This window comes from Salvia miltiorrhiza, chromosome 1 (genome assembly GCF_028751815.1).
Source record: "Salvia miltiorrhiza cultivar Shanhuang (shh) chromosome 1, IMPLAD_Smil_shh, whole genome shotgun sequence".
Taxonomy (NCBI): domain Eukaryota; kingdom Viridiplantae; phylum Streptophyta; class Magnoliopsida; order Lamiales; family Lamiaceae; genus Salvia; species Salvia miltiorrhiza.
In genome coordinates, this window is record NC_080387.1 from 17,516,994 (window position 1) to 17,589,082 (window position 72,089).

At 38.7% G+C, this 72,089-nt stretch overlaps 2 protein-coding genes across 8 annotated transcripts; one reads left to right on the forward strand and one right to left on the reverse strand.

Moving 5' to 3' along the window:
* Nucleotides 1-21,366: 21,366 nt before the first annotated feature.
* Nucleotides 21,367-23,136, reverse strand: LOC130989690 (uncharacterized). Its single transcript, XM_057913783.1, has 3 exons — nucleotides 23,133-23,136; nucleotides 22,245-22,959; nucleotides 21,367-21,746 (listed from the first exon to the last, which is right to left on the reverse strand). Exons 1-3 carry the CDS (start codon nucleotides 23,134-23,136, stop codon nucleotides 21,734-21,736), a joined length of 732 nt encoding a protein of 243 aa, XP_057769766.1. The 3' UTR covers nucleotides 21,367-21,733.
* LOC131006803 (ABC transporter B family member 11-like) lies at nucleotides 21,565-44,269 on the forward strand. 7 transcript variants are annotated; one of them, XM_057933949.1, is made up of 17 exons: nucleotides 21,565-21,696; nucleotides 21,772-21,846; nucleotides 21,926-21,986; nucleotides 23,708-23,767; nucleotides 24,288-24,385; nucleotides 25,709-26,044; nucleotides 27,203-27,378; nucleotides 35,956-36,177; nucleotides 36,268-36,506; nucleotides 36,616-37,141; nucleotides 37,190-37,487; nucleotides 38,051-38,437; nucleotides 38,641-39,032; nucleotides 40,062-40,328; nucleotides 41,495-41,758; nucleotides 42,747-43,046; nucleotides 43,837-44,269. In XM_057933949.1, the coding sequence occupies exons 7-17, from the start codon at nucleotides 27,217-27,219 to the stop codon at nucleotides 44,209-44,211; spliced, it is 3,432 nt and encodes a 1,143-aa protein (XP_057789932.1). In that variant the 5' UTR covers nucleotides 21,565-21,696; nucleotides 21,772-21,846; nucleotides 21,926-21,986; nucleotides 23,708-23,767; nucleotides 24,288-24,385; nucleotides 25,709-26,044; nucleotides 27,203-27,216; the 3' UTR covers nucleotides 44,212-44,269. The 7 variants fall into 7 exon arrangements, with proteins under 7 accessions (XP_057789932.1, XP_057789930.1, XP_057789928.1 ...); XM_057933947.1 differs by lacking the exons at nucleotides 23,708-23,767; nucleotides 24,288-24,385 and adding an exon at nucleotides 27,052-27,106 and having other exon boundaries at nucleotides 21,571-21,696; nucleotides 37,214-37,487; XM_057933945.1 differs by lacking the exons at nucleotides 21,565-21,696; nucleotides 21,772-21,846; nucleotides 21,926-21,986; nucleotides 23,708-23,767; nucleotides 24,288-24,385 and adding exons at nucleotides 25,307-25,378; nucleotides 27,052-27,106.
* The last annotated feature ends 27,820 nt before the right edge of the window (nucleotides 44,270-72,089 follow it).

Sequence of the window (72,089 nt, forward strand, 5' to 3'; positions counted from 1 at the left end):
TTTTTCTCTTTCACCCCTCTTTTTGCGAGCACTGAGGACAGTGCTAGATTTTAAGTGTGGGGGGGTGTTTGTTGATCCTATGGTTGCCTTTTTGTTGTGTTTTTGGGCTTTCTTGTGTGGGGCAAATGGTCTCCTTTATCTTGATTGTTGCTTGGCTTCAAGTAATAATGCACACTTTGATGATTTGTTCACAAGTAAATTTCATGAATTGTGTTGGCTTGGTTGCTATCTTTGTCTCTCAGGCTATGCATATTCCTCACTTGATGTAAGTTGTTTAATGTTTTGGATGCAACCCCCTTATGAGCTATTCTTGACGTGATTTGTCCGGTAGATGCTAGAGGGAATGTTTTCATTGTGATAGCCTATGATCTTATCCCTTGAGTTTGAATGTTGGTTTGTTGTGAAGTTTTCTGTAGCTCTGGGTCTCTGCTCCTCTGACGGTAGTGTTATGAGCATGGAAAACCACGTGAGAACATTTTGGATTACCTCCAAAAGTGTTGATCTCACGAAAGTTGGCCCATCTATTGAGAATTGAATAACATCACCTTGAAAAGAAAGATGTATAAAATTGAGATTTGGTTTGATTGTTTATCATCTTCAAGGGAAATGGGATTTGATTATAAAGGCAATCACATTAGGAAACTCACCTCTAGCGGAGAATCGGGTCTGATCGGATTGAATTGTATCATGTGGTTGTTGCTTCTTAAAATCTTAACAATGAACATCTCGTGAGGAATGTAATGGCTAAGAGACTTAGATTGGTTGGAGATGTGAATGGTGAGGAAGTTTTCTTGTGAACTATCATTTGGTGTCGTGACTTTGCTTGAGGACAAGCAAAGCATCAAGTGTGGGGGGGTTGTTTAGCCCTATTTTGTGATGAATTTGTGGGTGTTTACGTCTTATTTTGACTTTTATTTTGGTCTCTTTCACTCAAGAGTTGATTGATTTGAGCTTTTGTGCTAATTTTGTTGTCTCAGGATTTTATGCTCAAATTGATTGACATGTGGACAAAAAATAAAGTCAGAATTTAGTTGATTGGTCTCAAGAAGAATCGAAGTTCGTCTCGATACGAGTTCGTAGGCGAAAACGGATCCAAAATCCGACTTGAAACGAGAGAGAACGGACCAAAACAAAAACGCTGCGCATTACAGTCTGCGAAAGGCATAGACGGCGGCGCCGTATCACGGCGGGCGCCGTCCGTACGGCGGCCGCCGTCACTGGACGGCAGTTACGTTTTTCCATTTTAAAGCCGATTTTTAGGGTTTTTGGAGGTATTCTCGACCCCAGCAGCCTCCTAGGCGATTTTCCCTTGTTTTCCCTTAGTTTTAGAGTAGTTAGAAACATCATAAACATCTTTTGATTCGTTGGATTAAAGTTAATGTTATTTTGCATTCCGTTGGATTGGATTTCCGGATCGTACGCGTATGTAAGAATTCAGTTTATGTTTTCTATATGAATGAATGCTAGTTTATTTCCATTGCTTAGATTATTGATGCTTAGTATTCAATTGATTAAATGTTTATTCTTTTATCTTGCCTAGATAATCGTTGTTTATGATTGTTGAATTAGCTAATGCTTTCTAGATTGCTAGTTAGAACCCTAGGTTTATTAGTTCCCTGCGTTCTTAGTCTGCTTCCTATTTTCCGCCTAGATAGATTTATATGCTTTCTGTTGATTCTGCATTAGATAATTTTACAAGCTTTATTTAATTACGCCTAGATTTAAAGAGAGTGTCAGACCCAACTACCCGATTAGAGTGTTTAGGTTTTCTTTCAGTTTCCTGTGAGTAGCACGATCGAAGCCCTGCTAAGCCTTCCTTGAGAGACGACTTGAGTCACCTTACCGCCCTAGGACGACCTCGTATAAATTCGAGTCCGTCCACTAGGTGTTTTTGGATGAGTCATCAGTAACACGTGCAGAGCTGGAGACGGAAAGATGCTTAGTGCGATGCCACTGAAGTTGGGCGTCGGCGCCGATGACATCTGGCCAAGTGCCATTTCGGGTTTGGACAAAAAAGTATTTGTCATGAAAATCTTTGTCTAGAGAGGTCAATTTGTTCATAAAGGCCATATAACCCCCAGCCTTGGAAGTGAAGTTATAATGGGATCCGGTCCGTTTTAGAACGTAGGTCTTATGGAATAAGGCGGCGCTGTAAGGATAATTATTGGCGGCGCAGACTATGTGCAACAAATGGGCTCGACGAATAGAAGAAGGAGAAAGTTGGAAAAAGGGAATGCCATACAGATTACATAATTCGATCAAAAAGGGGGAGGGAGGGATTCGCAGTCCTGCATTGACTTGATGTAGCCAGACCGGAATAACATCGGGATTAATGCCCCGGCGAGTATCAGGCATATCGGAGGTGGGGTCAGCCGGATCTTGAATCTGGATTTTGTAATCCGGATCGCCGATATCGATACGAAGAGTATCCCTTATCGCCTTTAGGGACCGAGCAGGCAAAGTGGATTGGGGAAGTTCAGACCCTACGGCGGCCATAGATGATACGGAATTTCGAAAGACGAAGGTAGTACGAAACGGAAAGGGGAAATAATAAAAGGTCACTGGGAAAAAGAGCACACTACGAAAAAAAATAGAGGAGGGAAAGAGCGGGTACCTGGTCAGACCTAGCGACAGGGAGGGCAGGAAGAAGAGGGGGACGACCGGCGAGAAAGAGGAGAAGATTGAAGAAAAGATGAAGCACCAGAGAGCGTAAGGGAAAAAGAAGAAGAAATGAAGAGGAGGATGATAAGTATTTATAAGAGATGAGAATTCAAAAGGTCGGAAGAGAGGGAAATCATTAGGGCTGACACGAGCCCAGAAAAAGAAGGGCCCAGATTACATCACAAAACGACGGTTGGGAACGGAGGGTTCAGATTAAACCAGGAGCTGTGAAAAGACACGTACGGGGAACAGTGAAGGTGTCAGGCATTAAATGAGGAAACGTCATAGACAAGGAAAACCCAGCGCTGATGGGAATGTGCCAGAAGTCTAGTGCAGCTACGAAAATTCAAAACTCTCTTTTCGTAGACTAGGGGGGAGTAGCTGATGAGGAGTAAGGATCTCATCAGCCACCCTATTCTAGAAATGTCGAATCAGCGGCGCAGACCTAAGCCTGCTCAGATTAAGAAAGGAACTGATCTAGACTCCAGGCGCACTTGGCTCGGACGAGCGGAGTCGCATCATACAATTGTCAAAAGCAAGACAGCGGCGCAGACAAACGTCGGCGCAGACCAGAAGAGTCAGCACGACATTAAAGCAACATCCGGAGAAGATTCAAAGAAAGAAGCAGCGCTGACGGGAACAAAGATTAAAAGAGCTGCGCGGATAAGACAAAGGGATAACACACATGAAGGGCCCAAGTACATCCTATATAAAGAGTAGTGCAAACAAAGTTCCACCCCGATTAAAGACAACACGGACAAAGGCTTGACACGATAAAGTCAGCGCAGACAAAAGGTCGTCTCAGTGGAGTCAGCGCAGAAAAAGAATGGAAGCAACCAACGCCGAAAGCTTAGAAAGACCACGTGTTCAACATAAAGCTGCAAGGTGTTGGATTTGTATACTGAAAGCAAGAACGTTTTATGCTTGTATACAATGTTTCCTAAGTTCACTATCTAATCTCCTATCTGATTGTGTTCATGATTGCATATGTATGTTCTTTATCTCTATATAAGTAGATTATATGGTGTGTTGTAGATCACAGAAGACCATATAATTGGAATAACCTTAAGAGATATAATATGATCACAGCCGAAATAACTCTAGGACAAGTTATTGGTTTAGGCTGCAGTATAGATGGAAGTAGTTTGTCTTGGCTACTTGTCTATACTGGTACGTCATTACGTATTGATAGGACCACAGTTTGAGATGTATTCTTCTATCTGACTTAAGTGAAGAATCAAGATCTCGGTGACTTATAAATCTTAATACTAATAAGTATTCAGATATATATGTTAACTCGTATATCACTTTGACTTACTATGGGTGAAGGTTATATACTAACTCGAGTACTCTGTATCTTGGGTGATAGCGGTTAATATATGATATTTGATTATCTGTATTAGTACCCGTATCCGGTATAGGATAATGACATCCCCTTAAGGAGCTCAATAAGGTTTATTACGCTAAACCCTGCAGGTTGATTAAGTTCAGGCGTAATAATAAAGTTTGAGTGGTACTGCTTAAGGAATTATTAAGAGATTAATTAATTTAAGCTGTCAGAGCTCTAATTAATTAATGGATGTCGGATATTTTAAATACGGAGATTTATTAAGTCTAAATACAAGCCCCGACTCATCACCGGCAATAAAGGGGTAAGTCAGTATCGGTTCTCTAGTGGAATGAACTGATATTTATAAATTAATTATGGTCTGGGCTGACCATAGATAAATTAATTTATTTGAGGCCCATCTTTATTCCTTGTATCTGGTCCCTGGACTGGCCCAATGTCTCCTAGCCCTAGAAGGAGAGAAAAACGCCTCCTACACTAATTCTGTGCCCACACGTATTTAATTTTAATTAAATACAGCTGTCAGCTCTCAGGAAAACACACTGATAAAATATTAGGGTTTTGAGAGCTGTGGGGCGCAGGGAAGAAAAACGTGTGGGGCTTATTTCTCTCTTGGGACTTTCATAGATCGTTGTCCATCCAACGGTGAAAGCTGAGCGGGATACAGTCGAGAAGATCAGAGCTGGAGTCAGATTTTCGCAGGAAACCAAGTTCTGGCAGTCTCCGTAAAACGGCCATAACTTTCTCCACAGAACTCCGATTCAGACGAATCAGGTGGCCACGGAAAGCTCTCTCGAAGACGAAGAAGTCGTATTTCTGGGCGAAATACTATTTGAGGTCGTTTGAGGGGTCAAACGGAGCGTTGCAGTTGGCTGACCTGTTCAGCGACAGATTGACGAATTCTTCTGAATTCTTCAGGTATTTCTGAACTCCAACGTGCAGCTGTTAAATTCATAGGAGCATGTTAGGATTAATCGTTGTATGATAAATTGATAATAATCCAAGAAACGATCATCGGGCAAAGCGAAACGTTAATTCAGTTTAATATTCCTTCAATTGGTATCAGAGCCCAGGATTAATTTCTTGGCTCTATTATTAATTTATGTACGATTAATAATGTGCGTTGTTTTTACTGCTGTTGTTCTTCGTGGTCTGTTGATTCGTGGAATACGTCGTTTGACGTTGTAATCGTTTTTCACCACGAGAAAATCCGTGGTTAGATTAGGATTTCAATTGTATTTGTTTTTCCGTTGTAAATCTGTAAAACTGAGGAACGAAACGAGGATGACGACGAATCAACGACGAGGAAGGTGTAAGGAGGACGTCACGGGCACGGTGCGGCACGGGCTGCCGGCGCCGAGGGCCGCGCGCGCACGGGTGCTTCGGCACCGTGTGCTGCGCGCGCCTGGTCAGGCCGTCTGCTGCTGCGTGCTGCTGTCACCGTTGCTGCCGGATCGTGGCGAGGCGAGGAAGACCGGGAGCGAGGGGCTGCGGGCGCCGAGGGGCAGCGTGCGCGCGGGTGCGTGCACACCGTGCGCAGCGCGCCCAGATCGGCGACCGCGCGGCCGCTGCTGTTCTCTGGTCCGTTCTGCGCGCTGAAGGCGAGGAGGGCAGGAGCTGAGCGAGGGCTGGAAGCCACCGGCGGGGGCGGTGCGCGCCGCACGCTCTGCGCGCTGCGCGCCCGGCGGGCGGCGCACTGCCGCTGCTGCCGTTGCTGTTGCCGTCGGGTGCTGCTGCTATCGCCGAGGAGTTGCTGCTGCTAGGGGCTGCCGGAAGGGAGCTGGTGCAGCGGTCGAAGAAGGTGGCGGCGCCGCCCTAAGCGGCGAAACCCTAGGCGGCGCCTTTTCTCGCAAACCCTAAATCCAGACGCGGGTCGAATGGCGGGTCAGACGGGCAGGGCGCGGGTCGACGGGTCCTGAGCGCGGGTCTGGGCTGCTCCTTGCGGGCCTGGGCTTCTCCTTGCGGTTCTGGGCCGCTGCTGGACGGGCCTGGGCGGCTGGGCCGCGTTTTTTGAGCCCAAGCAAGGGCTGTTTTGTTTTTCAGCCTTTTTTAGGCGTTTTTGGGCATTTTTTTGTCCATTTTTTTATTTATTTTATTTTCTTTTAAAATAGAATAGATGTTGGGTTTCCACGAATGGGTCACGAAGAATTTTAATTCTTTAATTATGTTCTTTGCATGTCGTGGTTGTTAATCCCTTATGCTCTTTACTTGCTTTTGCTCGTCTTTGCTTGTTAATATGTTTTATTAACTGCGCTTAGACAAGCATGATAGTAGGTTTATCGTTTTCCTAAGCATGTTTTAGAATTCTGCGAGCATGATTTACATGTTGCGTTCTAGAAAAGCATGTTTAGGTTTATGTGCTTGAGCATGTACAAACCTTTTGAAAGAAAAAGACTAAGCTGTATTAATAATTTTATAGATGATTAAAAATTATTTAGATTTCCACAAACGGTCTCAAGACAAAGTGATTGAGAATATGAGTAAACGTCCACCCATCGTGGCTTACTTCATATTTGATTTCACAAGTTTGTTAAGTTGAGACTTCTATTAAAAGTATTTAAATCCATTTAAGTAGTGGGAGTTATGCGGTAAACGTCCACCCATCGTGGCTTACTCGTATGTTTTTCATAAGTACTTTAGAGGATGGATCTTAAATAAGATAACTAAGAAATTAAATTGAATGCGACATGGTCCTAGTGAGTATGTCAAATTCGAGAATTTAATTTCAAAGTTAGTTTGTGGTTATTACTAAATAATTTTATTCTTAAAATTATGTAGACCTCCACATGCGGTCTCTAGACAAAGTGATTAGCAATGTGAGTAAACGTCCACCCATCGTGGCTTACTTCACATTTGTTTTTCATAAGTTTGTCAGAAGAGGTTTCTATAAAAATATTTAAACCATTAAAGTAGTGGGAGTTATGCAGTAAACGTCCACCCATCGTGGCTTACTTGTATAGTTTTCACAAGTACTTTGGAGAATGGAATTAAATAAGATAACCAAGAAAGTTAAATTGATAGCGACATGGTCCGCGTGAGTATGTTAATTTCGAGAATTTAATTTTCAAGGTTAAAATGTGGTCATTGCTTAGATATCATTTCAAGTACAATGTACAACTCCCCATCGGAGTCCCTTCTTGATAATGATATGGTCTAGTTAAAGGAGCCAACTATTAATTTCCTTTTGTCAAAAGGTTAAGTTGACATGGATGGAAATTAAACGACTAGGTTAATAGTCTGGTTGAGGAGTTTATGTGTAAACGTCCACCCATCGTGGCTTGCACATAGAATTCTTTGAGCCGTTGGAGGTTTCACTAATATTGTTTTATCAAAAGGTTACAATATTATTGTTACGAATTATGTGCTTTATGTTCGTTACTTTCAGATATGTCTATGTCTCTTATTGTTTATTCTTTATTGCACAAAGTCTTTTAACCGGTCCACATATAAAAAATGGAAACGCAGTTTTGGATTTTTATCTTTATCACAAACTTAACACAAGTTTTCTTTGTGTTGCTTACTATTCCACGTTCTTATGGTCCGAACAATGAGTCAACTGATGAGAAAAAGGAATTACATAAAAGGTGGCATAAGATGAATAATGTGGCTATATGCTACATTATGAGTATAATGACACAAACCTTGTAGCTTCAACATCAGGGCATGGACGATGCTATTAGCATCATGCTGAATCTCAAGAAAGTGTTTGGAGAGTTGGACTGAGCTGCTCATTTAAATTTGATGAGAGTAATCTCGTTATTTTTATGAGTGAGCACAGCTCAGTGCACGAGCATGTCATGCAAATTTTGACGGATTTGACTTGCTCTGTGGAAGTATCGACGGTGAGGCAAAAGTCGATATTATCCTGAACTCTCTTCCCAAGTCTTTTAATTAAGAACTTCCGCCTCAACGCTGTTATGAGCAAGAAAGATAATACTCTTTTTGAGTTGTTGAATGCTCTAGTTACGGCTAAGGAAGTTGTGGGAAAGAGATGTGCAAGCACTTGTTATTGCCAAAGGAGAGCCATCTTCTTCGTCGAATGACGGGAAGAAGAAGGGTCCAAGGGGCAAGAAAGACAAGGGAAATAGTGGGAGTAGTGGTGTGATAAGATTGAGTATTGAAGATTTTTTCTTTCAATACTCAAGGCAAAGGGTTAAGGTACTTCACTTGCTATAGTAACTGAGACATATCAGCTCTTTTTCTACTCAGTTGTGAGTAGTGGATAACGAGAGAAACTGATAATGATTGTTACACCTTGCATGGCTTTTTAAGCTGACAAGGAAGCTGAGAAGTGATGAGATGATTGTCTTCATAGGCAACGTGACTAGAGTCGCAGTTGTTGCCATTGAAGCCTTGTCTTTAAGTTCTAAAGACATAGTTTAGTTTTTGAGAGTTCCTTATCATGTTCCAAAATTTTGAATAGATGGATCTTATGTCATTTTTGATAGTGGTGTTTCTATCATAAGAAATGACAAAGTTGTCTATTCTGGTATTTTGAACATCTCTCTTCATACTATAACTTATCTATAAAATACCTTTATATTGCATTTACATCATCGAACAAAAGAAAGAGAAAAGTTAAGGCTAATCTCTCACGAGGATCTTACACATATATTGATACCCTAGAAATAGGTCACATCTATCTTAATAGGATCCAAAGGCTCGTGTCTAAATAAGTACATTGGATTCAATCCATGTTGTACTATTTCGAACCTGCGAATCCTGTATAGAGGAAAAGATGGAGACCAGGTCATTCATGACAAAGGGGATAAAGGGCCAATAATGTGTTAGGAATGATCTTTTCTGATTCATTTGTCAGTGTTTGGGATTCCAACCCAGTTTACTACACCATGTAATCCCTATATAAAATGGTGTGGTGGAGAGAAGAAATAGGTCACTCTTGGAAAAGTATGTTCGATGATGAGTTATGTATCTTTGCAATTAGTCCTAAAGAATCAGAAGGTGGTTATTAGCAATGACACACGATTCTTAGAAGTGGACTATGGGAGTAATCACTAATCCAAGTCAGATAGTGTACTTCAAGAAATTGAAGACATTAGACAGGCGATTCCATCACCCAAGCCAAGTGTGCAAGAGTTTTGTACCACAAGACACTGCACGCACTGTTGACACACATGTGCCACCACAGATCCATTGTAGTGGGAGGGTTGTGGGACAACCCGATCGATTTATGTTCTTGGGAGAATCTTTGGATTCAGTCCCTGGTAGTGAATATAAGATAATCGACCCAGATATCTACTTGGAATTAGTGGAAGACGAGAATGTAGATTTCTGGCACGCCTCAATGGAGCAATCCATTAAGAATATGGTTGTATACTAAGAAAATCTTGCTACCAGAATGCCGTAAAGCCATAGGTTGCAAGTGAGTATACAAGAGAATGATAAGTCCGAATGAGCAAGGTCGTAGCTTTTAAAGCTAGACTGGTGGCGAAAGGTTATGCCCAGTGTGAAGGTATAGGTTATGATGATATTTTCGCCAGTGCCATGCTCAGAACATTCGGATCATTTTACCCATAGCAGCTCACTTAAACCATCGAGGTTACGTGAGGGAGGGAGAGAAACATCTCGTGTCAATCGCTCTCGTGTCATCGGTGATGTGGTTTATCTTGCATTTTATGTAAACAATATCCTCCTAATTGGCGACAATATGGAGCTATTGTTAAGACATAAAGTAATGGTTATCCGAACAGTCTCATATGAAAGACTAAGGAGGTACAATATACATCTTTGTGATCAAAGTAATAAGGGATCACTAGAAAAGGATGTTGGGCTTATCTCGAGTGTCTTACATTGATACTGAGAATACTCGTTGTAGTATGAATACCGCCAAGAAAGGATTGCTAACTTTTAGATATGGCGTTCCTTTATCTAAAGACTATGTCTTAAGATGCCTATTAAGGTTGAGGAAATGAAGGCAGTATTCTACGTTTCCGCAGTAGATAGCTTCATGTATGGATTGCTATGTACGAGATCTTATATTTGCTATGCAGTTAGCATGATTGTAAGATATCAATATAGTCCTAGTTAAGGACACTGAATTGTGGTAAATTATATTCTCAAGTCCCTGACTAGAGAATAAGGATAGTTTACCAGTTAGACAGTTTAGTTCCTTTTTGGATTATATGATTTCGGATTTCCAGGCTGACCGGAACAAAGAATAATTACCTCGAGCTATGTGTTTTTTCTTGGGAGGTAAAACCTTTTGGTTTGACCACTACCTCCAGGATCTAAGGGTAATTCCTAGTTTGCGTGGGAGCATCACCTTCGTGATACCTCAAGTGCAGTTGCGAACTCTAAGGAATCCAAGAACCACAAGGGGTTAAACACATGGAGAGTAAGTACCAAGTTATACGATTATTCGTAAATCGAGGTTTTTGTGCTCAAAGAATAAATTCTCACATATTGGAGAAACCTACTGATCTTTCACAAAAGGCTTATCGCAAATGGTCATTGAAAGATGGGAATGCGATTGATGCCAGATTGATGCCACCTACTTAGGAAACTTTAAGTATAAGTGGGAGAAGTGTTAGGTGATTGGTAAATAGACGCATTGTATACTAAAAGTTTGCTTTAGTATAAGTGGGAGATTGTTGGATTTGTATACTGAAAGCAAGAACGTTTTATGCTTGTATACAATGTTTCCTAAGTTCACTATCTAATCTCCTATCTGATTGTGTTCATGATTGCATATGTATGTTCTTTATCTCTATATAAGTAGATTATATGGTGTGTTGTAGATCACAGAAGACCATATAATTGGAATAACCTTAAGAGATATAATATGATCACAGCCGAAATAACTCTAGGACAAGTTATTGGTTTAGGCTGCAGTATAGATGGAAGTAGTTTGTCTTGGCTACTTGTCTATACTGGTACGTCATTACGTATTGATAGGACCACAGTTTGAGATGTATTCTTCTATCTGACTTAAGTGAAGAATCAAGATCTCGGTGACTTATAAATCTTAATACTAATAAGTATTCAGATATATATATTAACTCGTATATCACTTTGACTTACTATGGGTGAAGGTTATATACTAACTCGAGTACTCTGTATCTTGGGTGATAGCGGTTAATATATGATATTTGATTATCTGTATTAGTACCCGTATCCGGTATAGGATAATGACATCCCCTTAAGGAGCTCAATAAGGTTTATTACGCTAAACCCTGCAGGTTGATTAAGTTCAGGCGTAATAATAAAGTTTGAGTGGTACTGCTTAAGGAATTATTAAGAGATTAATTAATTTAAGCTGTCAGAGCTCTAATTAATTAATGGATGTCGGATATTTTAAATACGGAGATTTATTAAGTCTAAATACAAGCCCCGACTCATCACCGGCAATAAAGGGGTAAGTCAGTATCGGTTCTCTAGTGGAATGAACTGATATTTATAAATTAATTATGGTCTGGGCTGACCATAGATAAATTAATTTATTTGAGGCCCATCTTTATTCCTTGTATCTGGTCCCTGGACTGGCCCAATGTCTCCTAGCCCTAGAAGGAGAGAAAAACGCCTCCTACACTAATTCTGTGCCCACACGTATTTAATTTTAATTAAATACAGCTGTCAGCTCTCAGGAAAACACACTGATAAAATATTAGGGTTTTGAGAGTTGTGGGGCGCAGGGAAGAAAAACGTGTGGGGCTTATTTCTCTCTTGGGACTTTCATAGATCGTTGTCCATCCAACGGTGAAAGCTGAGCGGGATACAGTCGAGAAGATCAGAGCTGGAGTCAGATTTTCGCAGGAAACCAAGTTCTGGCAGTCTCCGTAAAACGGCCATAACTTTCTCCACAGAACTCCGATTCAGACGAATCAGGTGGCCACGGAAAGCTCTCTCGAAGACGAAGAAGTCGTATTTCTGGGCGAAATACTATTTGAGGTCGTTTGAGGGGTCAAACGGAGCGTTGCAGTTGGCTGACCTGTTCAGCGACAGATTGACGAATTCTTCTGAATTCTTCAGGTATTTCTGAACTCCAACGTGCAGCTGTTAAATTCATAGGAGCATGTTAGGATTAATCGTTGTATGATAAATTGATAATAATCCAAGAAACGATCATCGGGCAAAGCGAAACGTTAATTCAGTTTAATATTCCTTCACAAGGTAGTTAGGAAAATTTTGTTAGAAGATAGAGAATCATTCACGTACACCGCATGTGGAGCGCGTGAATGACCTGTAAAGACCCTTTTACCCTTCGCCCTAATGTAATCCTATAAATACTCCTTGTAACCCATTATAATAGACACGCAAAATTACTCTAAGGATTTTATCTGCAAGTTTCAAGCAAAGTTTTACTCTCATACCACGACTCAAGCTGCAAGGAGTATTTATGAGAGAGAGAGAGAGAGAGAAAAAAAAAATATGTATAGAAAATTGAAAGAAATCGTGTGACGAAAGATGAGAGAGGAGAGAGGAGAGAGGAGAGAGAAAATATATAAAATTAGAATTTGTTGAATTTTGTAAATACCCTTAACATGATTCTTTAATTACCATTTTGCCACAAACTGTGTTTTCATATAATAAATAGATTTTGAGAACACAAAATCTCCTATACAGCAGGATGTACGGTACACTCGAGTGTACATTGTCATTTCGATAATATGATAGTGTCATTTAGTGTTAGGGTGCGTTCTCTTTGGTTGTAAATTTATCATGGAAAAATGAGGGATGAACAAAATTTCACCCTTTAAATCATTCCTTTCTTTTCCCTCATTTCTTACAAAATAGAATTTAACCCTTACTTGTTCCTCTCTTTCACTATAAAGGAGGGATAATATTATTCCTTCATTTTTGGTGTGATAATATTATCTCTCCTTTGTAGGGAAAATGATAAATGGGTAAGGGTCAAATTCTATTGTAGAAAATGAGAGAAAAGAAATGAAGAATTTAAAGAGTGAAATTTTGTTTATTTCTCATTTTCCCATGATAAATTTACAATCAAAGAGAACGCACTCTTAGTATCATTTCAATATAGTGTTAGTGTCATTTCGAGATAGTGTTATTTATATAACATGATAGTGTCATTTGTAAAATAAAATAGTGTTAGTGTCATTCCAAAATAATGTTAGTGTTAGTGTCATTTACACCCGAGTGTACAGTACACCCGAATGTACAGGGGACCACCTCTTTTGAGAATCCATCCAAAAAATGATTATTATTTATATGTAAATAAAGTTGTGGGTATATTCTTTCAAAAAAAAATTGTGTATATTTTGCCCCTTACAAAAGAAAATGGGCAGTTTTCACTATATAAACTCTATATTTTATTTTCTCCGTTCATAAAAAAATTGTCATATTATGGATGATATGGGTTTTAATGAAATATTAGTGGAATTATTAGTGGAATAAATATCTCATCTATATATATATATATATATAAACAATTTTCAGCCCTTAGATCATCAAGATCTACGGTTGATTCGTAACCCTGTTGGATGAATTCGTGGTCTTGGGTTCGAATCCCAAATGTAACAAAAAATTATTTTTCACAATTCGTAACCATGTTGGATGAATTCGTAACCTTATTGGATAAAATTCGTACATTAAAAAACGTTTATATTTATATTTTAAGAAGTGTTTTCACTGTAGCCCTCCCCTATATATATATAAATAAGCACAATCACTTCCAAAAATAGTAAATTGTATTTTCCCGTCAAAAATCACTTTACTATTTTTAGAAATAATTATATTTTTAAATACTATATCCATCTCAATTAAATATACTAATGTATGTTTTATATATTTATATTTAATAATTATATTTATGTTTAATATTTATATTGTGTAAAGTATTAGTATTGTGTATTGATTTTTAATATTTATATTTATGTTTTATATTATTAGAAAAGTAAATGCCGATGAGGCTTTTGCTCTAGTGGCACAGCTGAGGCACCTAAAGACTCTCCTTTATGAGAGGTCTTGGGTTCAATCTCGTTTGGCGATTAATTAATTGTATTCAAATATCTCTTGTAATTTCAAAAAAAAAAGAGATATATATATATAGATAATAGATTGGAAATCTTTAGAAAAATCTGGGCTTTTGGATGGGACAATTTTTTATAAAGTTAGTATAAGTTTGTTTGGTGAGAAGTCCGTTGAAGATTTCTTTTAGGCAGTGTTAGTTATCGTACGCCTAAATAATACTATTATTAATAATATAAGAAAGAGGATATGTTATAAATATACATCGTAAATTGTTTAGTCGCAGCCATGAGTCATGACAATGATTTGGTATCAAAAAATTGTTGTCCAAATAATAGAATGGGCTCGCGAAGTCAAGACTGAACTGTCAACTTAATTTGTGACATTTTAATTATTTAATTTATTGATTATTATTCGAGCTACTTATTTTCATACGTATATGCATGAGAAGGACTATATATGACAAAGCTCTCCTATTCAAGGACGACTATAACATGTTGATGTAAAGTCGCAACTAATTAATCATGCTTCTTTTCTTATGAAAAATAACTGTTGATTTTGGAATTACATTAAATAAATAAATAAATAAAAAACAACATATCACTTTTCTTATGAGTTATATAGTTTTTCAGTCACTAAGAGTTACTTATATTGTCATGGTATAGATTAGTGATAGTATCCGCACATGTTCTTCTCAGAGTTAGCACAGTATCTTGATCAGTATCTTCGGATATTCTAAGTAGCAGTTGAGACATTCAGAGCCTTCATACTTGCGAATTTAACTGATAACTTTCGAGTTATCTTATGTGATTTTTATGGATATACATGGTCACGAATTCACAGATTTGGTGAAGCCTAATTGGATCACAATTAGAGATAGATCAAGATCATCCAAGCAAAGTCCTCATCAAGTTAGAACTCTTGTTTCTATCTACGACTAGCAAAGGATTAACTTGAGCTACAAGAGAAGATTGAAGACTTGAAACCTATATATGAGACCATATTTCGTTCAAGATGGTTGGAGATTTTTGTTCATAACAGCTCTCGCAATGTAGTCGATCGGAATTCTTATTCCTGCTACGTGTCTCCCTGGATTTGTACAGTCTGTAGTACATTCATTGATACTGTACTTTTATTTATCCTAGCAGAAGAATGTTTGTGAGTTATACACTTGAACATAAATTATAAAAGAGTTCTAAACTCTTCTTTATTATTTGGTTCTTGTTTATCAAGGGATTAGGTGATGTGAACCTCGTCGGTGCAGAGCTGAATCTTACAGGGCTGATTAGAGCTTTGCCGGACCGATCAACAAACACACGCACGGAAGACTTGAAACGAGAACTAAAATAAGAGGAAAATATAAAAGGATGGAATATCCCAAAATATCTGAATCTAACCCACGAAATGATCTAGGGGAACGAATCCCTAAACCCCAACGTGTAGTTTATGCAGCCACTCGGGGACGATGAATGACACGCGACGAGGGATGATGATCTCGCTGTTACGTCGATAAATGAATTCTTTCTTGGCACAATCAAGAAGAATTCGAGTAACTCAAGAGAGAAATAAACTCACAATATCATATATCAAAATTAGCTTAAAAAGTTGTATCTATGTTCTCACGCTACAGCCTTAAATATAGGCAAACTAAACCCTAATCTAATGAAGGAAACAAACATAAAAATAAGGAAATTTAAAAACAAGGAAACAAAAGAAAACTTGTTCAGCACGTTTAGACAAGGCTGGCGAGAACGCCGGCTCTGAAAAATGCCTTCTCTGAAAAACGCCCGCTCTGGAAACGTCAGCTCTGGAAAACGCCCGCTCTAGAAACGCCAGCTCTGGAAAACGCCATCTCTGGAAAACTCCAACTCTGAAAAACTCCAGCTATGAAAAACTCCAGCTCTGAAAAAACTCCAGCTCTGAAAAGGTCCAGCTCTGAAAAACTCCAGCTCTGAAAAGGTCCAGCTCTGAAATGGTCCAGCTCTGAAAAGGTCCAGCTCTGGAAACTCCAGCTCTGGAACGCCAGCTCTGGAATCGCCAGCTCTGGAACGCCAGCTCTGCCCTGGACTTCCGTCAGCTCTGCTCTGCTCTGAAGACCTTTTGCTCTGCTCTGGCACAACGGATTCAGCTCTGGCGAGCTTGGCTCAGGTCTGGCGCGGAATTCAGCTCTGGTCTGGTGCGAGCTTAGCTTTGGTCTGGCGCGGGATTCAGCTCTGTTCTGGCGCGAGCTTAGCTCTGTTCTGGCTGCATCATTAGATGCGCCTAGGAAGTTAGTCGTTGTCTAGCTTTCAGTTATTTATTGTTGATGAAGTTTTGGGAAGATGTAGAGGCTAGAAAGATCGAGTATTTTCGTGTAAGTCATTTGTATATCTTAACTTTATATAGTGGATAAATTTTCCTTGGCGAGGCCCCCCAGACGTAGGTTGTTTAACCGAATTGGATTATCATTGTCTGTATGTAATGACCCGCTCTTTTATATATATATTAAATCCAGTAATGCGTGATTATTATTTATCATCAGTGAATGAAACCCGATTATTATCCTGATATGAATTCAGCTTATGATCCTGAATTTATATTATTGAAGCAGTCAATGATGATATTTCAAAAGTTATAACTGACTTAGCGAAGTCATGTTATTTGTTAAGCGAGATGAAACTAGATTTTATTATTCCTATCATCACTCAAGTTGAGGTTTATTTCCAACACGTAAGTTAATTAAATCTGCGGATTTAATTTAGATATCAGAACAACGAATGAATTAAATCTACGGATTTAATTTAGATTCACTTTACAACCTTTTGCTCACAATCAACTTTCATTAATATCTTCCTAATTACACCATAACCTAGCTAGTACGCAAAAGAAAGAGGAAAAGGGAGGTGGGAAGCGTGAGCTACAAGAGGGCAGTCTCTCTCCACTCTTCTTCTCTGCTGCCAGGTACATCAGGAGTCATTCAACCACCCTATGACTACTCCCCCATCTAATCCAGCCCATACACCAGTCACCCTATCTCTGCACCTTTTTAGCTAGCATACTCATGTGTGCAGCAACAACTCCTCCTCCACTTAGGGTGGTGGCATTGGTTTGAACAAAAAAGCAACTCCTTATGTTCCATATCAGCGCCACATCAAAAGTTTAAACCTACCAACTTTTATAAACTTACCTCTGCAACAATAAACCTACAAAAGCAACTCATTTATGGGTCCTACCATATCTCTTAATATTATATATACATATATATATAAATGTATTATTATCAATTTAAATGTGTATTTCATTTAAATTATGCAAGATAATTATATATTTAATTTAATTTAATTCCATTAAAATTTAATTTAATTCTATTAAAATTTAATTTAATTATAATTTAAATTAATTTAATTTAATTATAATTTTATTTTATTTAATGAATAGCATATATTTGCACATATTATTCACCAACACAAATTAAAATTAGAAATTAAAAGAGAATTTTAATAATTGAAAATACATAATTCAAAAGGAAATTACATAGATAAAAGTAGAAATAACAAAATCACCAATTACGCTTTGCTTTAATACTTGCCACAATCATGGAATGAATGTGGAGTTCTTCATCTGTCATTCCGCTAGTGTCCATTCTAATTGTTTCAAATAACATAGGCTCTCCATCAGCGCGCTCAAATTCTTTTGTTTTAATCTCCAACATTTTATCCCACTTATTATTTGATTCTTCAACCACTTTACATTTTCCTTTTGATTTATCAAGTTTCTTTGCTCGTTGTTGCCCCATTGGACGTCTTCGAACTTCAGGCATGCCTTCTGTTGACGTGTGACTTTCCGACTCGGATGTCTTAGCTTTCTTACTGGCATGACGAGCCATTTGTTGTGGAGCCAATTTTTCTAAATCTCTCATTATCTTCCATACGTGCTGGTACTTGAACTCCTTTTTTGGATTTACGCTTCGCCACTTTTCTAGTGTAGGGTCTAGAACATCCTCGTCACTTTGGCCACTAGCCTGATTTTCATAAAAGTTATTGTACCAACCTGAAAAAATATTAACATCAGGTATTACATGATAGTAATGAGATTTAATAGCTTCCCATTTTCGAGGTTCTGAGCCCTCTAGCCTTGCTGTGTTGTAATATTCGTCTGTCTTCTCCCAGAATTCTTTATTTTTTTGTGCATTTCCAACTATAGAGGAATTGTTGATGGTGCCCCAAGCTTGTGCAAGACAAATCTCCTCTGAAACTAACCATTTTCTCTTTGATTTTTTCGTGCTTGTGGGAATTTCGACGACATCATCGTCATTAGTGAGGTTAATTTGTGTACAATGTGATGGAATTTGAGAGGCAAAGGGTTGAGAAGCGAAAGGTTGAGATGTGAATGTTTGAGAGTTGAAAGAGAGAGAACCAAATTGTTGAGGGTTGAAAGGTAGAGAACCAAACGATTGCTCGTTAGATGCATGTTGTGTTGTTGGTGAAGAAAAAAATTGAGATTGTGGTGGCATTCCATATTGGGGCATGAAATACAGGGGTATCACATTTGAATCAATAGAAAAATTTGGTGGATACAGATACGGATTATATTGTGGGTTTTGTATAGGAGAAGAGTCAGAATTTGGGGAGCTTGAATTTTGAGAACTTGAATTTCCTTGCATATTGAGATGAAAGAATGAAAAGTTTGATAGAGATAGATGTGGTGCATGGGGAATTTATAGACCTTGAATTATTTGTATCACATTCATAAATTTTCAGAGTCAAATAATGGTCTATTACAATATCTTTTGCAGAAGAATCACATTAATTGATTGGACTAGTGCAAAGCTTTTACAGAGGTGTCACATGGCATTGTTTGAATTTGATTCAAAATCTTTTGCAGAATTATGACATGATATTAGCTTGACTAGTGCAAAGCTTTTGCAGAATTAACATGTGATAATAGCTTGTAGTGCATAGCTTTTGCAGAATTGACACATGATATTGGCTTGACTAGTGAAACACTTTTGCAGAGATATCACATGGTATTGTCTGGACTGATGCAATAGCTATTGAAATGACATAAAATAATATTAAAATTGAAAAAACATAACTAACGTTGAAAATACACAATTAACGTTCAAAATACACAATTAAAGTGTCCAAATATGCTCAACCAAATCAGCTCTAAGTTGGTGATGTGTTTCTCGATCTCGTAACTTGTTGTAATTACTAAGATATGCTTGAAATTCTTGGCTAGAACCCATGGCTATTGTTGCCGAATGAGACGTGTCTCCGTCAAACCAGGCGATTGCTTCGTCCCCCTCATCCTCAATAATCATGTTGTGTAAGATAATGCATGTGAGCATATTTTTTCTCATGTCATGGACGTGATAGGAACGAGCAGGATTTCTAATTATCGCCCATCGAGATTGGAGCACTCCAAACGCGCGCTCCACGTCCTTTCTTGCAGCTTCTTGCCTTTCCTTGAATTTAATTCTTTTGGGATCCATAGGGCATGGAAAACTCTTAACAAATGAAGCCCATTCGGGATAAATGCCATCTGTTAAATAATATCCAAAATTATATGACGTACCATTCACTGTGAAATGAACTTGTGGGGAATTTCCCTGCAAAACAGCATTGAACAAGGGTGAGCCATGAAGAACATTTATATCATTACTGGATCCTGCTTGCCCAAAAAATGCATGCCATATCCACAAGTCTGCAGACGCCACAGCTTCAAGAATGACAGTCGGGACACCATAGTCTCCTCGAGTATATTGACCTTTCCAAGCGACGGGACAATTCCTCCATTCCCAATGCATACAGTCGAGACTCCCCAACATTCCAGGGAATCCATGCCTTTGCTCATGAAGTTGAAGCAAGCGTTGAATGTCATCTTGATTGGGACTCTCAAGTATTGAGCTCCAAATACCTCAATGACACACTTACAAAAATTGGCTAGACAAAGAGAGACAATTTTGTCGTCCATTCGTATATATTCATCGAGTGAATCACCTGGACACCCATATGCCAATTGACGGATAGCTGCCGTGCGCTTTTGGAGTGGTGATAAGCCGGTTCTTCCAGTTGCATCTCGCCTCAATTTAAACTCATCTGAGTGGTTTTCCAACGCATGAACAATGCGAAGGAATAACTCCCTTCTCATTCGAAATCGACGACGGAATGTATCTGCGCCAATTGACGGTCTCGCTCGACGTATTTTCGGCGGGCTGCTCTTCTTGACGAACTATGAGCTGTTTCTGCATCTTCTTCATCAGCAATAGCAATCATCTCTCGTTCTATATCATCTTTCGTTGTTTCACGAATCCAATTCTTAACCATTTGTTTTATTTGATCTTGATTTGGGGAGTTGGACATTTTGAAAGAAAAATAGAATTAAGAAATAAACACAAAAAACAGAAGATGAGTTATGGTATACAATAATGAGAACTAGAAGTATATATAGATAAGAAAACTAAAAATAATAATTAAAAGAACTACAAATAATTTAGCAAACAAGCTAGTGTCCGTTGCTTACAAAAAAAAAGAATGAAACTAAAATGCAAATGGCCTGCCAACAATTTCAGAAAAAAAAAAAAAAAAAAAAAAAAAAAAAAAAAAAAAACGGAAATTTTAAACCTGAAAAAAAAAATGCAATGAAAGTGTGAATTTCAGCCTCTTCGCCACAATTTTCTTAATTCGAAATGTATGAAAAATGAATATCAGCCGAAAAAATGGAAATGCATTAAAAATTGGAAATTGATGAAAGCTACACTTTTTTCTTGAGTTTTGTGCAGGGAGTTGAGTTCTATGCTTGGGAGCCAACTCCCCAAATTCACGCCTAGTCATCAGGGGCGGATCTACATGGGTGCAAGGGGGTACAATTGTACCCCCAATTTTTTTTAATTTTTTTTACTATATATATACAAAAAAAAATATAATACAATATTTTAATAATTATAATATCCACGTTAATTGTTTAATAGTTTACAGTTATTTGTTCCATTAGTTTGTCAAGTTTGTGTTATTTTTGTCTTATTTTCCTTTCTAATTAATAAATTTTTAATATTGAATTTGAGTCAATCCTCGAGTTAAAGAAATTATGAACTATTAATAATGAAATTAGTTTTTTTTTTGAAGATAAAACATTTTTTCAAAAAGCGTATAGAAGTAAGTGTTTATATGTTTTTAATGTACTTGTCATTCAATTAAAATTGCGAACAACTATTTACTAATCCCTCCGTTCCAACAAAAGTGGTGCATTTTCTTTTTTGATAATAATTTTACACACAAATAATGTGGTCTCACACACCTTTATGCGGATTTTACATTACAATTTTATTCTCTTTAAATACCGTGTCGAAAAGAAGTGCATTGTTTTCGTTGGGACGGAGGGAGTATATTAAGTGACTGATTCTAATTATAAACCCATTAAGATTCTAGTTGGATATAAAAATTAATTGACGGAATGCTTAAAAAAATTTGACTCGGGAGCTTCCGCCCCCGAACCCCCGTATAAATATTTTCAAACGTCGTACTTCAATAAAATTCGTCCCCCCTAATAATAAATCCTGGATCCGCCACTGCTAGTCATCAACTTGCAATAATATAAAGCTAGCTCCCAACTCCTTAAGCTTGGCAAGGAGTTGGCGTTGCCAGCACCCTTAGTCTCAACTCCAGCGGAGAGCACAACATTCTCTATCATTTTCCTGTCACCAAGAGTTCTCTCCAACGAGCAGAGAAGCCTCCATTTCGTTCAGCCAAGTTCTCAAGGTAAGCCTTGCTTTAATGCCCCATCTTCTTCCATTGATCACCTGCAATTACTGAAACAACACCACCAATTTTCAGTTCCAGTTCATTCAACACGCCATATCCGAAAAGCAAGATAAACCACTCATTCACTTCTTGCCAGAAAACTCTAAGGTAAGAGTAGCTTTGATTCATCATCCCCTTCAAATCTGCAACTTGCATTTATTGAAAGGAACAAGTTCGATCTTTCCAGTTCAATTATTCCAGTTCGGCTAACTCAGCAACAAATCACCAACCAACATTTATACTTCAAGGTATTTATACTATCTCAGTCCACTCTCTCAACATACGCATCTCGCATCCTCAAGCATGATCAGTTTATGCATATGAAATCAGGCTCCACAGACAGAAAGAAAGGAAACGCCTCAGCTCATAAATCGAATGTAGACTTGCCATAGCATGCTCACACACATAGAGTGCTAAGTTTTAATTTCTTACTCGAGGAAGTCTATATGCATATCGAAACTCAACCACGCAACGAAAAGAAGAGAGACGAGGATTTGAAACTTAGCTTTAAGAAATAGGGCCGGCTGCCTGTTCGGTTGAGCCAAGACGACGACGACGGCAGCTCTTGCTGCCTCGGCGGAAATCGTATGACAGCAGCAGCAGCATCGCGAATGGAGCAACGACGCTGAATCGCCGGTCTTCCACAGACGGTGGAGATGGCGGCAGAACCATGGTGGCGGAGGTGGAAAAGAAACAGGGCTCGACTCCCTGCCCACCTTGACGTCTGAATCGGGACCTGAACGGCTCGGAGAAGGAGGCGAGACGACGCCGGCTTCGCCGTTTGACGGCCAGGGGACCGCGACAGCGGCGGCGGCGATAGTTGTAGGCCGAGATTAGGGCTTTTTCCTCCCGCCTTCTCCAAAGGCAGATTGGAAGGGGGAGACGCCGAGTCTGATAGTGAGGAATCTGGGCAGCGACTCCAACGGAGAGTACGGCGGCAGCGGCGGTGGCATTTGGGCGAAGAAGGGTTAGGGCTCGACCAGATTGGCTGATATGGTGAACTGAGGAGGAAGTGAGGCGAGGGGAGAAGGTACGTCTGGCCGTCGACCTCGCCGGATTTCGGAGCCGCGGCGGCGAGCCCCTCAGCGGAGAGAAGCCGCGACTGATGTTGAGAGGGAGGAACTCGACTGATTTGAGAGAATAAGGGGCCCGACTTATTTGAGAATGGAAGAGAGAGAAGAGACCGATTGGGAGGGGAGGAAGGAAGCTGGGCTTCTTTCACTTATTTTTCCCTTGGGCCGAAATGTTGGCCCTTCTTTTTAAATATTGTGGGCTACAGATTTTTGATAATGGACTGGTCGTCTAAATCATTTAAGCCCAGATCCCCTTTTCTTTAAGGCCTTTTTATTTTTATTAGAGTTGGGCTGAGGATTATTAACAGATTTGGGCCTCACCCATTTTATTTAATTGGGCTGTTGTATTATCTTAGCTGGGCCTCGTTTGATTTATTTTTTTAGCCCAGCTAATCAATTATTTATTCATTGGGCCAAGATTTATTTAATTACTTAAGTCAATGAATTATTTCAATTGGACCTTTCATTTTAGTTATCCAGGCCCATTTCTGCTTAATTAATTATTAGGCTGTCTTATGTTGAGCCTTTTAATTATTCGAACTTATAATATTACTTTCGTTCCTAATTATTAAGCCGATTAATTTATGAGGATATAAAGCGAATAAGCCGAAGTATTTATTTCTTTTCTATCGACTACAAGGAGCGGGATTTATTTAATTGACGGATTAGAACACCCTGAAGCGAACGGATTATTATAGTTAATTACTTCACCTCTTGAGGCGAAACCTAGATGGTTCTTTCACTTGATCCGATAGCAAGGATTGATAGTAGAATTTCCCGATTATTATCTCAGAATAATAATTCATGCATAAGAGAAACATGCATCGTTAATTTCGTATTCTCATTATTTGAGAATTTTGCTCGAGCAATATCTTATTTATATTCTCGTAATAAAGGTCAAGCGCGAGTTTAATAATCAGTCAAGTAGCTACTGTACCACAGAAAGATTCTATCAGGTGGGCATTACTTTCATATATATCAAATGAGTTTCATATTACAGTTGAATAAGTTATTTCATGACAAAATCTTTGAATTGAAGTTATTTCAAGTATTGTCTTGCCATAACATGTTTCAATTTCAGTATGATATCTATCTGATGTGGCTTTGCCAGTTATCATGTAGTCGAATTCGGGTCTTGAGCAGTTGATAGCTATCATGCCTTGACTAGTGTACACGAGGGACCGTAAGTCATCTAGCGGGTTGGCCGGTCCGATGTCCGTTGAGAGGTGGCCACCTCTTCGGCACGCAGTTCCAGATATGATAGATTACAAGAGAACTTGGTCTGATCAGACGAACTTTAAGAATCACAAATGAATTTAGTAAGCTTGGGCGTTTTTAGCGAAAAACCCCCTTGTTGTACTATTTATGATGGCATGACAATTTACAACTTTACGAAGCATGTTATATTTCATAATAGGCATATGTGCCCACTGAGTACCTTTGTACTCAGCCCTGCATGTATTTCTAAATGTGCAGGTTGAGCAGTAGCCGATGGTGATGAAGTGACGAGCGGGATCCTTTTTGTCTTAATATCATATGCATTGAAAAACTCTTGGGTACATGTCTTCATACATGTAATCAGAAACCTTATTCCTTCCGCTGCGTACTCAAAGAAGTCTTATGTTATTTTGGCTAAGTCGGAGATATCCGAACTTACTAGTTTAATTGAATCATCGCAACTAAATCGTCGTTATATATTAGATGTTTCCTTCGTTATCAATAAAAAAATACGATCCTTCTCCATTTATTTACTCCCCTTTCTACTCCCGTTTCTTATCTCCCTCCCTTAGTCATGGTTTCCCGGTTTAATTATCCTTAATTAAGTCCGGTCGTGACAGTTTATCTTTCGTACTCACATTGGCTATTACAACACATCTCACCACATGTTCTATGGATTAGTCATTCGTTCAAATTGAATTTTGCAGTTCTTATATTTCAATATAAGCATCGTTTATAGAAATTTTATGATTTCGTAACATCCAGACTAACTACTTAATTTTATGATTGGTTTATTAAATTTGTGTTATTTTTCTCTTCTTCTTGTCTTAGTTAGTTTTCATTGTTCCTCTAGTTGAAATAAGATTGTGAAATATTAACAATGAAAATTAATTTATGTTTATAGAAAATAGAATAGTGTAGACGTGCATGGCTATTCCCGTGGCTCTTCCTGTATTGTCAATATACTTGTTATATTAACAATTATTTAGTATAGCAAGTGACTGAATCATAATTCTTACCCTATTAGGCTTCCATCTGAGTTCAAAAAACGAACTGTAGGGAGCTACCACCCTTGAATGCTCGATCAAGTACCCTCAAACTTCATATTTCAACAAGTTCAATCCCCTTCAATTCAACAATTCCTGAATTTGCCACTGCCTGTTAGTCTGTACCGCACAAAAATATGTCATATATTAAATCCACTTATTCCCTCGTAAACTTTCACTATAGTGATGTTTTAATTTATTTATATATGTAGAATATCTACTCCCTTGTCTAAGCTAGCTTCATGTTTTCAACGCACTCTTCATGAAGGAAATTGATCATAGTACAGATCGAAGCCTAAATGCGTAAGAGAAAACTAGGATATGAAGCTGGTTGATTATTTCTTTCCTCTACTTACCATCACATAAGTAAAATCTTGCTTCATGCTCACCTACAATACTGAACTAACTTCTTGCCTAGTTCATATGTTTTTTTCCCCATTTCCTAACTCGAACTCTCCAACCTATTGGTTGGAAGAGAAGCGTCTTACCAATTGAGGTCTTGCCCACTTCATCAGTTAAATCGTTGACTTATTGTTCTACTCTAATCTAGTTCAGTGATCAGGTTTTACTTGCTTAATTTGTTATGCACTAGCTAGCTGTGTTTACATCTTGGATCTTGAATTACATTTTCAGGTGCTGACCTTCATTATCTCAAAATCAAGAAAAAAAGTGAAGATGGCCGAAGTTAGCCCTTTTGAAGAACAACAAACGACGTCGGAGACCACAGAAAATGGCCGCAGCAGCCAAAGAATCTCCGAGAAGAATGAGAGCAAAAGTGTGGAGAAAGTTCCATACTACAAACTGTTTTGGTTTGCAGACGCTGCAGATTACGCGCTGATGGTGATGGGTGTGATAACATCTGTGGGGAGTGGTTTGGCGTTGCCTCTCATGACTTTCCTATACGGAGAATTAGCCAATTCTTTCGGACACAACGTCGAAACTCAAGCCCTTGTCGACGAGGTATCCAAGGTACGATCAAATAACGGGATAGTTGCACTTAAATACACCAACTTCCACTTAATTTTGATTTTATATATGAACTAAATATTATATATATATATATATATATACATACATATATATATATATATATATATATATATCTTTAAATACACAAACTTTTACGATTGTCGATTTCTGGTAAAGTAATATCATCATGACTAGCATCGGTGACAAATTAATATCATGATGATCAGGGACGGTGCCCATGGCAGGCACCCTCCAACGATTGTCCAAGCTATTTTTTTTTTATCATTATTACGGAAATTAGGTTGTTTTTGTTTCCCACTTTTATATATAAAAATATAAATTTGCTCATCCAAATTTGTATCGATATACAAAAATATAATTTTGTCTGTTTATTTTAAACTTCTAATTCCACCCCTCATTGTAGATATATACTCCCTCCGTCCGCCAAGATTATGTAAAAATTACTATATTTGGCGTCCGCCAAGATTATGTCACTTTCCTTTTATGGCAATGGTCCCACCATCCTCTTTAATATTTTATCCTTACTAACATTCTTTATTTACAAAAAACCCACTCAAAATTCAATCTCAACCACACATCTCATAAAGTGGTGGGACCCTTTCTCCACTACATCAAAATCATCACAAATTTTATTAAATCCCGTGCCCAAGCAATTTTACATAATTTTGGCGGACGGAGGGAGTACTAATTTACACTATTTAATTAGTATATTGGGTGATTAATTCAGGTAGGCATTTTAAGCGTCCATCTTATCATTAATTTGGAGAATAATTGTGTGAAAAATCAAAACAAGTGAAAGTTCATCATATATTTGAAGGTAGAATTTTTAGTTTTTATGCAAAATCAGAATTCGATGAAAATTCGCATGTTTAGGTGTGTAATGACCCCTTTGTATAAGATTAGTATTGTGCTTCAAAACAATCTTAGTAATATTATCATTGAAATTTCTTACATGCTAATTAATATATAAGAATATTCATCTGTAGGTGTCCTTGAAGTTCTTATATCTTGCCTTAGGGTCAGGAGTAGCAACTTTTGCACGTAAGTATTGAAAACTTAATTAATTAGGTTAATCATCTTGGAAATGTTATTACACAACATATATAAGAAATTAATCCCACATTTTGTTATTGGCAGAGGTGTCTTGTTGGATGATCACAGGCGAAAGGCAGGCAGCTCGGATTAGAAATTTATACCTCAAAGCTATACTGAGGCAAGATATTGGATACTTCGATAAAGAGATAAACACAGGAAAAATTGTGGAGAGGATGTCTAGTGATACCCTTATAATTCAAGATGCTATGGGAGAGAAGGTAAAAAATAATTAACTATATAATATAGTGTTGGATAGTACACCCGTGAAGCACAATACAACTTAAAACAAAGAAAGATTACAACGGAAAAACTGAAAATGCACTTAAATATAAACTAGAACAAACTCAAAGCCGAGTCGAGGAGTCCTCTCTCCGCAAGACGAGATACGCCCTGGTAGTGCTCACGGTAAGGCGTGTCGTCCCCAAAGATGAAACAACTTCGTCCTTCAAAGTAGCAGCACCGCGAACTAGGAAGGCTCTGGCGAACTAAACGAGACGAGAATTGAGCTTTATGCTCCTACGAATGCTGCTAGGATGATGATATGAGATGGAGAGAAGAGAGAACTTCTTGTGTTGGTGTGTTCTACTCCATCAACAAATGAGGCTATATATAGCCACACCATGGGAAGTGAAAGGCCTTAGCTTTCATGATGCCATCATGGCTAGCCATTAACCATTGGTGGTTACAGCAGCTGAAAGGCCAAAGGTCTTGGCAGTTACGACAGCTCAAAAGTCTCACGTGTAGTACACAATTTTAGTATATCATTTTCCACTCACCAGAAATTGATTTTGAGATAATAAAAATACTGCGATTATCTATATAAAAAATATAGAATAACCATATTATATTTAATTCTTTAAGAATTAAATAAACAACCACCACAAATTAGTTAAGTATAAAAATATACAAAACTAATTTCCAACAATCCCCCACATGAGTGGAAATGCCATATGCATGAATGCAGACTCATAGCTCAATCCTCAAGAGACATCAAAGCATTAGGACAGGTGGCTTGTGGCTTTGAACCTTCCTTAGTTGATACCACCGGATATACTGGCGGACTGGTAGGACGCGATGCCTTTGAACTATTCATCCAACGTGTATACCTAGACAATGAAACCAACGCGATGATGACTCAGTCTCATCCGTTCTCACATTTGTGTCCGTTGCAGGCCATGGACAACCTTTTTGGATTCATAAGTGATTAAAATGAAGCGGCCCCACTTCTCACTTACATAGGTGGTTCTTTCCCGAGCATCCTACCACGCTCGACCTCCTCGAGGTACTTAGGAACCATTAAAAGTCGAAGACTTATCCTCACCACTTGGTAGGCTTAAACACACTCCCACTATTGCTCTTCCACGGGAATATATGTATTGAGTGTGCACTCATAGACTTTAATAGCTTAGTTTTCCCATTGAACCAAGTTTTTGGGATCTCCAATCAACATGGTTGGGTTTCCACTATAAATGTCTTAAGATGTGATTTTTAAACCCATTCCCGTTAGCAGCTTATACATTTGATCACGATGTAAACCTTTGGTCAATGGATCCGCTAGATTATCTATTAACTTCACGTACTCAATAGAAATAATCCCACTTGTGATCAAAAGTCTCACGGTATTGTGTCTACGGCAGATATGCCAAGACTTACCGTTATATAGATCACTTTTGGCTCTCCCGATAGCAGCTTGGCTATCACAGTGTATCATCACCGATGGCACCGGCTTATTCCAACATGGAATATCTTCTAAGAAATTCTTTAGCCATTCGGCTTCTTCACCAGCTTTATCCAAAGCTATAAACTCTAATTCCATGATGGAACGAGCAATACACGTTTGCTTCATGGACCGCCATGATACAGCTCCACCCCCAATAGTAAACACATACCCACTAGTCGAAAGTGAGTCCTTGGTGTCGGATATCCAATTCGCATCACAGTAACCTTCAAGTACTGGGGGGTATCTCGAGAAGTGTATCCCAAAGTTCAAAGTGTATTTTAAATACCTCAGAACCCTTATTAGAGCCTTCCAATGTTCCTTGCTTGGATTGCTTGTATAACGGCTTAACCTGTTCACCAGACATGCTAAGTCAGGGTGAGTACAGTTTGTGATATACATCAAACATCCAATCACTTTAGCATATTCTTCTTGTGCAACAGGCTCGCCTGTGTTTTTCTTCAAGTGAACATCAAGTTCTATAGTGGTCTTAGCCGGACGACTATCATGAGCAATGAACCTCTTGAGCACTTTCTCAACATAGTGAGCTTGTGACAAGACAATTCCCTCAGAAGTTCTTACAATTTTCATTCCAAGAATCACATCAGCTATCCCCATGTCCTTCATGTCAAAATTCTTTTTCAACATGCTCTTGGTATCATTGATTATTTGGATGTTGCTCCCCATAATTAACATGTCGTCTACATAAAGACACACAATGACATAGCCATTATTAGTGCCCTTGACATAGACACACTTATCACACTCGTTGATCTTGAATCCATTTGATAACATCACATTATCGAATTTCAAATGCCATTGCAGTGGTGCTTGTTTCAATCCATACAGGGACTTCACAAGTTTACACACCTTCTTCTCTTGACCAGGTACAACAAACCCTTCGGGTTGCTCCATATAGATTTCATCTTCTAAATCTTCGGTTAGAAATGCAGTCTTAACGTCCATTTGGTGAATCTCTAGATTGTGCAAGGCAGCAATCGCGAGAAGCACGCGAATAGACGTGATTCGTGTAACTAGTCAAAAGGGTATCGAAATAATCGTACCCTTCCCTTTGATTGAACCCTTTGACTACCAACCGGGCTTTGTACTTGTCTATCGACCCATCCATTTTATACTTCCTTTTAAGGATCCATTTGCATCCTAAGGGCTTTCAACCTTCAGGAAAAATCCATCAACACCCAAGTGTGATTTGCTAGAATGGAGTCAATCTCACTTTGAACAGTCTCTCTCCAAAAAGGAGCATCTGGACGAGAGAATGCTACCTTTATTGATTCTGGTTCTTCGTCTAACATGTAAACTATGTAATCAGGGCCAAATGTTTTTGCCGTCCTGGCTCTCTTACCACGTCTTGGTTCAAAGTCCTCTGGTTCAGAACTAGGACGCTTGTGCGACTTTGGTTCTTTCTCCGATGGATTAGAACTAGTTTACTAGCACTAGTATTGGAACTAGCTTCACTCTTGTCCTTGTTCTTACAAGGATATATGTTTTCAAAATAAACCGTATTTCTTGACTCAATCGTCGTGCCCACATGCATGTCAGGAACATCAGACTTGATGATCAAGAATCGGTGGGCGTTGCTATTCAAAGCATACCCAATAAAGACACAATCAACTGTTTTGGGTCCAATTGTGACTTGCTTGGGAGGAGGAACTTCCACCTTCGCCAAACACCCCCACACTTTAAGATATTTGTACGAAGGCTTCATGCCCTACCATAGCTCGTAGGGAGTTGCGTCCCTACCCCTTGGAGGAATTTTGTTCAAAATGTAATTGGCTGTCAAGACAGCTTCCCCCCACATGTTCTAGGGCAACCCAGAACTTATCAATAATGCATTCATCATTTCCTTAAGCGTTCGATTCTTTCGTTCAGCAACGCCGTTAGACTGAGGCGAATATGGAGCCGTAGTTTGATGGATTATACCGCTTGTGCTGCATAACTCCTCAAACGGGGCTACATATTCTCCCCCTCTATCACTTCGAACTTGCTTAATCTGACAGTCTAGCTGATTTTCTACTTCAGCTTTGAAGTTTTTGAAAGCTTCAATGGCCTTATCTTTACTTCTTAAAAGATAAACATAGCAGTACCTTGTACAATCATCGATAAAAGTAATGAAATACTTCTTACCACCTCTTGTTTGCACAAATTTCAAATCACATACATCAGTATGAATCAACTCTAAAGGTTTTGTGCTCCTCTCAACAGTGTGGAATGGTTGCTTGGCCATTTTTGCTTCAACACAAACTTTACATTTGTTTGAAGTGTTCAAGTCTTTTACTTTTAGCAAATCCATATTTACTAATCTTTTTATAGCATTTATATTCACATGTCCTAATCTAGAATGCCATAAATCGGAGCACTCAATCAAGTAAGAGGAAGTTGTAGGGTTTTCATTCATAGCATTTTTAGACGCACGTCGCACATTGATTACATTGAGTTTGAAAAGTCCATCGGTAAGAAAACCTTTCCCAAGGAACTTCCCAAACTTAGACAATATCATCTTATCAAACTCAAAAACTAGTCTAAACCCTTTGCTAACTAGTAGGGAGCCTGAAACCAAATTCTGGCGGATGTCTGGGACATGCAACACATCCTTCAAAGTTAGTTCTTGACCAAATATCAGCTTGAGTACCACTACACCAACAACAGCAACTTCTGACGAGGCTTTGTTCCCCATATTGAGCTTCTTCCCCTCAACCGGTGTATAGCTTGAGAACCTTTTCTTATCGGAGCACACATGCACCGTTGCTCCGGTATCTATGAACCAACCACCATGGTTCTCAACCACGTTGACCTCGTCTGTGACCACAACTGCTAGATCATCCTCGTCCCACTTGTCAAAGTCCTTCTCAACAACGTGGGCCTCCTTTGCCTTCTTCTTCTTTGGCTTGCGGCAGTCCTTCGCCATGTGGCCCGCCTTGCCATAATTGTAACAATCCCCGTTGAACTTTGGGGCATTCACCTTCGCTTTGCCCTTGTCTTTGGCATTTGGGCGAGCACGGTTGTTGTTGGAGGGACCGCCTTTCTCCAACAAATTGGCTTTGGCGTCAAATGGGCCGTTGGACTTGCTATCACGTTCTCTCACATTAGATTCAATGCGCAGCTTGACAATGAGATCTTCAAGAGTCATTTCCTTTCGCTTGTGCTTGAGATAGCTCTTGAAGTCAGCCCAACTTGGCGGGAGCTTCTCGATGACCGACCCAGCGGTGAAAGCTTTGGGCTAGTTCATTCCTTCGGATGCCAGCTCGTGCAAGATGAGTTGGAACTCTTGCACTTGGTCCATGATCGATCGACTATCGACCATCTTGAAGTCTAAGTACTTTGCTATTAAAAATTTCTTTGTCCCCGCATCATCACTACGGTACTTATTTTCTAGTGCCTCCCAAATTTGCTTGGAGGTCTTTACATTGGCATATACATTATATAAGCTATCCTCTAAGCCCCCCAAAAGGAAATTCTTACAAATGTAGTCGCCATTGCACCAATTGTCATACCAGACATGCACCACGAAGCTGGTCTTGTTCTCCGCCGGCACAGGAGGCTCGTCTTCCCTCAAGAAATTGACAAAGCCCAACGTCGTGATGTAGAACATCATCTTTTGTTGCCACATCTTGAAGTGTGACCCACCAAATTTACGTGGCTTTTCGGCTGGCGGCAACATCCTTGAAGGCTGTAGCGGCGCCGAAACAGTTCCACTCTCGAAACCACCAGTTTGGAATGAACCAAACGTGAACCCCGACAGTGTCGGTCCAACAGAACTAGTTCCATTCCCAGAACTACCATCTCCTCCAAGGCTTGTTTGGAATGAACCAAAATTGAATGACAATGGAGTAGGTCCTCCATAATTCATACCAGCAGACCCGCCAGAAGTAGCGGAAGCAGTTACATTGGTGGAAGCAGCAACAGTTGAGTTGATAGCGGCGACAGCAGTGCCAGAGGTAGCAGCGGCGGCGGCGGTGGCGGAAGCAGCAGAGTCGGAGGTGTTGGCAGGAGTAGTCGACATTTCCAGTTAGAACAACAACGAGTACTATCTCGTCTTGCGATTGTTGGATAGTACACCCGTGAAGCACAATACAACTTAAAAAAAAGAAAGATTACAACGAAAAAATTGGAAATGCACTTAAATATAAACTAGAACAAACTCAAAGCCGAGTCGAGGAGTCCTCTCTCCGCAAGACGAGATACGCCCCGGTAGTGCTCACGGTAAGGCGTGTCGTCCCCAAAGATGAAACGGCTTCTTCCTTCAAAGTAGCAACACGGCGAACTAGGAAGGCTCCAACGAACTAAACGAGACGAGAATTGAGCTTTATGCTCCTACGAATGCAGCTAGGATGATGATATGAGATGGAGAGAAGAGATAACTTCTTGTGTTGGTATGTTCTACTCCATCAACAAATGAGGCTATATACAGCCACACCATGGGAGGTGAAAGGCCTTAGCTTTCATGATGCCATCATGGCTAGCCATTAACCATTGCAATGTGATTTTTTTTTCCTTGGACATTTACAACGATTATCAAGTATAAGAGAATAATCGCGATTTCTTTTATTTATATAACTATATTAATGATTCAACGATAAGAAAAATAAGTTGAAGAGACTACCTTAACCATTCTTATATTTTGGAAAATTGGGCAACGGTTTGAAAAAAAAAGGAGTTTTTTTTTTTCAAGAAATACGTTGAAAGAGACGAGATCTTATCTCCTTGAATAGTTAATGATTTAATGGTATTTGACAATAATTTTTGTTGGATCCAAAACTAATAAATCAAATATTTTTTAGTATACATAATAATTAATACCTATAACTAATGAGATATATATTAAAAATTTTGGGCCCTCAAATTTTTGGGGCCCGGGCTCGCCCGCCCTCAGGGCCGGCCCTGAACATACTTTACACTACTTTATACTATAATATTACTCTTTTTAATAACCGTGCCAAAAAGAACTAGGTCAAGTGAGATGAAACGGAGGGACTAATATTTTCCATAAAATTAAATAAGACTTTTTTTAATAGCAAAAAAGATTTTAAGACTTCTAATTTGTAAATGAGAACTTTGCTTGAGTGTCAATAATATTTTTAATAAAATAAAATAAGACTTTTCTTAAGAGCAAATAAGATTTTTAAGACTTTTTTTTTCATAAATGAAACTTTTAATTGAATGCAAATAATACTTTTCAAAAAATCAAATAAGACTTTTCCTGAAAACAAAGAAAACTTAATTTGAAAATGGGACTGTTCATATAATGAAATAAGACTTTATATAATATAATTTATAATAAGGGTCAATAAAAATTCAATGGTACACTCTAGCCTCTTAAAGATGAGGTCTAGAGATCAAATGTTAACTTAAGCAGTAATTTTCTTAAAATATTGACAAGGACTGATCGGTCCAAACCCCCGCCCAGCTCGCCTCGGCTTGTGCTCAACTGTATGAGACCGATTTCATGGAAGACCACCTCATACATTACATTTATTTAGGATTTTTTACCCTTATGCTGATAATTAGTATATTTTACACGGATGCTCGATTGCTCGACTCGCAATGGTCGAGTATGTCGAGTATTAGTATATTTCTAAGAATGTTTGATCACTAATGCTCGATTACTCAACTCGTAGTGGTCGAGCATTGATGCATTTACCACTAATGCTCAACTCGACAAAGTCTAACATGTCGAGCTTTAATTAATTTACCACAAATGCACTAATGCTAGCTTGACATACTCGACTCGTAGTGGTTGAGCATTAGTACATTAATTTACAACTAATGCTCGACTTGTATTGATTCAAATAAGAGCAATTTTGTCATTTCAAGCTCAAAAGGGGTAGTTATTATAGTTTTCTTTTATAGTGGGTACTTTTTATTTTTTTTTATCTTTTTTTTGGATAATTTATCAAGTAAATAAAGAAATTAAAAGATCGCACGGCGATGAACTCAAACCCAGGACCTCAGACCTTGGGCATTAACCACCTACCGCTAAGTCAAGACACGCACACCGATATTTATTGCTCAAATCGCGAACTTTATTGACCCTTATTATAAACTTTATTTTGTTGTTCTATAGTTTATAATATAGAACAACGAAATAAAATTCCAAATCTTTGGCAATGTGTAAGAGCTACCATTAAGCCTAGATTGAATATTTTATTTTGTTGTTCTGTATTACTCAAATCGCGAACTTTATTCGATATACTCGACCAATCCAAGTTGAGCAATAATGGTAAGTGCACTAATGCTCGACCATTGTGAGTCGAACAATTGAGTGTTAATGGTCGAGCATTTTAGAAAAATGCAATAATGCTCGACATACTAGACCAATGCGAGTCGAGTTGTCGAGCATTAGTGCAAAATGCACCAATAAGGATAAACAAGTGCTACCTACGTAGAATTCATCTACTCTATAAAACATGAATATATTTTAGATTTTATCTTTTAAAATTGATAGATATTATTTTCACCCTATATAATATGTCAAAATATTTATTTTGTTATTGTAAAATTAAAAACTAGCCAAAAGACAAAAACAAAAAACATTTTTTTGCTTAAAATACTATTTGCTCTTAATTCACGTGGTTTGGCTTAAAGTCACGACCAAGAAGTTTTATGATTGTGAATTGCATGTAAAATAGGGTTAATTGACTATTAAGAAAATTCATGGTTGTGAATTATTACGGTCGACTATATTTTATCTTAATGGCTATTTGTAATCTGTATAATATAGCAAAATGAATATATTAGGTAACTCTACATATCAAAAAAGGAAGATAAAATAGTTATTTTAATATATTGACAACCAAGAATACGTTTAATGGACAATTCCTTATTTAGCAATTCACAACCAAACTTAACCAACTAGTAATTCACACAATCAATTATAGGTTCTCATCCTGAATTTAATCTTAAATTAGTCAATTAAGAACAAAATAATACTTTTAAGTTAAAGTGATTTATTTTTATCTGTTTATCTCTATTGCTATGTTTTATGTTTATATATGAAATATATATTTTCACAGATTAAACTCTGTGTCTGAATTCTTATCATGTTGATGGGAAAACTCAGATTGGGAAGCTGATCCAGCTCTTATCATCATTTGTTGGAGGCTTCGTCATAGCTTTCGCAAGAGGATGGCTTCTCACTCTTGTGTTGCTCTCTGTAATCCCCGTTCTCGTCGTCGCTGCTGCTTTCATGACTATTGTTATGGCAAGATTGACATCACGTGGGCAGACGGCCTATTCAGAGGCAGCTCTTCTGGTTGAGCAAACAATAAGCTCAATAAGAACTGTAATATAACAAGAATCTTTCCCAACTACACAAAATTTGCTAAATATTCACATATATCTTTGTTTAGACTTAAGTGATACATATATGCAGGTAGCATCTTTCACTGGGGAGAGGCGAGCTGTGGACAGATACGAAAAATCTCTACACAAAGCTTACAAAGCCGGTGTGCAGGAGGGCTTGGTTGCTGGATTAGGCTCTGGAGTTTCTATGTCGGTCCTCTTCTGCAGCTACGCGTTAGCAGTCTGGTTCGGCTCCAAGATGATCATCGACAAAGGCTATACAGGAGGACATGTTTTGAACATCATGATGGCTGTTCTATTGGGATCATTGTAAGTTTTCTTCAACCAAATCATAAATTTGAGTGGATACCGTTTTTTACTTTTGAGTAATAAGGATAAAAATACTCAATCGTGTATCTCATGTGTTGGTTTCTTTCAGTTCTTTAGGGCAGATATCCCCATGCTTGAGTGCATTCTCAGCGGGTCAAGTTGCTGCTTTCAAAATCTTCGAGACGATACATAGAAAACCAGACATTGATCCTTATAGTCGAGAGGGGCGCGTTATGGAGGACATACACGGGGAAGTAGAGCTTAGGGATGTGGATTTCAGCTATCCATCAAGGCCAGATGAGAGGATATTTAGTGGTTTCTCTCTGAGAATAGAGAGTGGGACTAAGCTGGCTTTAGTTGGGGAGAGTGGGTCAGGGAAATCAACCATTCTAAGCCTTGTGGAGAGGTTTTATGATCCACAGGGAGGTGAAGTCTTGATTGATGGGGTCAATATTAGAGAGTTTCAGGTGAGGTGGATGAGAGGAAAGATCGGTCTCGTGAGCCAGGAGCCCGTGTTGTTCGCCTCGAGCATCAAGGACAACATTGCTTACGGGAAGGAGGGGGCGTCCCTCCAAGAAATCAGAGGTGCTGCAGAGCTTGCTCATGCTGCTAAATTCATCACCAACCTTCCTCAGGTATAATTAGTATAGAATTTGAGTCTTGAAAGGCCATTTGATAGCAAGATTCTTCTTGTATATATGTTGCAGGGGATTGATACGATGGTTGGTGTGAATGGAACTCAGCTTTCTGGAGGGCAGAAGCAGAGGATAGCTTTAGCCAGAGCAATTCTGAAAGATCCGAGGATTCTACTTCTTGACGAAGCTACAGGTGCCCTTGATGCAAAATCGGAGAGGATCGTGCAGGACTCGCTCGACAAGGTCATGATAAACAGAACCACCATCATCGTTGCTCATAGCCTAACCACGATCAAGAATGCAGATTCCATTGCTGTCATTCACAAAGGAAAAATTGTAGAAAAAGGTACAATTGTCAAAGTATTGTTCCATTTTAAGGCCGCCTTTACTTGAATACTTTGATGGAAAATGAGAGAAAAAATATATTTTTACCAATTTTTCTATTATTTTTACATATTTACTATGATAGGAAATATTATCTGGGAAGAGTGAAATATTTTCTCGAACAGCTCTTTTTCACTTTTTTTCTCTCCATTGTTGGATAATATTATCCTTGAGTAGGGGTGTGAAAACATTTTCCAACATTTTTTCATCTCTAGTAAACATGATTAAAAAAAAAGGAAAAAAAATAATATTTTCTCATATTTTCTTATCCATTATTTTTCAATGAAAATTGTGCAACCAAAGTAAACGCACTCTTAGAATGAGTGTGTATATAGTTTCAAAAAAAAAAAAAAAGAACGAGTGTGTATAGGATTTGTTTACCAAATTTGGATTGTAATTTTGGATATGTTAAGAACATTAATAATTTGGCAGATTCATTTCCAATTGAAATGGGTAACTAATACACAAATTTTGATTTTTATTATAATGACTTTTATGTTTGGATTGTACCAACTGCACCTGCAGGTTCACATTCCGAGCTAATCCAAAACCCAGAAGGAGCATACACTCGACTCATACAACTGCAAGAACTGGATGTACAAAACCGTAGAGCCGAGATGAGCGCAGGAGCGGGCAACAGCGCACGCTATTCATTTGACGGGGCGACGGAGACGACACAAACCACCACGGCGGCCTCTTCTTCATCAATCAAAAACCAGATGATGCCTAATGTATCACTCTACCGCCTCGCACTCTTGAACAAACCAGAGATCCCACAGCTAATACTCGGCTCCTTAGCAGCAGTGATGAACGGTGCGATACTCCCACTCTTCGGCCTCCTATTCGCCAGCGCGATCAACAGCTTCTACCACCCGCCTCATCAGCTCCGGAGGGATTCCAAGTTTTGGGCAGGTACATTTGTTACTTTCTTTCTTTTCTATGGGTAAATGCCTCAAAATTCACAAACTTTTACCTAATTATGATTTTGCACATGAATTAAAAAATTTGCCTTCAAATACACAATTCTAATCTTTTACACAATTGTCAATTGGCCCAAAATTAATATTGTGATGGACGCTTGAAATGTAAAAGTTGACGTATTTTGGTTTGGACAGGCATGTTTGTTGTTCTTGGTGTGGCGTCTCTCCTGGTGACCCCAACGAGAACGTATTTGTTCGCGGTGGCTGGGTGCAGGTTGATCAAGCGGCTTCGGCTCATGTGCTTCGAGAAGGTGGCGCATATGGAGATAGGGTGGTTCGATGTGGCTGAGAATTCGAGCAGTTCGGTTGGCCTGCGGCTCTCCGCGGACGTCAAATGCGTGAGGAATCTGGTCGGGGAATCGCTTGCTTTGGTGGTTCAGAACGTTGCGACGGCGGTTGCAGGTTTGGTCATTGGCTTCCAAGCCAGCTGGCAGCTCTCACTCATAGTGTTGGTTATGTTGCCTCTCATCGCCCTCTATGGATACGTTCACATGAAGTTCATTGGGGGTTTTAGTGGCGACTCACAGGTGATTCAATTGCGCCTCAATATTTGATTTTAATTTGCACGTGAATTTAAATTTTTGTCTATCTCTATACATAAATTTTCAATTATTTTGATTTTATCCATTTTTAACTAATTAATGCGATTGTGGCTAGTTGAAGTGGTGTGAGCATTTGCCTACGTCGTTCAGTACATCGACTGTGAGTCATGCAGACATTTCGAACGTTCACCTCATTATTAATTCACCAAAACTCCTGTGAAATCGATTTCACAATGACGCTACTTCACCATATAAATGACACTGTAACATTTTAAAGTGTTATTTGTATGTTGAAGAAGTGTAATTGAAAATGTTAAAATGTCATTTGTATGTTGAAATAGTGTCATTTGAAAAATTGGTTTACCATGAAATCGGTTTCACGGGAGACCACCTCAATTTTGAGGCAAATTTTCAATCGTGTGAAAAAACCAAAACAATTGAAAATTGTGCAAGAATCTAATTAAGATCCTTTATCCCAACTTTGGTATCACACTTCTGATTTTTTATTATTATTTTATTTTTTCTTGAATTTTAATATATGGTGTGATTTAGTTTAGTTTTTGCAATTATTACAGAGTTCATGAATCTAATTGAGATTTATAATTATCTTTTTATATTTAATTTTCATTTTTAATTTTAGCTTAAAAAATTAAATGATTAATTGGGTTGATAAATCAAATATCACGATTTACAATTCTTTTAAATTATAAAATTTTGTAATAAATTTTTATTTTTGTTCATTATATAATAGCAATTCTTTATTTTATAATAATAATTATTAAAATGGTGAAATTGGCAATGAAAAATGAACAAATAATTCGAGATCGAATCTTCTGATTTGGACATACAATTTTTAGTTCACGTGCAAAACTAGACTTCAATGAATATTCATCTATTTAGGTGCAGTTACCCCATAATTTAAACATACTAGCTTATATACTTGAATGGATCCGAGCGATATGGTTTAACTTTTAAGGATTTCTGTGTGAATTGATTGATGCATGGGTTGTGCAGAAGTTGTACGAGGATGCGACTCAAGTTGCGAGTGATGGCGTCGGAAATATTAGAACGGTTGCTTCGTTTTGTGCGGAGGAGAAGATGATGGAGCTTCACCGGCAGAAATGCCGGCTGCCGGTGAGGGTAGGGACGGAGCATGGGTTGCTAAGCGGAGCAGGTTTTGGAATGTCTATCTTCTTTCTGTATTCGGTTTACGCTGCTAGTTACTATGCTGGGGCCAGACTTGTTCATGCTGGAAATATTACATTTGAACAAGTTTTTCGTGTAAGATTTCTACCCTCTACCCAACCTACTTGTCTTTTTTCAAATCTTTTTGGAAACAATAATATAAGAGTAAAAATATTTAAAAAATTATACCTATATCATCCTCGCACATTTTTACTTTTAATTAAGAAAAATTTAGTAATTTGATACATTGTAGGTTTTTACTATATGTTATACTTCATTCATGAAAGAATTCCCTAGGAAGGAGTGTCACAGATTTTAACAAAAAAGTAATTGAGTGCATGTATTAAGAGTGAGAAAAAGATTATTGAGTATATTGGGAAGGTTGAAAAAGTGTTATAGTATTATATTGTTTTAATTAATGAGTGGGGTATAGTCCAAAAATAAATAGAAAGCTCTTTTGTCAACGTTTTAAAATGAAAAAGTAGGAAGTTATTTCGTATATGAACTATTCAAAATTTTGTTAATTTTATCTATTTTTAATATTATATTGAGTGAAAACTGATTTAGATTAGCGAACGATAAATAATACACGCAACTTTACAAGTACACAATATGCTCACTTTTATGAATTTGTCATTCAATAGATATGATCACATGAACAAATCTATTTGTGCATTCGTAAGGTAACGAACAGTTTTCATGCAGCCAACACTGTTCGTGCAATATATAGAACAATATATGTATACTTTTTTATATGAAAAATAAATATTTTAAGACATGATATGATGATAAACTCGAATTTGAGACTTTCACTTTGTGCATTAACTAAAATAGTATAGGTTTTTATTATTGTCTTCTTTTTCTCACTAAGGTAATTTTGAGAATCCGTCCAATAAATGATTATGATTTATATGTAAATAAAGCTGTTTGTGTGTATATTTGTCCCTTACTATAAACAAAAATGGGCAATTTTCACTATAAACTCTATATATTTTATTTTCTTCGTTTACAAAAAAATTATCATATCATGGATGATACGGAGTTTAATGAAAAGTTAGTGAAGTTATTAGTGGAATAAATGTCTCACTTTAAATGTGAGTGAAACTATATGGACTCTACTATTATAAATAAAACTGATAATTTTTTTTGTAGATAAATTAAAAAGAAAATTATGATAAATATTTCGTTGACAAAAAGGGTACTTTTTAATTCATAAGTTTTAGGTGAGTACCGTACGTACTCTAATACAAAAATATGGGCAGGTATTTATCGGTCTGAGCATAAGCGCGATTGCTATATCCCAATCGGGGGCCCTTGCGCCCGACACTGGAAAAGCCAAAGCTGGCGCTGCTTCTATTTTTGAGCTTCTTGATCGGAAATCTGCAATTGATTCTTCCGACAACTCAGGAATGGTTCTACAAAATATAAAAGGAGATATCCAATTTCAAAATGTTCGCTTCAGATATCCTAGTAGACCCGATGTTCACATTTTCACAGATCTGTGCTTGACAATTCATTCCGGCAAGGTACATCAATTCAAAAATTTCTTATTTTTTTCTCAAATCGACCCAACCAAATTAGCATGTCAAATCGAATTGAACCCATAAATTAATATTTTGATTCAGTGTGATTTGGTCTGGGTTAAATTATTATCATTATTTTTTATTTTTATTTTTTAAAAAACTTTATATACTTATGCTTATCAAATTGGAACCACATGTGAACTCAAAAGTTAATTCTTATTCTTAGAAATGAAAGTAAATAACTAATAAAAAAAGAGTTGTTCTTGGGCAAAACCGGTTGTACCGTACAACCGGGTTGCACCCTGACCCGCATCCTAACCCGAATCCGCATCCTGATCCGAACCGTGTATATGACACTATTCGGTTAGATAAATGGCACTGCTTGTAATTGACATTATTCGGTTATACAAATGACATTGCGTATAAATGACACTTATATAATTGACACTATTCAGTTATACAAATGACACTAACCGTGTAAATGATACTATTCAGTTATACAAATGACACTGTGACATTTTTAAATGTCACAGTGTCATTTGTATAACCGAAAATGTCACAGCGTCATTTGTATAACCGAATAGTGTCATTGACAATGTTATAGTGTCATTTATACACAGTGTCATTTATATAACCGAATAATGTCAATTATATAACTGAACAATGTCAATTATAGGCAGTGTCATTTGTATAACCGAATAGTATCATTTACACAGTTTGAGTCAGGATGCGGGTTCGGTGAGGCTGCGGGTCAAGGTACAACTCGGTTGTACGGTACAACAGATTGTACCCAAGTTTTTGTGTATAAAAAACCATATGTATTGAAAATTCGATTCGCTTTTTTAGGCTGAACTGGACCCAAATTAAAATAATTTGCGTGTGGAAACCAAACCTAACCGAAATACTCTTGTATATATATTCCCTAATGTTTTATTCTTGAAGGCAATATTCATCACAAAATACTAACAATGTTTAATGTGTACATATTCAGAGCATTGCTATTGTTGGAGAAAGTGGGAGTGGAAAGTCGACCATCATTTCTCTATTGCAACGATTTTATGATCCAGATTCGGGTGTGATCACACTAGATAATTTTGAAATCAAGAATCTGAATTTGAAGTGGTTAAGAAAGCAAATGGGGGTTGTGAGCCAAGAGCCTGTGTTATTCAACGACACAATTCGTGCGAATATCGCCTATGGCTATGGAAAGGAAGGCGATGCCACAGAAGCAGAAATCTTAGCTGCCGCTCAACTTGCAAATGCACACAAATTCATCAGTGCTCTGCAAAAGGTGCATTTTCGTTCACAATCTCAATGACTTTTAGTAACGCCAACACAAATGACTTAAACCTTCTCTTCTAGTTTGACAAGGAAGTAACTTCTTAGTAAGACGCTTTCTCTTCAATCATTATGTAGAAGTCAAGTCATTAAAGAGAGAAAATGAGAAATCATTATTAATTTTTTTAAAACAATAGAAAGAAAAAAAGTTTCTCTTATAGTTTGTACGGGTGTGCATCGAATGGTTGAACCACCGACCAAAATTCGATGGATTACAACCCAAACTAAAAAACTAAATATTCAAATATTGATAAAGTATTTCACAAGAAACAAGCATCAAGAATCACAAATCATAGATTGAAAGCTTAGTTGAGATTAATAAATCAAAAATATTAATCCAACTAAGCATACAAACCCTAGAATTGTATTAAAGCTTATCTAAACGTGATTAAAGAAGAGTGCATATAATTAAAAAAATATGTAGAAAAATCCACAATGAACACATAATCTAAATCTTAATTAATCCTTGTAGAAAATTAATCCAAGCTCTAAAATTTGGAGACGATAAGAAAATTAGAAGAAAACTAAAACCTAGGAATATGAATTGTGTCTTTAAAAAATAATAATAAAAAAAGGTTCTAGATATAGCCTTTGGGGACAAATCAAAATGTTGTTAAACAACTCTAAATAGACAACGGTATGTGTTTTTGGAAAAACTGTTGTCATGAACTCACACTGTTGTCTGTATAGCATTATGAATTTATCACAAACTCAAAAGTACTTAGATGAATATATATATATAGGGGTATGATACAATAGTTGGTGAAAGGGGAATACAGTTATCCGGTGGGCAAAAACAGCGAGTCGCAATTGCACGGGCCATAATGAAGGATCCGAAGATTATGCTACTTGATGAAGCCACCAGCGCTCTTGATGCTGAATCTGAAAAGCTCGTTCAACGCGCCTTAGACCGAGCTATGATACATCGGACCACCATAGTGGTGGCTCATAGGCTGTCCACTATCAAGAATGCAGATTTCATTGCAGTTATCAGAAATGGAGTTGTTGCAGAAAAAGGAAACCACCAGACTTTGATTCATATCAAACATGGCATCTATGCCTCTTTAAAGGGTGGCTTCAACACCCCCCCGCCCCCGCCCCCACCCCCGCACGTGTAAGTTGGTATGATTTATCACCAACTATATATAACATGAATAAACAAAAGTCTTCATTAAACTTTGGCCTAATACAACTTGATACTATATATACTCCTCCCGTCTCATTACAAATGTCTCACTTTCTATAATAGGATGTTCCATTACAAATGTCTCATTTTTTTTGGCAACATATTCACTCTCTATAACTAATTTTTAAATAATATTTATCAACCCACTTTATCTGCTAATTACACATTTCTTAATTCTCGTGCCCAAAAGTAATGGGACATTTGTAATGAAACAAAGGGAGTATTAGAATTAGGCCCATCGTCTACTTAAAATGTCTTACAAGGGAAGGTCCATCATATATACTAATATTAATACTAATATAAAAAGTGTTTTCAGCACAAAATATAAATTACCTATTATATTTCTATTATATACTTCCTCCGTCCCATAAGAGTGTGCATTTCTTTCTACTTTGGGACATCCACAAGAGTGTGCATTTGCCATTTTTGTACACTACCTCACCACTAACTCCTTATTTCTTACTCTTACTTTATAATGGATCACTTTACCCACTCCTAATACACTCATCTAACATTTTATTAAACACGTGTCATCAAAAGTGATGCGCACTCTTGTGGGACGAAGGGAGTATTTTATTTTAAGGATAATTATGTAAATTATACATTGTATATTTATATAGAAAAATATATTAACTAATTATGATGTGCAGCCCCTTTTGCGTGAAAAGGGGAAAGAAAGAGAAAATCACAGTAAATAATTAAGGGTGGGATTTAAAATATCCATTTTGATAAGTTATCTATAAAAAATACCCACCCTTATAACTTATATACTCAATCTACCCAAATTAATATGAAGTACCATTTTCACCATTAATGTCTCAATCATGTTTGTACTTTTTCCAATATATTTCTTACACCTCTTACACATTTGAGTAAAAAAAGTGTACTTTTTGTACAAAATGATGACACAAATTATAAGGATTCTCTAACTTTATGAATTTAATTTACTGACTTCTTCAAGGTTCACGGGTTCACGGCTGGTGCCTTATTTTGGCAGCACATTTCACGGCTTCAAATATTTTTTTGACCACAATAATACACCCTTTTGACTACATTAGGGGGACGACTAGCGGGTGGTGGAGGGCTCATTACCAAAAACATTTAGGTTAAAAAGGGGTAAAAGGGGGATGCATGCATTCCCACATTCAAACGGCTACACAATTAGTTTTTAAAATTGAAAGTGTGAAAGAGTGAAATAGTGTCGTGGGTTTGTGGAAATTTTCATGGCTAATTCCGAAGCAAATTCGACGGTAATTCAAGTTGAGGAAGGAGTGGTCCACGGTAATTCACGGTTAAACTAGATATTTCTACACAAATTACTCGATGGCTTTTTCTTCAAACCAAGTAAGAATCTCAAACTTCTTAAAATATTCATTATTTTCTAATGAATTTATAGTTTGGTTTATTTGAGCACATTTTATGTATTTTAAGCATGTTTAATTTGAATAAATTGAGTTGAAAAGCCATAAAAATTATGAATCTATGTACTTAGGTTATAAATTAGGTTGTTTTCCTCATTAGCCGTCGTCTTTTTTAGCTGCGGATAATGGCGTAAACAACCTAATTTTCGACGGCTAATTGTCTTCTGGTGCTTAATTAATTATTTAGTTATGCTTTGTTGTGATTTATATTAAATTTAGTGAGTTTACAATAGTTTATAGAAATTTCAAATGGCTAATTCGATTTTTGAGTATGTGTGAAGTGGAAAAAATTAAATAAGGCTGTAATTAGAACTAAAAATTGATATTAGTATAAATAGCTTATTAGTCGTTGAAAAATATTAACTTTACAGAACTAGCCGTCGATGATGGAAATCCGACGGCTAGTGCCATAAAATTAAGATTTTTCGACGGTTAATTGGTTGTAATTGCTTATTTGATAAATCAATTATATTTTGTAAAGGTTCCTATTTAGTTGCGTGAGGTTTAAATAGTTTATAGAGATTTCACATGGTTGATCATGTTAAAATATTAATTAATCTTATGTTGGGAACCCCATGGAATATCGTGTCTTGTTTTGAAGATACCAAAATCCTTAGGTTTAATATGTAATAGACTAGAACAGTTGGAACTCAAGTGTTAGAGTTTGTTTCTAGTTTAGTTTGCAGTTCTGAAGACTGAAGACTGAAGAACGAAGGACTGAAGACTGAAGTTACCAACTGAAGTATCAGTTCGGAACTGATTACTTAATGCGTGCCCCGTGGACTCAGCGGACTGATACTAAAGTCAAGTATCAGTTGAACATTCTTTCTCGGACTGAACTTCCAACGTTCAAAGGAAGACTCACATAGTACAGCCGCATTAAATGCAGAGATCTCAGGATCATCCCTCTCTGCAGAGGTCATTCCTATTTGGTGGCTACTTTATCAGAGACGTCGCATCTCCTGCTCTTCAATATAGCCGTTCCCACCAAACAAGGAACCTCGAAGATTGAAGCCTCAGCCCAAATTCAAAAAGCTCTCCAACGGAAGAAATCTTGAAGACGTTCTCCGCCAATGGATCTATTCAGGATCTCTCCTATAAGTAGTGCTCGAGGATCACTTCAATCTTCACCGATTCAACGACATAAGCTGAAGCTCTGCCAAAATTGCTACTCAGCTCAAAGCTTAACCTCCCCAAAGCTTGAATCGAAGAAGAGAATTCCAAAGCCAAAATTAGTCACTGCTGATTACACACATTCTCTTAGCCCTTAGGCAAATACCTGTTTACCCAGAAGCCTAGGTCAAACTTGCTCCAAAGAACTTGTTATTTGAGGTTTAGTTGGCAAGTTTTTCAAACCTCCTTTCGAGAGATAGAATCGAGTGTTTGAGTGGTAAAGGAGTTCAGGAAGGTACTCTGACTCCGTGAGATCCTAGTGCAAGGTCGTGCTAGGAGTGAGAAATCCAACGCGAGTGAAGTGTTGGTACTGAAGAGTAGAATCTTCAGTGGAACGGTTGTGTGCACCCGACAAGTACACGGTTCGGTTTGTAGTGCACCAGTTAAGCACTTGCAGAGTGGATTGTGGTCTGATCAACCGACCGTGGATGTAGGAAAATATTTTCTGAACCACGTAAAAGTCTGTGTTATTTACAGCTTTCAGTTTTACATACTTACTTGTGTTCTTACTTTTGATAAACTGAATACTGAATAACTGCAAAGAGAAACCTAAGACTAACAACGTGCTCAACCGAGGCTATTACGAAATAAAGTTATTTTCGCTGCGTATGATATCAGTCTGACTGATCTATCATCTGATAGTCAGGAAGATTTATATCATCTCTGTTTTAGCAAACTCGACTGAACCCTCTACGTGCATCAGTTAAGTTTCAGTAACTTAACTGATAACTCCTTACTGAAGAGTCTTTCAGTATCAATCGTCTGAAGGAATATTAAACTGAATTAACGTTCCGCTTTGCCCGATGATCGTTTCTTGGTTATTATTAATTTATCATACAACGATTAATCCTAACATGCTCCTATGAATTTAACAGCTGTACATAGGTGTTAGGAATTACTTACTTGTAAATCGGATGTACAGGTTGTTGATGATCGTGTCGAAAGACTCCAGTTCTGATCTTCTCGACTGTATCCCGCTCAACTTTCACCGTTGGATGGACAACGAACTGTGAAAATCCCAAGGCAGAAAGCTCCCACGTTTCCTGCGCCTCCTCTCAGCTCTCAAACCCTAATAATTATCAGTGTGTTTTTCCTGAGAGCTGACAGCTGTATTTTATAATACTGAAAAGAGGAGGAGGCGCCAGTTCTTGTGTAGGGGGCGATTTCTAGCCCTACTTGGGCTAGGAGATATTGGGCCAGTCCAGGGACCAGATACAAGGAATAAAGATGGGCCTCAAATAAATTAATTTATCAATGGTCAACCCAGACCATAATTAATTTATAAATATCAGTTCATTCCACTAGAGAACCAATATTGACTTACCCCTTTATTGTCGGTGATGAGTCGGGGCTTGTATTTAGACTTATTAAATCCTCGTATTTAAAATATCCGACATCTATTAATTAATTAGAGCTCTGACAGCCTAAATTAATTAATCTCTTTGTAATCCTTAAGCAGTACCACTCAAACCTTATTATTGCGCCTGAACTTAATCAACCTGCAGGGTTTAGCGCAATAAACATTATTGAGCTCCTTAAGGGGATGTCATTATCCTATACCGGATACGAGTACTAATACAGATAATCAGATATCATATATTAACCGCTAGATACAGAGTACTCAAGTTACTATATAACTCTCGCTCATAGTAAGTCAAAGTGATAAAAGAATCAACATATATATCTGACAACTTATTAGTATTAAGATCTTATAAGTCACCGAGATCTTTAATTCTTCACTTAAGTCAGATAGAAGAATATATCTCACTGTGGTCCTATCAATACGTATAACGTACCAATATAGATAAGTAGTCAAGACAAACTACTTCCATCTATACCGCAACCTAAACTAATAACTTGTCCTAGAGTTATTTCGGCTGTGATCATATTATATCTCTTAAGGTTAATCCAATTATATGGTCTTCTGTGATCTACAACACACCATATAATCTACTTATATAGAGATAAAGAACATACATATGCAATCATGAACCCAATCAGATAGGAAATTAAATATTGAACACAGGAATCATTGTATACAAGCATAAAACGTTCTTGCTTTCAGTATACAAATCCAACAATCTCCCACTTATACTAAAGCAAAACTTTTAGTATACAATGTGTCTAAATACTAGCTATTACAACATCCACTTCACACTTCACTTCTTCTCCCACTTATACTAAAAGTTTTTCTCTAAGTGGGTGGCATCAACCGCAGCCCCATCCCTCGAGCATGCTTCTCGTAGGCCTTTTGCGGCAAGCTCTTCGTGGAAGGATCAGCTAAGTTCTCCAAAGTATTAATCTTCTCAACTAGGACATCTCCTCTGCTTACGATTTCTCGTATTATGTGGTACTTTCTCTCTATGTGTTTGGTCGCCTTGTGGCTCCTGGGTTTCTTAGAATTTGGCCACTGCACCCGAGTTATCACAATAAATTATGATACTCTTAGGCAAATTAGGAACCACTCCTAGATCCAAGAGGTAGTTCCGGAACCATACAACCTCTTTAGCAACTTCAGAAGCAGCTACATACTCGGCTTCCATGGTGAAGTCTGCAATGCATTTCTGCTTTGCACTCCGCCATGATACGGCTCCACCTCCCAAGATAAACACATATCCAGAGGTAGATCTCTTCTCATCCCGGTCAGCCTGGAAATCCGAATCGGTGTAACCCAAAGGAGATAGACTGTCTGACTGGTAAACTAGCCTACATAATCTACTTATATAGAGATAAAGAACATACATATGCAATCATGAACCCAATCAGATAGGAAATTAAATATTGAACACATGAATCATTGTATACAAGCATAAAACGTTCTTGCTTACAGTATACAAATCCAACAATCTCCCACTTATACTAAAGCAAAACTTTTAGTATACAATGTGTCTAAATACTAGCTATTACAACATCCACTTCACACTTCACTTCTTCTCCCACTTATACTGAAAGTTTTTCTCTAAGTGGGTGGCATCAACCGCAGCCCCATCCCTCGAGCATGCTTCTCGTAGGCCTTTTACGGCAAGCTCTTCGTGAAAGGATCAGCTAAGTTCTCCAAAGTATTAATCTTCTCAACTAGCACATCTCCTCTGCTTACGATTTCTCGTATGATGTGGTACTTTCTCTCTATGTGTTTGGTCGCCTTGTGGCTCCTGGGTTTCTTAGAATTTGCCACTGCACCCGAGTTATCACAATAAATTATGATACTCTTAGGCAAATTAGGCACCACTCCTAGATCCAAGAGGTAGTTCCGGAACCATACAGCCTCTTTAGCAGCTTCGGAAGCAGCTACATACTCGGCTTCCATGGTGGAGTCTGCAATGCATTTCTGCTTTGCACTCCGCCATGATACGGCTCCACCTCCCAAGGTAAACACATATCCAGAGGTAGATCTCTTCTCATCCCAGTCAGCCTGGAAATCCGAATCGGTGCAACCCAAAGGAGATAGACTGTCTGACTGGTAAACTAGCCTATATAATCTACTTATATAGAGATAAAGAACATACATATGCAATAATGAACCCAATCAGATAGGAAATTAAATTGTGAACACAGGAATCATTGTATACAAGCATAAAACGTTCTTGCTTTCAGTATACAAATCCAACAATCTCCCACTTATACTAAAGCAAAACTTTTAGTATACAATGTGTCTAAATACTAGCTATTACAACATCCACTTCACACTTCACTTCTTCTCCCACTTATACTGAAAGTTTTTCTCTAAGTGGGTGGCATCAACCGCAGCCCCATCCCTCGAGCATGCTTCTCGTAGGCCTTTTGCGGCAAGCTCTTCGTGAAAGGATCAGCTAAGTTCTCCAAAGTATTAATCTTCTCAACTAGCACATCTCCTCTGCTTACGATTTCTCGTATGATGTGGTACTTTCTCTCTATGTGTTTGGTCGCCTTGTGGCTCCTGGGTTTCTTAGAATTTGCCACTGCACCCGAGTTATCACAATAAATTATGATACTCTTAGGCAAATTAGGCACCACTCCTAGATCCAAGAGGTAGTTCCGGAACCATACATCCTCTTTAACAGCTTCGGAAGCAGCTACATACTCGGCTTCCATGGTGGAGTCTGCAATGCATTTCTGCTTTGCACTCCGCCATGATACGGCTCCACCTCCCAAGGTAAACACATATCCAGAGGTAGATCTCTTCTCATCCCAGTCAGCCTGGAAATCCGAATCGGTGCAACCCAAAGGAGATAGACTGTCTGACTGGTAAACTAGCCTATATAATCTACTTATATAGAGATAAAGAACATACATATGCAATAATGAACCCAATCAGATAGGAAATTAAATTGTGAACACAGGAATCATTGTATACAAGCATAAAACGTTCTTGCTTTCAGTATACAAATCCAACAATCTCCCACTTATACTAAAGCAAAACTTTTAGTATACAATGTGTCTAAATGCTAGCTATTACAACATCCACTTCACACTTCACTTCTTCTCCCACTTATACTGAAAGTTTTTCTCTAAGTGGGTGGCATCAACCGCAGCCCCATCCCTCGAGCATGCTTCTCGTAGGCCTTTTGCAGCAAGCTCTTCATGAAAGGATCAGCTAAGTTCTCCAAAGTATTAATCATCTCAACTAGCACATCTCCTCTGCTTACGATTTCTCGTATGATGTGGTACTTTCTCTCTATGTGTTTGGTCGCCTTGTGGCTCCTGAGTTTCTTAGAATTTGCCACTGCACCCGAGTTATCACAATAAATTATGATACTCTTAGGCAAATTAAGCACCACTCCTAGATCCAAGAGGTAGTTCCGGAACCATACAGCCTCTTTAGCAGCTTCGGAAGCAGCTACATACTCGGCTTTCCATGGTGGAGTCTGCAATGCATTTATGCTTTGCACTCCGCCATGATACGGCTCCACCTCCCAAGGTAAACACATATCCAGAGGGAGATCTCTTCTCATCCCGGTCAGCCTGGAAATCCGAATCGGTGTATCCCAAAGGATATAGACTGTCTGACTGGTAAACTAGCCTATATAATCTACTTATATAGAGATAAAGAACATACATATGCAATCATGAACCCAATCAGATAGGAAATTAAATAGTGAACACAAGAATCATTGTATACAAGCATAAAACGTTCTTGCTTTCAGTATACAAATCCAACAATCTCCCACTTATACTAAAGCAAAACTTTTAGTATACAATGTGTCTAAATACTAGCTATTACAACATCCACTTCACACTTCACTTCTTCTCCCACTTATACTTAAAGTTTTTCTCTAAGTGGGTGGCATCAACCGCAGCCCCATCCCTCGAGCATGCTTCTCGTAGGCCTTTTGCGGCAAGCTCTTCGTGAAAGGATCAGCTAAGTTCTCCAAAGTATTAATCTTCTCAACTAGCACATCTCATCTGCTTACGATTTCTCGTATGATGTGGTACTTTCTCTCTATGTGTTTGGTCGCCTTGTGGCTCCTGGGTTTCTTAGAATTTGCCACTGCACCCGAGTTATCACAATAAATTATGATACTCTTAGGCAAATTAGGCACCACTCCTAGATCCAAGAGGTAGTTCCGGAACCATACAACCTCTTTAGCAGCTTCGAAAGCAGCTACATACTCGGCTTCCATGGTGGAGTCTGCAATGTATTTCTGCTTTGCACTCCGCCATGATACGGCTCCACCTCCCAAGGTAAACACATATCCAGAGGTAGATCTCTTCTCATCCCAGTCCGCCTGGAAATCCGAATCGGTGCAACCCAAAGGAGATAGACTGTCTGACTGGTAAATTAGCCTATATAATCTACTTATATAGAGATAAAGAACATACATATGCAATCATGAACCCAATCAGATAGGAAATTTAATAGTGAACACAAGAATCACTGTATACAAGCATAAAATATTCTTGCTTTCAGAATACAAATCCAACAATCTCCCACTTATACTAAAGCAAAACTTTTAGTATACAATGTGTCTAAATACTAGCTATTACAACATCCACTTCACACTTCACTTCTTCTCCCACTTATACTGAAAGTTTTTCTCTAAGTGGGTGGCATCAACCGCAGCCCCATCCCTCGAGCATGCTTCTCGTAGGCCTTTTGCGGCAAGCTCTTCGTGAAAGGATCAGCTAAGTTCTCCAAAGTATTAATCTTCTCAACTAGCACATCTCCTCTGCTTACGATTTCTCGTATGATGTGGTACTTTCTCTCTATGTGTTTGGTCGCCTTGTGGCTCCTGGGTTTCTTAGAATTTGCCACTGCACCCGAGTTATCACAATAAATTATGATACTCTTAGGCAAATTAGGCACCACTCCTAGATCCAAGAGGTAGTTCCGGAACCATACAGCCTCTTTAGCAGCTTCGGAAGCAGCTACATACTCGGCTTCCATGGTGGAGTCTGCAATGCATTTATGCGTTGCACTCCGCCATGATACAGCTCCACCTCCCAAGGTAAACATATATCCAGAGGTAGATCTCTTCTCATCCCGGTCAGCCTGGAAATCTGAATCGGTGTAACCCAAAGGAGATAGACTGTCTGACTGGTAAACTAGCTTATAATCTCGAGTCCTCTTCAGAGCGTTGGCTCTGAGGAAATCAAGGAGAACAAGCTATCCATAGCGTGCCAGAAGTTCGATTCCTTCCTCATGCTCAATAATGAATCTGTCGAAGAGATGGAACTTAGATTCAATCTATTGGGAACCTTGTGGAATATCCTAATCCTTGTTTTGATGATACCAAAATCCATAGGTCTTAATTGTAATAGACTAGAACGGTTTGAACTCAAGTGTTAGAGTTCGTTTCTAGTTTAGCTTGCGGTTCTGAAGACTGAAGACTGAAGGACGAACGATTGAAGACTGAAGACTGAAGATACCAACTAAAGTATCAGTTGAAGAATCAGTTCGGAACTGATTACTTAATGCGTGCCGCGTGGACTCAGCGAACTGATATTAAAGTCAAGTATCAGTTAAACATTCTTCCTAGGACTGAACTTCCAACGTTCAAAGGAAGCCACGTAATCCAAAAAAGGACAGCCGCATTAAATGCAGAGATCTCAGGATCATCCCTCTCTGCAGAGATCATTCCTATTTGGTGGCTACTTTATCAGAGACGTCACATCTTCTTCTCTTCAAGATAGTCGTTCCCACCAAACAAGGAACCTCGAAGATTGAAGCCTCAGCCCAAATTCAAAATGCTCTCCAACGGAAGAAATCTTGAAGATGTTTCTCCACCAACGGATCTATTCCAGACCTCTCCTATAAATAGCATTCGAGGATCACTTCAATCTTCACTGATTCAACAACATAAGCTGAAACTCTGCCAAAATAGTTTCTCAGCCAAAAGCTTAACCTCCCCAAAGCTTGAATCGAAGAAGAGTATTCCAAAGCCAAAAATCAGTCACTATTGATTACACACATTCTCTTAGACCTTAGGCAAACCTCTGTTGACCCAGAAGCCTAGGTCAAACTTGCTCCAAAGAACTTGTTCTTTGAAGTATAGTTGGCAAGTGTTCAAACCTCATTTCGAAAGAAAGAGTAGAGTGTTTGAGTGATTCAGAGTTCAGGAAGGTACTCTGACTCTGAGATATCTTAGCACGGGTTGTGCTAAGAGTGAGAAATCCGACACGAGTGAAGTGTGGGTACTGAAGAGTGGAATCTTCAGTGGTACGGTTGTGTGCACCCGGCAAGCACACGGTTCGATTTGCAGTGCACCAGTTAAGCACTTGCGGAGTGGATTGTTGGTCTGATCAACCGACCGTGGATGTAGGAAGTGTTTTTCGAACCATGTAAAAGTCTCTGTGTTATTTATTGCTTTCAGTTTTACATTCTTACTTGTGTTGTTTCAATTGATAAACTGAATACTGAATAACTGCAAAGAGAAACCTAAGACTAATAACGTGCTCAACCGAGGCTATTACGAAACAAAGTTATTTCCGCTGCGTATGATATCAATCGGACTGATCTATCCTCTGATAGTCAGGAAGAGTGTTATCATCTCTGTTTTAGCAAACTCGACTGAAGCCCTTACGTGCATCAGTTAAGTTCCAGTAACTTAACTGATAACTCCTTACTGAAGAGTTTTCAAAATCAATCGTCAACCCTGTTCGTCAAAACTGTTTTCAGTTAACAGGTGTCATAGTTTGCGTGTAAAGTTTCGTTTTGATCTCTATCTTGAGATCCCTCTGTTTTAGAGGAGAAAAATAGCCCATAGGTGTATTCCCCCCCATACACCTATTCGAGACCCTCCGAACCTAACAATTGGTATCAGAGCAGGTTGTTCGCAAGAACATTCTGTTTCTGATTAGGTTCTAATTGAACTAGATCCTTTTTCTCAAAGGTCTCGAAAAACTTTTCTCTTTCAAAAGTGCTTGCTATTTGCTTTATCTGTTGTTATTTGTTCTCTCTTTTTTGATGGAGACTAACTACAACAGATTATCCTCTCTACCTATGTTTAGTATTGAAAAATACGACATATGGAAGTTTCGGCTTGAAACCTTCCTCACCGCCCAACATTGCCGAATGTGGGAAGTCATCACCAAAGGACCAATCACCATCACTGAAACCGTCAAAAGGGTTCCCGTTGATCCAGCTCTAGATCCATACGATGAGGTCCAGATCAAGCAAAAGGCAGACTTCACCACAGAGGAAATGAAACAAGATGAGCTAGACAACCTCGCCAAAAGCATCATCTCTGGCACCGTTCCTGACAAGCACGTCACCAAGATCATCAAGTGCGGAACTACAAAGGAGATGTGGGACATTCTTGGAAGAATGTGTGTAGGTTCCGAGGAAATCAAGGAGAATAAGCTATCCATAGCTTGCCAGAAGTTCGACTCCTTCCTCATGCTCAAGAATGAATTTGTCGAAGAGATGGAACTCTGATTCAATCAAATCCTGAATGAAGTTCAATCCATCTCGAAAGACAAGTACACTCAATGAGAAATCAACTTGAAGATTCTTCGAGCACTGCCACGAGGAGAATGGCAGATCTACTCAGTCGCTCATCAGCATAAGCCTGGATTCAGTCAGCTCCCGACAAACAAGCTTTTCTCTGATCTCTTGGCTAATGAGTTCGATCTCCAGAGAAATCTTGGAATCAAGAAGGCTGGAGGATCAGATGAAGACGGTCCATCAACCTCAAGAGGAGCAGCACTGAAAGCTTCAGCGAGAGAAAGCAAGAAGCAAACGAAGGAACCAGCGGAAATCAAGCCCGAGGACTTCTTCAGTCAATATGCTTTGTTGATTGAAAGATTCAACAAGATGGAGTCCAAATTCCGCAAGTACAGAAGGTTCCACAAACAGCACTACAAAGGAAAGGAAAGAGAAAGCAACTCCAGACATTCCACTGATCGAAGCAGAGAAAGGAAGTCAGCCACTTACGACATCAAAGACATGGAATGCTTTGGATGCAGAAAGAAAGGGCACTTTTGAAACGAATGCCCTGAACTGACTCAATCTGAGCGTAAAGAGCTGAAAGCCAAGAAGGATCGCAGCTACACGAAGAAGAAAGCGATGGTTGCTGACGATGCTGAATCTTCTGAAAACACATCAGAATCATCCGACTTCAACTCTACCAGCTCAAATGATGAGAGCCAAGTCCTGATGGCCAATGAAACTGAAAGCGTGGCCGACAACAGCTACGACAATGGAATGTATAGCTCAGAGGTAATCTCTCATTCAAAGACTCCTTATACTGATAACTTCCTGATGTTTTCAGGAGACCACTCAGAATCTGGAGAAAGCTCAGCCGATGAAACTGATGAGTTAGATCAGATCATGACTGATCACTGTCAGTTGAGGAAAATGTTTGAAGATCTCCTCAAGCAGAATCAGAAAATGGAAAAGGAGATCAATGATGAACGAGCTAAGAATAAGACAATCATCTACTTTCCGGATGAAACTTGTCTTGATCAGCTAATCATGGAGAACAGTCGACTGGAAGAAAAACTCAGAATCTCCAACTCAGAATGTGATAGAGCATCTCATGAAATCAAGAGGCTCAATCACAAACTGGAAGAAACAGTCAAGGACTGCATGATGAAGTCTCCCATGATGAGCAACTTTCCATCAAAAGGCCTTGCTGAAAGCATTGGAGGAAAGGTTGCAGCTGATAAAGGAAAGAATGTCATGATCAATGCAAAGGACGATACTTCTGATAACACCACGTCAGAAGAATCAAGAGATCATGATATGGATGAAGTTCGCAAACGCAAACTGATGGCAAGAACAAATGTTCCACCTCCACGAAGCTACAGACGAGCAAATGAGGCCCCCAACCAGATCATCCTACTGAGAAGACTGGAAAGCAGATTTCAGTCAAAGATCGGGGAAGGAACATCAGGAATCAACAAGAATCTTCCTCACCAGTCCAGGGGGAAGAACAACCACATCAGTCAGAAACTGAAATCAGTTCAGTTTCAGAAAGAACAACGTCCATGGAGACAGAACAATGAAAGTCCAGACGAGCCAAGCGACATCCACGACAACAAGCCACTAGACATCATATGACTCATGTCCCATGACATCAGTCAAGTCTCCATCAGTCTGGAATGACTCGAGTATCTCAAGAAAGATACTTCATCGAGCAAAGAATACCTCAACAAATCATCAGACAGAACTCCTACAAGAGTGAGGCCTTCAAAAGGAAAGCTCAACAGAAGAATGCTCATGTACCAACTGAAGCACCAACAACTTCAGTCAGACGATCAGCAAAGCGCAAGAGATCAGCCAGACCAGTTCTGAAGCAGATATGGGTTCCAAAGGGAACTCGAGCTAACATTGAAGGACCCAAATCTTGATTGGGTACTTGAAGTAACTCTTCCTTGCAGGTCGAAATCAGGAAACATAAAAAGAAGGAAGAAGTTAAAGCTTCAATCATGACATGGTATCTGGATAGCGGCTGCTCGAAGCACATGACGGGCTACAAAGAATATCTATCTCAGTATGTTGAGAAAGTTGGATCCAAAGTTGCATTCGGAGACAACTCAATCGGAGAAACAAAAGGTTATGGTGTGCTCGACATGGGTAACGCCAGTATCAGTAATGTTAGCTTTATTTTTGGTCTTAAACATAATCTGTTGTCTTGGTGTGGGGACCCGAAAAAGATGAAGATACTGAAAAGCTTCAGTATCAGAAGATTAGTCAAAGGTCAGAAGTTCAGACTGGAGCCAATGCAGATGGCATCAGCCAAGGGGAAACTCCAGCTGATGAGAAAAGAGCTGAACCAGCCGAAGAAGATCCAACTCATCTCTCCCCAGTTCAGAACAATGCTCAACATCTCAAAACCATTCTAACTGAAGAACTTCCTCCATCACCAGAAGAGATCAAGAAGTATCGAAGATGGTTTGAACTCCATTCAAAGGAGAACATCATTGGAGAACCATCAGACGGTGTCAAGACTCGAAGATCAATGTGTAACCTCGTCTTTGATATCAACCAGAACTGCATCAACGAAGATAAGAATTTCAGCTGTTTCTTATCATCCACAGAGCCTAAGGATATTGAAGAAGCTCTGAAGTCTACTGAATGGGTCATCGCAATGCAAGAAGAGCTCAATGAATTCAATCGGAATTCAGTTTGAGAACTTGTGGATCGACCAGATGATGCAAAGGTGATTGGTTTGAAATGGATTTTCAAAAACAAGAAAGACGAAGAAGGTCACGTTGTCAGAAACAAAGCAAAACTAGTTGCAAAAGGATACAGTTAAGAAGAAGGAATCGACTACGATGAAACTTTTGCACCAGTGGCCATATTGGAAGCAGTCAGGCTCTTCTTAGCCTTTGCAGCTCACAAAGGATTCAAGGTACATCAAATGGACGTGAAGTGCACATTTCTCAATGGAGTGTTCACAGATGAAGTCTATGTTGAACAACCACCAGGGTTTGAGGTTGCAGGTCCAGAAAAGGTGTACAAGCTGAAGAAAACGCTCTATGGACTAAAGCAGGCTCCAAGAGCATGGTATGATACTCTCTCTAAGTATCTTATTGAACAAGGGTTCAAGAAAGGATCAGTGGACAGAACTCTGTTCACTCTCAAAGAAGGAGAAGTTCTCCTACTTGTTTAGATCTATGTCGATGACATAATCTTCAGATCCAAATCCGAACGCATGTGCAAGAAGTTCGCTGACATCATGACCAATAAGTTCCAGATGTCCATGATGGAAGAAATGAATTTCTTTCTAGGATTGCAAGTCAAGCAGACCAGCGAAGAAATACTGATCAATCAGTCCAAGTACGCCAAGGAACTGATCGCCAAGTTTGGTATTCAGCACATGAAATCAGTCAAGATCCCAATGAATACAAACTGGAAAGTTGATCCAGGATCAAAAGGAAAATCTGTATCTTCAACCAAATACAGAGAAATTATTGGATCATTGCTGTATTTGACTGCGAGCAGACCAGATATTGCGTTTGCAGTCGGGGTTTGTGCAAGATATCAGTCAGATCCAAAGGAAGCTCACATGGATGTAGCAAAGCGAATCTTGCGATATCTTAAAGGCACACCCAATTTAGGATTGTGGTACCTAGCTGACGAAAACTTCAAGCTCACTGGATATTCAGACTCAGATTTTGCGGGATGCGAAATTGATCGTAAATCAACTTTCGGAACCTGTCAATTCCTTGGCAACAAGCTCATCTCTTGGTTTTCAAAGAAGCAGACTTCAGTCGCCACCTCCACAACTGAAGCTGAATATGTTGCTGCGGGAAGTTGCTATTCACAACTCCTATGGTTAGTCCAACAGTTGAAGGACTATGGGATCGAAGAAAAGGAAGTTCCAATCTATTGCGACAGCTCCAGTGCTATTGCATTATCCCAGAATCCAGTTCATCACACTAGAGTCAAGCATATTGCTATTCGACATCACTTCATTCGAGATCACGTCGAAAAGAAGAATATCTCTGTTGAATGGATTCCAACTGCTGTTCAGAGAGCGGACTTGCTGACCAAGGCTCTTCCAGAAGAAAGGTTCAACGATCTGTGTGGAAGGATCGGCCTCATCAACCCAGAAGAGTGATGCTGTGTTTGAAGGTTTTCTCAAACAATCATGCTGACTGGTGGTCAACCAACTGCTGCTCTACGACCACTGACGTGGAAAGCAATGAAGACAAGCACTCATCTGAAGAGAAGTCATCCTGATAAATCAACCAGGATCAAGTGGTATCGACTGACTACGATGATCAGTCGATCTGTAAGTTTTTTTAGGCTTACTATTTAAAATCAGTTATTTCAGTTAAGAGCTTCGTGTTTTAAGTTCAAAATTCTTTCTCTAACTGATCAGTTTCTTTCAAAATCTTTAACTGATTGTTGGAAAATGGAATATCCGAGAAGGACAAGTATTTTTAAAGGGAAAATTCGTATTTGATTGAACTTGTCCTGATCTTTTCTAAAAATCTTTCCAACCTTTTGCCTCTGTGATCAAATTTCTTGAGAACCTCATTGACATGACATAATTCAATGATATCTCTCACTTTTTGAAGCTTCTGTCCCCTGCAGTGACGGCGGACGTGAAATTTTACTTCAAAAATATTTTAGGCACAATTTTCGAAAAACTTTTCATCCTCTTACTTGGTAATTGTGTGTATTTATACCATGGTATCTTCAATAATTTTCTGCATCCACTAACAAATCTCCACAGCCATCACTGTGAGAAACGAATTTCAAATTCTTTCAAAGTTTGCAGAGAAAATTTTTGTTCCGACAAATGGAGAAATCAATAACTGCAAAGTCATGGAGTGGGAGAATGATGCTCACATACTTGGTCTTCACCGGACCCTTCCACTGGATCTCAACATCTCTCCGACGTCAAAGTTTGCTCTACCCTCACTTGTATCCAGCGAAGCGAGTGTCTTCCATCCTCATGCCCGGACCATACGGTTTGAAGTACCTGTCTCAAGAAGACGGACTTCACCTGTTTCTCAGGCGAGCTTCTCACCTTTTTGTGAAGCTTCCGTATGGTGCAACAACAATGAGCAGGAGCTCGTTGTCAACCGGCGCAACCCACAGCACAAGGTCTTCTTCTCATGGACCAAGTGCTAGGTCATCGACAGTGTATATCCTCACGATAGTCACTGATTCGATCTTCCATTCCCACACACTTCTCTCTACTTCCCTCTCTCCTCTCCAAAAACCGCTCCTCAGCCCTCTTCGGTTTGCATGATAGCAGCTCTCTTCTCTTCCCTTTCTGGAGAGCCATGCAAATCAACCCCTGCCCCTTTCTCCGTCTCCCTCATTCCTCTCTCCTCTTCTCCATCTTTCTTTCTTTCTCTAAACCTCCGCATTCTCCACCTCCATCCTACCCAAGGCATCTTTCTCTGGACCATTCTGCGATTCGGTTTCCTCGCATGTTCTTAGCTGCATCCTTCAGTCAATTCTACCTTTTTGATGTTGCCAAAAAGGGGGAAAGCTCTTAGAGACTTATTCTCGAAAGACTGAAGTCGATTAAGCAAAATGATCATCACGATGATCATGAGGAAGATTAGCCAGAGAGTCCTCAAGTCATAGGAAAACAAGTGAGAGTGGAACAAGCTTAGGAACACGAAGACAGAAGATGAAGATCAAGAAGTTCAAGGCGCAGCAATGCAGACTGCTGGAGTCCATGGGTTTCCCATGATGTTTTTTTTTTTTTTACTCCAATGTAAGTCTTGCTTTGTACCTCGACTGATGGCTTATCAGTCTTACTTTTAATGAAAATAACTTCTTTTTGATCTCAACCTGAAGACAATGACTTTTTGTCCAGGCTCTGATTATGGTTTTTCTGTCTTTTTCCTCGTTCTTATTTTAAACTTTTGTGTTCTTGACTCTGAAGTACAAGTTATTAGGTTCTATTGTTAAGGGGGAACTGTATTCACCCTGTTTTAGAACTTGTGCTCTAAGTTCAGTCTTTGTTTTGCTTAGAACTGCTGTAAGGTTTTGGCATCATCAAAAAGGGAAAAATTATTGGGAACCCCATGGAATATCGTGTCTTATTTTGATGATACCAAAATCCTTAGGTTTAATATGTAATAGACTAGAACAGTTTGAACTCAAGTGTTAGAGTTCGTTTCTAGTTTAGTTTGCAGTTCTGAAGACTGAAGACTGAAGAACGAAGGACGGAAGACTGAAGTTACCAACTGAAGTATCAGTTCGGAACTGATTACTTAATGCGTGCCCCGTGGACTCAGCGGACTTATACTAAAGTCAAGTATCAGTTAAACATTCTTCCTCGGACTGAACTTCCAACGTCCAAAGGAAGCCACGTGCTCACATAGTACAGCTGCATTAAATGCAGAGATCTCAGGATCATCCCTCTCTGCAGAGGTCATTCCTATTTGGTGGCTACTTTATCAGAGACGTCGCATCTCCTGCTCTTCAACATAGCTGTTCCCACCAAACAAGGAACCTCGAAGATTGAAGCCTCTGCCCAAATTCAAAAAGCTCTACAACGGAAGAAATCTTGAAGACGTTCTCTGCCAACGGATCTATTCAGGATCTCTCCTATAAGTAGTGCTCCAGGATCACTTCAATCTTCACCGATTCCACGACATAAGCTGAAGCTCTGCCAAAATTGCTACTCAGCTCAAAGCTTAACCTCCCCAAAGCTTGAATCGAAGAAGAGAATTCTAAAGCCAAAATCAGTCACTGATGATTACACACATTCTCTTAGACCTTAGGCAAATACCTGTTTACCCAGAAGCCTAGGTCAAACTTGCTCCAAAGAACTTGTTCTTTGAGGTTTAGTTGGCAAGTTTTTTTCAAACCTCCTTTCTAGAGATAGAATCGAGTGTTTGAGTGGTAAAGGAGTTCAGGAAGGTACTCTGACTCCGTGAGATCCTAGTGCAAGGTCGTGCTAGGAGTGAGAAATCCAACGCGAGTGAAGTGTTGGTACTGAAGAATAGAATCTTTAGTGGAACGATTGTGTGCACCCGACAAGCACACGGTTCGGTTTGCAGTGCACCAGTTAAGCACTTGTGGAGTGGATTGTTGGTCTGATCAACCGACCGTGGATGTAGGAAAGTGTTTTCCGAACCACGTAAAAGTCTCTGTGTTATTTACAGCTTTCAGTTTTACATACTTACTTGTGTTCTTAATTTTGATAAACTGAATACTGAATAACAGCAAAGAGAAACCTAAGACTAACAACGTGCTCAACCGAGACTATTACGAAACAAAGTTATTTCCGATGCGTATGATATCAGTCTGACTGATCTATCCTCTGATAGTCAGGAAGATTTATATCATCTCTGTTTTAGCAAACTCGACTGAACCCTCTACGTGCATCAGTTAAGTTTCAGTAACTTAACTGATAACTCCTTACTGAAGAGTCTTTCAGTATCAGTCGTCAACCCTGTTTGGTCAAAACTCCTTTCTGTTAACAGGTGTCTTAGTTTGCTTGTAAAGTTTCATTTTGATCTATCTCTTGAGATCCCTATATTTTTAGAGGAAAGAAAAATAGCCCATAGGTGTATTCCCCCCCCCCATACACCTATTCGAGACCCTCCGGACCTAACAATTGGTATCAGAGCAGGTTGTTCGAAAGAACACTCTGTTTCTGGTTAGGTTCTAATTGAACTATATCCTTTTTCTCAAAGGTCTCTGTTTACCTCGTTTTTGGGTAGTAGTCGTGAGTCTTTTTGCTGTGCATTCGAGCATATTTCGTGTCTTTTTGCTCTATTCTTCACTTGCTCGATGTTATTTGGTGGTGTTACTGTTATGTGCAGGAATAGGGAGTGGTCGAGCTTTTTGGCATCGTTTGGGAGCACTTTTGGAAGTGAAACTCACGGCCGCCGCCGTTTCACGGCGGCCGCCGTCTTGACACCGGCCGTCGCCCCACGGCGCGCGCCGTGCAATTCTATGGAAGCATCAACGAAGGGAGCACACGGTGCCGCCGTCCCACGGCGGCCGCCGTCCCTGGGCATTTTTGGCAGTTACGTTTTTCCATATAAAACCCGAATTTTAGGGTTTTTCTGGAGACTCTCGGCCCCAGCAGCCTCCTAGGCGATTTCCACCCTTATTCTCTTATTTTTTGAACATTTTAAACATCAACAACATCTTGTGGATTGATTGGATTACAATTCATGTCAGTTTACATTTCGTTGGATTGGATTTTTGGATCGTACTCTTTTGTAAGAACTCACTTGTTTTCTCATTTTAGTTTATTGAATCCTTTGGTTTGTCTTTCTTGTTCCTTTATGTTCTTGATGAAAGAGAAATCTTAGATTAATTTCCGTGATGTGGTTGATCCTTGATAATTTAAGTGCTTAGTTAGTTCGTTGTTGATTGCTGCCGAATTCTCTTTGATTGTGTGTGTTAAGGAATCTCCCTAATGGCAATTAAAATTCTATTTGAATTTGAATTTGATGATTGATTTTGTTCTCATGCCTAGGTAATGGTTGATCGTTGTTTATGGTTTTATGATCGTTTGGTTTGGAGTACTAGATTACAACCCTATTTTGATAGTTTGATGTTTTATCTCTACGTTCTTAGTTGCTACTTATCTACTACCTAGTTAATGTTATTTGCTTCCTTTCAATTATGTTTTGGTGAATAGAAGAGCGAGATAGTGCCAGACCCAACTTCCCGATTAGAGTGTTTAGGTTTTCTTTCCGTTTCTTGTGAGTAGCACAATTGAAGCCCTGTTAAGCCTTCCATGTGAGACGACTTGAGTCACCTTACTGCACTAGGACGACCTCGTATAAATTCGAGTCCATCCGCTAGGTGTTTTTGGATGGGTCAAATTTTAGCGTCGTTGCCGGGGAAGGCTTTAGGCGTTTGGTTGTGCTACTTTGTTTTCCGTGTTTATTTTATTTTTATTTTTTGCTCGGTTATTTTCTTTCTCCCACTGGTGCGCTTGATCTGTTTTGTTAAGTGTTGTGTTGCTAGGGAGTTAAAGTCTTAACAGGAATTTGACATTCTACTTGACAACACTCACCGTGCACGCGAGGTGCTTGAAGCCTAGGAGAGAGTACCGAGTCTCTTTTGTCTAGCGTTGGAGTTGAGGAGATGGAAGGAAGAAATTTGCAGTACATGGGGGATTTTACTCGGCCTGTCATAGAGGCCACGAACTCAGCTATTGTGCTCCCCACTGCAGTCAGGAACTACAACCTGAAGCCCAATGATTCAAGTATGCTCCCCCTCTTTTATGGGCTGCCGAATGAAGATGCCCTGCAGTTTATCCAGGACTTCTGCACCCAAGTGCAAACTTTTCCGCTGTTGGAGATCACAGAAGATCAGCTGAAGCTTAAATATTTCCAGTATGCACTTAAGGATCGGGCAAGGACTTGGCTTCTCTCCTTACCGCCTAGTTCTATCACTACTTGGGGAGAGCCCTGTGAGAAGTTTATGTTGAAGTTCTACCCAAATCACAAGACACAAGAGATTAGAACTCAAATCATGAACTTTGTTCAAGGAGCCGACGAGCCACTTCATGAGGCTTGGGAGAGATTCCAGGAGCTCCTCCGCCAGTGCCCGCAGCATCATTTAACCCCAGTGATGTTGATGCAACTCTTTTATGACGGGTTGCTGCAGACTTCTCAATTTATGGTGGATAGCACGGCAGGAGGCAACATTACCCGGAAGACAGCTGATGAACTCAAGGAGATCTTCAACATACTTTCCGCGAGTTCCTAACAAAAGTCGGTAAGAGGAAGGAGGGTTGAAGCTATTGCAGTAGCTCCAAACAATGAGCTTCAGAAGCAAGTAGCGGACTTGATAAGGCAAGTACAACACCTCAGGATGAACCAGGTGGAGGCTCCACCCACTCACGCGCCACCAGCAGAAGGTTGTGGCATATGTGGTCAATATGGCCATGGAGCCAACGAGTGCCATAGGATGGGCGAGCGCACTTATGAAAGAGGAGTAGAAGTCTTTGCTGCACAAGGGTATTCGAGTAGGCAACTCCAGGGTCACATGCAAGGACACGGGCAGAGTTCTCAATACTGTCAATTCCAGCAGCCTATGGGTTATCAGAACCAGCAGCAGTTCTACCCACCTCAGCAGCACCAACCTCCAGGCCCCTTATTTGAAGATCAGATGCAAGCTTTTATGCAAGCTAGCAAACAGGCGATGGAGGCTCAGAGTGCTACCATCAAGCGCCTCGAGACTACAATTGGGCAACTAACAGGAGCCTTGAATCAGCTGCAGCAACAACAGCCAACTGGGAAGTTCCCAGACCAGGACAAACAGCCGCATCAAGCTCATGCAGTGGCGGAAGTCAAGGAAAATGCCCCAATAACCATGGGGAAATGGAGAAGCAAAACCGTGGAAGCAATCAAGGCTACCCAATGCCCCAGTGAACCACTGCCACTTGTCACTGTTGCACCAGACCAACCACCACCCAAGCATGGAGATCCAGGTAGCTTTATTTTTTATATTAGCTTAGGTGGGGTCGAAAAGGTTTTTGGAATGCTTGATTTGGGCGCGGCAGTCAATTTGATGCCGCTTGATATTTTTGAGAAATTGGGTAATAAATAGCTGATATGCACGAATATGAAGATAGAGCTAGCTGACGGCTCTATTAGCAGCCCACGAGGCCTTGTTGAGGATGTTGAGGTTGTTGTGAGGGGGATTAGAGTTTTGGCTGATTTTGTTGTCCTTGATGTGGGAAAAGGGATTAGAGGAGAGAATGAGCATCTTGTTTTGCTTGGCCGACCTTTTATGGCCACCACCCATAATCGTATTGACGTGAGTACTAGAAATTTGAGTATGGCGAGGGCAGGGAGGTTTGTAACTTTCTCTGTTTTTGATAAGAAATCACCTACTCGTACCCCCTTATTGCAAAACTGCTCTTATGTTGAGACTTTTGATTTTTTGGATGAGGACTGTATTGTGCAGGACTTTCTTTATAAGTTACAAGAGGAGGACGAGATTGTGGAAGTGTCACGCCCCAATTCCCGAAGGAAGGCACGAATGCCGAAACGTGACTAGGGGTTGGATTTAAGAAGCGGGAAAGAAAGGGGATAATAATAATAATAATAATTGTAAATATTTAATAATAATATAATAATATATATGTTCATCTCTTTTTGTTAATATTCTTAAAGAATATTAATGTATAGTAATCGTTGTTAGATAATTAAACTAAGTATTATAACATATTTAATATTCAAGTCGGAAAGCTTGGCTCAGCACGCTGGTGGTTTAGAACCAGTCTACAAATACGTGCGGCTAAGCAGTCGGACATTTAATTACAATTTTAATAAAGCGGTAAATGATGGGGTAACCGAGTCTAGCTCGCCAAAAGGAGTTGACCGACCAGCTCACTCATGAAATTGGCATAGCACAACATGATCATGAGGGCTTTGGTCAAGCGTCCAAGAGGGGCCGACTACATGCACTCTTCATCGAGCGATAAATAAATTATTTCATAATATAATAATATCATATATATAATCTTTAACTAGCATTTTACATACTCAAAATATATGACATATTTTTTTAATATAATAGCTAGCTATTTTAACATATTGCAGCCAACCCGCCACAGCTGCCTCCGTCTCCACCATCTTACTAACCTGAAAAGATTGAAAAGATTTGTGGGCTGAGTACTAGTGTACCCAGTGGGTCGTGCATTTTTGAAATAATCATTTTCATATGATAGTCCATGCATATACGTGAATTATAGAAGGTTTTAAAATAAAACATTTAACTTCTATAATCACAAATCATTTTCATTCATTTGCGCGCGTCATACCGTAGCACCACTGTTACCCTTATCATTTCATTCGTAGTCCTTGGGCGACCCCTGGGAAGTAATCATTCATTCATTCGTCATTAACTAGATGGGACCCTGGGATGAACCCACGTCAGCTACACCATCTAGCCGGATTAAGGGCGAACCCAAAATCCTCCTTTCGTCTATAAGGCTCGTGGGGATCAATCCACTACCTTAAGACCGTGCGCACAACTTTTAATAGGTGTGTGAGACCCATTAAAAGCCACAATTGTTAACATAAGAGCATTAAACAGTGGGAGAACGTGAAAACATTTCATGGACATACCACATTTCGAATAATAACATTAGAGCTTAATAACTCAAATATACTTTGAAAAATATAACCCACCTTAATTTTACGATGCTTTTTGTTAACTTCTCAGAGTCCTTCTACTCGATCAATTCCTTACTACTCTACTATAGTACATATCTTGGCTATGCTTTCTCTTAATCCACTGATCGGCTATTTACAGGCCTCCAATTATAGGTTTCCTAGGTTTATAATATAGGTTGATAGCTTTGCTTACCATAAATAGTTTACTTGCACGTATATATATAGGTTTGCTGAATCATGAGGTTAGGTGTATGTAGAAGCAATTTAGTTATGATTTAGAATTTATACACGTAGCTATTTGCTAAATACTAACTATAGCCATGCATTTATTTTATTTATATATGTATTCTCATGCACACACTAACTATAGCCATGCATTCCATGCATGGTAGATATATTTATATATATACACACTACGTACTATTATATATAATGTAAATATTTATTAACTTAAAGGTTATTTAGTATAGCTATATATATACGTATATAATATATATTCAATCAGCTTAAGATATATATATATATGTGTATACACTGTATATAATCAATTTTAAAAGAATATATATTTATATATATAAGTATTTTTATTTCATAAATTCTAAATAAATTCTTTTAGGTAAAATGTATCTTTAAATTCAGAAAAAAAAGAATAAATTAAATTAAAAATATGACAATATAATGCTGTGAAAATGTTTAAAGAAATGTAAATGCAAATTTAAATATGCCCTCGAAATGAGTAACGACACATTATGCTAAGATCTAATTTATTCTAGGCTCAAATAAATCCTAAATAAATTCCACCAAATATTCTAAAAATAATCTAATATTATCTTATGGAAAATCAGGGTGTTACACTCCTCCCTCCTTATAAAATTTCGTCCTCGAAATTTGCGTACCAGGTTCACTCAATTCGGGGACCGGGTGATTTATGCTTAAATTACTCTATTTTTAAGGGTTTGTTTGTGCGTGTTAGATAATCTTCTGGAAATTGGTGCGTTTTATGGTGTATTTTATGCTTTGCAGGAGATTTAGGCTTTCGAGATGGAAGAATGCAATTTTGGAGAATTTTGGATGAATTTGGCGTTTTCTAGGTGTTCTGGTCTCCAGAGCAGAGGAACCGACATCTCCAGAGCAGAGGAATCACCCATTCCTCTGCAGAGAAGCGCCAGCATCAGAGAAGTAAAGTCCAACGCTCAATAGTCAGAGAAGTGAAAAGTCAGAGAAATCAATCTCCAGAGGAGTCAATAGTCAGAACAGAGAAATCAAGAAGTCAGAGCAGAGAAATCAAGAAGCCAGAGCAGAGAATTAAGACAGAGCAGAGAAATCACCATTCCTCTGGCGATAGCCATTTCTCTGGCGCCACCCATTCCTCTGGCGATAACCATTTCTCTGGCGAGGTCCGTTTCTCTGACGATAGCCGTTCCTCTGGCGAGAGCTGCGAATTCGGCAAGAGTAGGAGTGTTTTCCAGAGCGCGCATCCAGCTGGAGAGTTGCCTTATTTTACACGATTCTATTACCTTTAGAATTCTACTTTGCATGGCAACTTCCATGGTGATCGAAGGAAATATGAAAACTATAAATAGGTCCTCTTTTGACCTATTCAGGGACTTGAGCATTCATATTTTAGTTTTATAGCTTTAGAATATTTTAGCTTTCCAGTTTTCAAGGTTTGGATCAAGATTGAAGATTCAAGCCGCTACAATCGTTTTCATTCGGTTTTTATACAATTTGTTTTTACAATTGCGTTCAATTTAATTATGTTTATGTTTGATTTTATCATGTTTGGCTAGTTCTTTTAATCTGAACCTAGGGTTTGTACATAGCTGATTAATTATGTGTTTTTGATTTATTGATATCAAATTGCCTTCCAACTTGTGATTCATGATTCCTGGTGCTTTTTATTCTTGTGAATTATCTGATCAATGATTTACATGTCTAGCTGTTCAGTTTGAGTCTTGAATGCGATAATTGTTCAGCCGATTCAGGAATGCATGATATAGTGTTAGCCTTGAGTCTTGAATGCGATAGGTGAAGCTATAGGAAGCTATTCTTTATGTGTTATTTGGAGTTAATTTATTCCTTGGAGTCTTGAATGCGAAAAGGGGTTAATTAATCTACGTTCATAGGTGTTCGTTAGAGAAGCTTGTGAATAATATAGTGATCTTTCATCAGGGTTGGATTAAAATTGGTAATTGAATCAATAGGTTGAATGCATGTAGTTGATTAGTGAAAGTATATCCTTAGGGTCAGAGTTTTCCTTACGTTTGAGTTAGTATCGTTATTTATATGCTCTTCAGTTTTTATTTAGTTAATCTTAGTTCGTAATTCACCTTCATAATTGTTTTACCTGCATACTGTTAGAGTTTGTTTAGGAAATAGATATAGTAATTTCGTTTTACAGTCTCTGTGGATACGATACTCTGCTTGCTGTTTTCATACTACAATTACACTGTTTAGTTGCAGTTTTTGTTGCTATAAAAATAGTGATCACCGGGCTCGTTGTTGTTTATTTTAACTCTTTTCTATTGGTGCAATCTTTAACCATATGTCCTGGTCTTCCACATTTAAAGCAAACATTTGTCCCCATCCGACATTCTCCTAAGTGAGGTTTGTGACATTGGGGACACACAGGTTTTTGTTCCTGAAATCCCCACTGTTGAGGGTATTGTTGGTTTTGCTGCTGCGGTTGTCGTAGTTGTTGCTGAAACTGCGATTGTTGTTGTGATTGTTGTGGTGGTGGTTCTCTAAAAAATTTCCTTTTTGATTTTCCTTCTTCGAACGATTCGGCTTCCCATTTTCTCTTTTCCCTATTTCCATCAAATTGTTGTATAGATTTCTTCTCTCTTTCTTTTGGTAATAATGACTCAATGTTCAAAGCCCTTGTTAGTGATTGGGCATAGGTTAGTGTTCCTTGACTAACCAATGATATTGCAATATCAGGATGCAGCCCTTTTCTGAACTTGTCCGCCTTCTTTTCATCAGTATCCACCAGTTGTGGATAGTATCTTGACAATCGATTAGATTGACGATCATATTCTGTTACTGTATTCTTTCCCTGCCTTAAATTCCAAAACTAATTCTGTCTCTTTTGCCTATAGCATTCTGGAATAAATTTTTCAAACAACTTTTCCTTGAAGTCTTCCCAAGTCAAAGTGTCCTTTTGTGCCTGAGTCATAGTCCTTTCTACTGACTCCCACCAGAAGTCAGCCTCATCAACCATTTGATATTTTGCACAAATTACCTTCTCTTTATCGTTACACCTTATATAGGTAGATATTCTTTCTATCGTTCTAACCCATTTTTCAGCGTCTACAGGATCGCCTAGGCCATCAAAAGTCGGAGGGTATTATTTTCTGAACATAATTTCGGTATCACGAATTGGGATATGATTAACTAGTTCCTCATTCTCAGAGTTTCTGTTGTTTCTACCTCGGGTTCTAGTTTCCATCTGTCATAAAAGATATTCTTAATAAGTCTTTTTATCAACTAACATAACTATGTTCAATGCAACACTTGGATAGATATCCAATGTCATCATTTCTCTATATCCTTTTTCTTATCATTTTTTTTTTCCGTCATAAAAGTAATCACATATTTTTCAACCATAATGCATGGAAGAATCAGTAATCATTTTGAAGCTATCTTTAATGCATAATAATTTATGCATTTTATAATTCATTCCTTGTGTGAACCTCATGTGAGAAACTTAAATAGAACTCATCAAATATTTCCTGAAAAATCATTTCTTGCGCGCTTTTACGAATAAGCATCTTTAAATATATGCTACTTTTAATTCATGCTTTTTGTAAAAATAACATACCTTGGTGGAGAGATAGCTAGCCGGGGGTTGCCGCATTTATATATTCAATCACATTTATTTATTTTATTCATTTATTGATTAATTTAAAGCCAAAAATATTACTCTGATATTAATCGGGTACCAAACTAGGAGCGTGGATCCGACAGGATCCTGCTCTGATACCACTCTGTCACGCCCCAATTCCCGAAGGAAGGCACGAATGCCGAAACGTGACTAGGGGTTGGATTTAAGAAGCGGGAAAGAAAGGGGATAATAATAATAATAATAATAATAATAATAATAATAATAATAATAATAATAATAATAATAATAATAATAATAATAATAATAATAATAATTGTAAATATTTAATAATAAAAATAATAATTGTAAATATTTAATAATAATATAATAATATATATG

Coding starts and splice junctions, on each gene's coding strand:
- LOC131006803 (XM_057933945.1), top strand. CDS start 25,751: ATGGCCGAAGTTAGCCCTTTTGAAGAACAACAAACGACGTCGGAGACC. Junction 27,107..27,202: donor AGGAGTAGCAACTTTTGCAC/GTAAGTATTGAA, acceptor TGTTATTGGCAG/AGGTGTCTTGTTGGATGATC. Junction 27,379..35,955: donor AAGATGCTATGGGAGAGAAG/GTAAAAAATAAT, acceptor GGGAAAACTCAG/ATTGGGAAGCTGATCCAGCT.